This window comes from Nannospalax galili, unplaced genomic scaffold (assembly GCF_000622305.1).
Source record: "Nannospalax galili isolate Female #2095 unplaced genomic scaffold, S.galili_v1.0 scaffold371, whole genome shotgun sequence".
Taxonomy (NCBI): domain Eukaryota; kingdom Metazoa; phylum Chordata; class Mammalia; order Rodentia; family Spalacidae; genus Nannospalax; species Nannospalax galili.
The window spans coordinates 1239581-1310253 of NW_008331606.1; the positions used below are offsets into that span (position 1 = coordinate 1239581).

Below are 70673 nucleotides of genomic sequence, written 5' to 3' on the forward strand. Positions count from 1 at the left end.
CATCCTGCATTACTGCGAGGTTGTCGCCAAATGTTTGGGCCGACTGGGTTCAGGAGCAGGGCAGGCTTGGGCTCTATTTCTCTCTAGAGTAGCAGCTTCCACCACAAGGCGGAGCTGGCCACTGCAGTGTAGCATCACTGGGTGTAGGCGCCTCCGGGGTTCAGTGCCCCTTCTCTAAGAACTCGGGTTCAAATGGCAGATAGTTGGGGCCCTTCGCCTCAATCACTCCCATTCAAGAGAGAAAGGGGTGGCACGTGAAAATGTAAACACTGGCACAGAATTGGGAGGACTAAACCCAAAGCCCCACAGATGGGGTGGCAGTGGCCTGGGGTTTGCTTTTGAGGCTCTAGGGCACCTGAGGAGGTGTGAGACCACAACGTGCTCACCTGGGGCTGGGGGCTAGAGCAGTGAACAGCTGACCAATGGGGTGGGGACTTCCGTGGATGCCAACTCTCCCCTGGCAAAAGGGAGGGGGCCCAAAGGGAAAGTTCTAAACTGCGGAGCAAAAGAGGTTGTGGGCGGAACCGGAGCTGCCCAGCAGTTGGGGGCCAAGGGGCATAGCCAAGGAACAGGAAGCCAGAGCGATAGGCCACGCCCTCCTGAGCTCCTGAGCCACCCGCCTGACTGCCGGCACCCGCTCGGCAGCATCACCTGCTGGATGTTGTCCTCCACGCACGATGGTGGCAGAAGCGCTGGGAGTTGCAGGTACTGGGAGGCCAAGGAGAGAGCTCTCTCACCTGGACCTAGCAACTCCAAAGCCTGAGGCAACTACCTCTTTCAGAGTAGTCAGCCGGCTTGTGACCAGGAGAAAAATTCCTTGAGGGATGACTTTTCTACCTCAGTCCCACCCGAGAATGAGGAAATAGTTGCTGGAAGGGAGGCAGTGGTGAACAGCAGTTGTTCTTGAGTCGCCTGCCAACAAGGCATAGCTGGAAGCAGCTCTGAACTTGTAAACCCAGGTGTCCAGGGGTCGATGCCTGAAGTGTTCTGATGGTTCAAATGCTGTGATAGGGGCTGGGTATGTAGCTCAGTTAGTAGTGTTTACCTAGCATGCATGAAGCACTGGGTTCAATCCCCAGCACCAAATAAGCTGGATGTTGTGACAAATGCCTATAGTCCCCAGCACTGGGGAGGTCATGATTGGTCACATAGCCATCCTGGGCTACATGACTGTCCACAGCCCCCCAAAATAACAATAAAACACAGTGATAGCTCCTGAGTACGGATTGAATTCTGTCCTCTTCTTGCCATCATGGAGGGTAGAAGCTCCCACAATTGGAATCTGGACTCATTCATCCTTTCAATAAACATTTATTGAGCACCTGCTGTGTGTCAGGCACTGTGGCTAGGTGCTGGGGATACATCACTGACTAGCACACAGCTCCTGTCCTTGAGGAGCTCACAGTCTATTGGAGGGGAAACATAATATAAACACAATTAAAGAACTACAATGTGCTATGTGCTACAATAAGAGGTATATACAAAGTGCTGTGGGAGCCAGGAGGAGGGAGTCACATATCAGCTGCTGGGAGGTGTGGGATCATCACTTGACTCCTGACTCTATTAGACCATCACAAAAGCAGGGATGTTGCTGGCCTGACTCTTCTGGTTAAAGTAAATCTGTCTCCTGAGATTCTCTAGCCCTCTCCCATAACTCTACCAGCATCGGTTAGTTAACCAATTAGCTAATTTAACACTGAGTAGGAAGGAAATGGGACAGGGATGTTTCTTTAGGGACAGAGGATGTTCAAAGTAACAACAAATCTTAGATTTTAAGATGGGGGGTGGTTGAGATGGGGGGGTGGGTGTACCGTGGGGGTCCTGAGCCAGGGAGGGCAAGCCCTGGGCAGAGAAGCACCTGGGGTAAGTTCCTGTGCAAACGGGAGGACAGAGGTCACCTACCTCAAAGTTTGGTCTCTATCCCCAACAGATCAATCAGTAACTATTCATTGATGCTCATCTACTTTATAGTGTGCCGGGTTCTGTGGGTGATACAGTGGCCCCTGCCCCTTGGGAGGTCACACTCAGGAGACTAAACAGATCACCAAAGATTTAAGTAACCGTTTGTGATTATAATAGTGATATCACAGGCTGTTTATAATCCATTGCCCATAAAGTGGCAGATAGAAGTTGGAAATAAAGAATTCACCTTAAGAATTGACTGGTTCGATGAATTAAGACTGGAAAGACAGACACAATTTTCAGTTGTTAATAGGAAGACAGTAAGAGCATTTGGGTTGAACGGAGCCCAGTAAAGCTAAAGCACAGATGAGAATTTTCAACAAAGTCATGTTCAAAGTCCAGCGAATACTTTTGGAGCACCTTGAGGTGGAGAACAGCCCGAGTGGGTGACAATATTAGTGAAACCAATAGTGAAGGGCCACGGACTTGGTGCTTTCTTTCCAGGTGGGACTGATACCAAGCTTAAAATCTTTCTGCAATTGCTGCCCTGAGTGTTCCAGATGCTCCACCATTCCTGCTTCATGATTCAGGAACTAAAGAGTTAATGCTAGGCCCTTAGAAAAGACTGGAGGATAAGTATTTTACCTGTGGGACTCATTGAAGGCTTTTTAGCAGAGGAAGGACAAATCAGTGACTTGGAAGTTGGGAGGTGTTCAGAGGCCACGCTGGGCAGGGTGTTGTGTGTGGGAAAGGGGGAAGCTAGGTAGCATGAGTCATGGTAACTTTGGGAATGGAGATGGGCGTGATGTCAGATGGAGAGGGATAGGGTCAAATCCTGGCAGCCACCAGGTAGCTCTGAAATTTTCAGCATAGAAGTCAGGAAAATGGTGGCATCATTAACAGAAATAGGCAAGTTGTGACAGACTTTTGCTTTTTAACTGTGGCTGTAAAAATAATTTAAAAATTCACATTTGATAAAGGGGCTAAAAGATGTTTATGGGGAAACATCCAGCAGATCACTAAAGCCTAGAGCCAGGGACTTAGAAGAAAAGCAGGCCCTGGATTTAATATGAATCTGAAAGATCTGGCTGGCCCACAATGGTGAGACCTTTGGAGAACACCTGCATTTAAGAGACGATGAGGAGCTGGGTGTGATGACGCACACCTTTAGTCCCAGCACTCAGGAGGAGGCAGAGGCAGGCGGATCTCTGTGTGTTCAAGGCCAGCTTGGTCTACATAGCGAGTTCTAGGCCAGCTGAGGCTACAGGGAGACCCTGTCTCAAAAAGACGAGAGAGAGAGAGAGAGAGAGAGAGAGAGAGAGAGAGAGAGAGAGAGAGAGAGAAAGAGAGAGAGACAGGGACAGGGACAGAACAGAGAGAGACAGAGAGAGAATATGATGAGGAACCCACCCAGAGAAAGGACATAGGGGTAGAAGGGCCCAGTGACCCTGGACTACTCTCAAGGGCTGAGAATCATGAAGAAGACTGATGATCATAAGAATCTTGATAGCCTTATAATGAATTTCCTTGGAGTTAGGGATTATGTACAGAAATTAACTTCAGGTTGATGCAGGGCCACTCCAACCACACTGTGCCTTTTTGCACATTAAAAAATGGTTGAGCTGGGGATGTAGCTCAGTTGGTAGTTGGTGTTTGACTAGCCTGCATGAAATCCTGGATTTGATCCTCAGCACCACGTAACTAGGAGTGGTGGTGCACACTTATAAATGCCAGCATTCAGGAAGTGGAAGCAAGAGGACCAGAATTTCAAGGTCATCCTCAACTATATAGCAAGCTCAAGGTCAACCTGGGTTATATGAGACACTGTCTCAAAACAAAACTGCCACCACTAACAACAGCAGCAGCAACAACAGCAACAATAGTGACCTTTTCTCAAGACGCTTACTTCCAACCATCAAGAGATTATCACAATAAGCAGATTTTACTGGAAAAGACATTTCAGTGCCAATCACAGGAAACACAAATGCACCTGCACAGCTACAGATGGTTCCTTCCCCGGGGAAGGAGAGAGAACGGCGGGAGATGATGACCATAAGAGGAAAGAGCAGCCAGGGAGGTAGTTAGGTCAAATGGGCGCTTTGGCACAGAGGACATAGCAAAGGTCCTGATTCACATTAACCAAATTCACCAGAGGCTAGAGTTGCTTCTGAGCCCAACATCTCTAAGCATTGCCCCTAAACCTGGCAAGAGATAGGCAAGCAGATTCAGGGAAATGCTTCTGAGCCCAACATCTCTAAGCATTGCCCCTAAACCTGGCAGGAGCTAGGTAAGCAGATTTAGGAAAAGAAACACAGGGAGAGATGAAGGCTGAAAGGCTGATTTTAAGAGAGATTAACAGAAAAGAGGGATGTCAGGAGCCATGTGCAGACAAGAGCAGCGCCATGGAACTCACATATGCTGGCTCCTGTTTTCTTGGTTAAGAAAGAATTAGGTTAGAGGCAACAGTTGGAAGTGAGGAGCAATGATCCACCTGAGGTCTTCTGTAGTCATCATGAGACAGGGTGGGACAGACAGCAAGGAGTATGTGGTAGGCGAATCTCACACGTGCACACAGGAGCAGAAACGCAGACTCAAGCTGAGCTACCACCCTTATGGCCTCAGCAACTCCTCCTGATGGCTGGAACATCTCAGAGCAAAAGTAGTGAGGGAACCTGGGATAGGATGTGGGTAGCAGTATGCCTAAAAAAGGGCTATTGTCCAACATAGGGCTGATCTTACACAAAGAAACCAAAGGTCTAGCTACAAACATTCAATCAACTCAGGCTTGGCTAGGGACTTTATAATTGGGGCTGACTCTAGAGAAGTGCTTTGCCTCGCAACCTTCAGCAAAGTCCTCTAGGTTCCAGCCTGGGGCAAAGTGACTATGCAGAGAAATGAGCCCATGGAGCATGCTGAGCTCTTCCCTTCCCTCCCTTCATGGTTTTAGCCTACTGCTTTGTCTCTTAGCAGTGTCTTTCCAACATGTGTACCCAGTGAAGCTTTCCAGCTCTGCAGACATCTCTCCAGACTGGAAACATCCAAACCTGTACCTTGTAGTCTCAGAGCAATGGCACTGTGGCTTGTACAAAGTAGAGAGTGCTTTCTCCTAAAAATGGTCTCCTATCTGTGGCTGACCTACACACACACACACACACACACACACACACACACACATACACACCTCACAGCTACACCCCAGCCCTCACACAAATCTGAGAAAGTACACACAATTACGTACATAGATATTCACATATGGGATGGGGAGTTCCCTGTGTAAGGAATAACCATTCTTACAAAGCCCCTCACTAGCCCTGGACACAAGGTGTTTCCTGGCTCAGAATTTTCCCTCCATCACCAAGTCAGCCAATTATCCTGCCAAGAGCATATCCCCTAGTGCTCCTGAAAGGCAGTGGTCTGACATCAGGGATGCTTGAGCTGGACATAGTTTGATCATGGTGATGCCAGACAGGGCTGGAGGAATGGGGTGCAAAAGCATCACATCCCACTAAATGTAAGGGCAGGTATGCTACTTAAGTCCACGTGAAAATGTTTGTTTTGCCTGGTGGGTCTTACTTCTGACCCCTTTGTTTACTTGTCATGGGGCTCCATCTTAATTAGGGAAGTGGGGTTGAATGGGGGAAAAGAAACTGGAGTCGAGGATCTGGTCAGCAGGCTCCCAGATGTGGTCACACTAGGCAGGGACCCTGAACCTGATGAAAGCTCAAGTTCAGCCACTGGGGTCAGACCAACAGTGGGATGGCTGTGGGGAGGAAAGGTCTGGCTCCCTGTAAAGCTCAGATTGTGGGAACCTCTTGAAAGCAGGTGGCTTGGAAGTGGGTGAAGATGAGCCTGGTCCCTCAGGATCTCCCTCAGGGTCTCTTCAGGAACCAGCAGCCCCTCCATGGGGGGCCCAGTCACCACACCCTGAACATATGAGGAGGGCCTCAGGGTCCCCTCCTTCACCACAGGCACTGATGTGGTGCCAGAAGTCCTGATAAAGGCAGCAATGACAGTTCCTGGGGGCTGAGTGCTGGGCCCTGTTGACCCAGCACTTACGACCTGGGAAGGTACTAGGTTGTTCGGACGGTTGGCCCCAGCCAGAAGTTGGGGGAGACCACTGAGGATCAATGGGGCACCTGGGGCTGCCACCTGGTTCTCTTGGAAAGTGGTGCTCAGGGGGAAGGAAGCCTGCCAAGTGAAGGTGTCCCTGAATGTTGACGCCTTTGGAACACTCTGGAGAACGAGCTGAGTGGGAGCAGTAGTACTGGCAGGAGGCCCATTGGTCAGCACCGTAGTCAGCGGGATGGTCTGCAGGGTGACAGTGGAGCCTGGCCCCATAGGGGCCACTCCTAGGTGGATGTTACTGGGCACTGAAGATGTACTGGGAAGAGACAGAAAACAGAGCTGGTTAAGGCAGGAGGCATCCTAACTGGCTAGAGAGGAGGGCACAAGAGGAATGGAGCTGCAGGTATTTTGTGTCTTTATTGCTCTAGCTAACATTTACTAATTTGTACACATCAGATTATTCTAGATAACTAATGCTGCTCAAGCTTCCCAACAGCCCATTAACTGGATAAGAATAATCTAATTTTACAGTTTGAGGAAACAGAGGTACACAGCCCACAGAACTGGTAAAGACTAGAACAGAGATTTTTATGTGTGTGTAGGCCCTATGAAGCCCAGAACTCATGTTTCTCATCATTCCAATCTCCTGCCTCCCCTCCTCTAAGGAGAATCCCCAGGACCCACACCAATGTAGCAGCAGGAGGTGCAGACATGACCCAAACTCCAATCTTTTTTTATTTTTATTTTTTTGAGACAGGGTCTCACTATGTAGCCCTGGCCGGCCTGAAACTCGCTATGTAGACCACGCTGGCCTCGAACTCACAGGGATCCACCTGTCTCTGCCTCCCCAGTGCTGGAATTAAAGGCATGTGCCACCACACCCGGCTCCAGAGTCCAATATTTTCAGGGCAAACTGCAGACCCCTTAGCTTCTAAGAGAAGTAGTAAGTGCTTGCTAAGAGGCCTGGAAGGCAGAGTGTTATGTCTGCAACAAATTCTGTTGAGTGGAAGAAGCTTGGTGGGATGGAGACAGACAAAATAGCTGCTGGTGACACTGGTGTAATAGAAGCAGCCCTATCTGGCAGCAGAGGTCCCTCCCCCAAATGAAGTGCTGGCTTTGGGTTACTCTGGTATGTGACTTCAAGCAAGTCACTTTTCCTCTTTCTCTTTTTAAAAGAAATTTATTTTTATTTTTAATTGTGTTCATGAGTGTGTGTCTGTGTGGGAGTATGTGCACATGTGAGTGCAGGTGCTCTTGGAGTCCAGAAGAGGGTGTCGGATCCCCTGGAGCTGGAGTTACAGGCGGTTGTGGGCCGCCGACGTGGAACCGAACTCGGGTTCTCTGCAAGAACAGTACACGCTCTTAACAGCTGAACCATCTCTCTGGCCCCACTTCTCCTCTCTTGACCAAGTGCCCTACTTGCTTCTTAGGGAGTTCTATAAGGATCCCACAAAACTGGAGACATAGCAGAGCTTTACAAGTAGTTGACAACTGACCCCCTCCCCAACATGAGGGACTAAGGGAACACTCTAATTACTTTGGTGCCCTTACCTCACAGCTTTGGTGAGCTTGGCCTGGCTCTGTGGCAGAGAGACAAGCATGGTGGAGGTAGTTGGGACCTCCTCATCCAGAGACAGCCCTAACTCCAGGCTTGCAGATGGCTGGAGACCAGTGTGTTGAACCTTTGGCTTCTCCCAGGAAAGGCTAGTCTTGTCCTGGGGGGAAGCTCTGGATAAGACCCTAGAGCTGGCTCTTCGGGTGGTGCCAGTGGAGGAAGTAGCGGAAGTAGAGGCCAGAGGGGGAGCTGCTGGTGCTTCAATTTTCTCCTCCTCATCTTCAATCACGATTAAGTCCTTAGGCATCTCCTTAAACTGGTACACCAGCCTCTGCCCTTCCACTTTGGCCAGGATTCCTCTTTGGTAGTAGTACCTAGGGAACAAGAAGGGGAGTAAGTGGGTAGTTAACCAGTGACTGAGTGGGGACTCCTTCTCTACTTCACTGAGGCAGGCTGGGTAGTGGTAGCCCAGGAGCAAGGGAAGGTGAATGGCCAACCCTTGGACATGGAAGGCTTTTGATGACATTTCTAAAGTTTCTTTCTATAGATTAAAGGGTGTAAAAGAAGGAGGTCTTCAATAACAATACCCATCCTTCTTTGGGGCTGAGGACAGGGAATGAATAAAGGGTGGAAGGATGAATGAAGAGATGGATGGCAGAGGTCTAACAGTCCCCTGGTTTGAGAGACCAACTTGAGCAAGTCAAGGCCATCTCTGGCTTCTGCAATGTGAAGAAAGCCCTTCTTAAGGATTGAAGGGCATGGAGCTAAAGTGCCTTTTCAATACAGAGATGTAAGAGGAAGGGAAGTTTTCCTCTCAGAGGAGGATTGGGGAAGCAAAGGTGAGAGATAGTAGATCTGTTGTCCTAAAGGGACTGGTTAGGCCCTCCTTCAAGTGGAGAGCCTCCTTAGGCATACGAAGTGCTTGGTGACTCCCCCAGGGTGGGGATTCTGTGTCCCAGCAGCCCTTACCGAAGGGCCCGTCCCATGGTCTCATAGTTCATGTCCGGCTTGTTTTTCTGCTTCCCCCATAGTTTGGACACAGCCTTGGAGTCTACCAACTTGAAAATCCCTTTCTCTCTCTGGGTCCACTTGATGTACTTGGGACAGGTGTTTCTGTCTTGCAGAAGTGCCAGGAGAAACTCCCACAGATAAATGGTGCTGCCTGCAGAGGGGTAGGCAGTGAGGGGCAGCTCAGGCTGCGTGGTGGCACATTATAGGGCACCCTGCCCACCTCATCTGAGCTTCAGTCATACCTTTGCCATCCTTGGATTTCTTCCGTATGGGGATGCTGGGGTCAGTGACAGGTGAGGTACTTCGGTTGCCCTTGGTCTTCCGGACTATGAAGAGAAGGTGGGTTAGGCAGGAGACCAAGACCCAGGTGAGCTGGGCAAGTTGGGTGTCACAGGACCAACCATAGGAAGCCAGATCATCAAGGCTGAAGGTCCAATCTTTCTCCACAGCCATGGCCCACAGGTATCTGTACCATCACTTTCAGTTCCTAAAGGTAACTCCACAACTAAACTACCACTTGGGGAAATGCAAGGTTTATAAATGAAGTATCTTTTGAACAGCAGTTATGGCAGAAGTTTCTGACCTAACTTTTGAAATGAGAGACAACATAAAGGTGCTGTTGTGGTGCAGGTCAGTGTGGCATGGAGATTTGAGTAGCCATACTGAAACGGCAGTATTAAGCAGCCATCCGCCAAGTAAATCAATAACACTGAGAAAGCCCAAAGTCCTCCCATAGATAGCTTGCTTCATAAGCACCACAGAAGAGAGATAAGCATACAATATGACTCATTTTTATAGGTGGAGGCCCCAGAGGACCAGGGACTAGCCAGGAGTCTAAACCTAGTAGCCCAACACCCAGCCTAGGAGCCAACCCACTGGGACTACTGGCATTGCTAGAGGAGTTTATGCATGTGCTGGGCAGACAGGAGCAACATGAGAAATGCCAAGCTTCAGGCAGGACAGCTAATGAGGCTAAGATTGAGAGAACAGTGTCTGGACCAGAGAGATGCCCTCTTAATGCATCTGTGAGCCTCAAACTACTCAGTCACTGGGGTCTCCCAGTCCCCCCAAGCTATACCCCATTGAAGGCACACATACAGTCTCTCGCCTCCTTACTTCTCTTCCTTGACTTTACAATCTTCTTAGGACTTTCCTCAGTGGAGACCCTCTCCTCCAGAAAATTCTTCCCCTGGTCAACAGGGTCACCTGCCTCATTCAGAATATCAGGTTCAGAGGCAGGAAACAGTAAGTTGGGCAGACTGATGCCATGCACAGAATCTGAGTCTGGAAGTATTTCAGATGTGCCGACTGTAAAAGAAAGGCCTGTGATGGGTGGGGCAAAGGGAGAGGATGGAGCCCTCCTCTGGATGCCACTCTACACTGCCTGGACATACAATACACCTGAAACTGCTTCAGGGCTCTTGAGGGAGAAGAGACTTCTGCAGAGCTGTGGGTGTGAGCTGCCCCAATCACAGTGGCTACATTTATCACCCACTGCTGGTGGTGGGAAAGGTCTGGGCTGTGTTAGGGGTAAAGGACTTGACTGATTTAGTCATTTACTCATCCGACAACTCAAAGGGACCTTAGAAATCATAAGCCCAATTCGTCTGCTTTCCTGATAAGGAAACTAAGAAATAGTAAATCATGTGCTGTGGTCACACAGCAACACTGGTACATGTTGGCACTCAGTCAATATTTGTTGAGTCCTGGCTGAATATTAGCGAGAGGGAAGGAAAATAATCTCTTACCTTTTAACCTCAGGGATTTTTGTTCCCTTACTATTTCATAGATCCCTCTTGGGCAAGGGCAACTGAGAGGGCGCTCTCCTGTAATGTTAAAGCACCTGCTGGAAATGGCACTGGGAGGAACTGCCCTGGGAACCTTCTAGGGAGCCACAGAGGGCCAGCAGATATCTGAGTCCTCTTAGGGTCTGGCTTTCAAGAACAGGGGGTGGGGGCTGATGAGATGGCTCAATAGTAAAAGCACTCGCTGGCAAGTCTGATAACCTGAGTTTGATCCCCAGGACCCACATGGTGGAGAGAACAAAGTCTCAAAAGTTGTCACCTGACTTCCACATCCTTGTTGTGGCACATGTAGGAACACATACAAAATAAATATGAACTATAATAAAAAAATTAGGAACAGGGAACAAATGATACATTTCCAAATAAATCACATCATGCATTTCTTAATCTTCCTAGGACCTACAAATCTGTAACTAAACAGAGAGACCTGTAAAGTTCCTTGACCACTAATATTCAGCATTAGAAAGGAAAGATCCTTGGGCTGGAGAAACACCTCAGTGGTTAAAAGCACTTCAGTTCTTGCAGAGGACCTGGGTTTGGTTCCCAGCACTTGGCAGCACACAACCATCCTTAAATCCAGTTCCAAGGGATCCAACATCCTCTTCTGACCTCTATGGGCACTGCACACATTTAGTGCACTTACATACATGCAGGCACATGCCTTTAATTCCAGCACTCAAGAGGCAGAGGCAGGCAGATCTCTGTGAGTTTGAGGCCAGAGTGGTCTACATAGCAAATTCTAGACCAGCTGGGGCTACAGGGAGACCCTGTCTCAAAGACCAAAAAAGAATTACATTCTTGGGGCTGAAGAGATTGCTCAAGGCTTAAGAGCAATTGCTACTCTTGCAGAGGACCAGGGCTCAGTTTCCAACACCCACATGGCAGCTAAGAACCATCTGTAATGACAGTTCCAGGGGAATTCAACATCCTCTTTGCCCTCCACGGGCACTGCATACACTTGGTGCTCTTACATATATGCAGGCAAAACATTCATACACAGTCAAGGGTGGTGGCACATGCCTTTAATCCCAACACTTGGGAGGCAGAAGCAGATGGAGCTCTGTAAGTTCAAGGCCAGCCTGGTCTGTTCCCTGTCTCAAAAAGATTAAAAAAAAAAAAACACCCATACACATAAAATGCATCAGAAAGTGTTTTTTAACAACTTATTTATTTGTGTGTGTGTGTGTGTGTGTGTGTGCGTGTGTGTGTGTGAGTGTATTGTCTGCATGTGTGTAGGTGCACCCATGCTGTGCAATGCCCTCAGAGATCAGAAGAGGGTGATGGATCTCCTGGTACTCAAGTTACATATGGATGGTTGTTAACCACCACGTGGGTGCTGGGGATGGAACCCAGGTCCTCCGTAAGAGCGGCCACTGCTCTTAACTGCTGAGCCATCTCTCCAGCCCCCACATCTGAAAAAAATTTTAAATATTTTATTTATTTATTTTATGTGTATGAGTGCTGTGCCTGCATGTATGTAAATGCACCATGTGCATGAAATGCCTGAGGAGGCCAGAAGAGGGCATCAGATCCCTTGGAACTGAACTTATGAACTGTTTAGCCATCATATGGGTGCTGGGAACCAAACGTGAGTCCTCAAGAGCAGCCAGTGTTCTTAACCACTGAACCATCTCTCCAGCCCCAATTTTTTTAATTAAAAAATTTTAGGCCAGGCGTGGTGGCCCACACCTTTAATCCCAGCACTTGGGAAGCAGAGGCAGGTAGATCTCTATGAGATCAAGGCCAGCCTGGTCCACATAGCACATAGCGAGTGCCAGGCCAGCTGGGGCTACAGGGAGACCCTGTCTCAAAAAGACACAAGAAAATAAAAAACTTTAAAAACAAAAGTGATTCTGACATGTGCTACAACATAGACTAAATTTGAGTACCTGATTCTAAGTGAAATAAACCAGTCAGAAGCAGACCAATATTGTATGCTTCCATTCATGAGGTACTGAGAATAGACACACTCATATAGATGACATAGAATGGTGGTTGCCAGGGGCTAGGGGAGAGAACTGGGGAGTTGTTTAGTGGCAACACTTTCAGGTATATAAGATGAAAAGGGCTCTAGAGATAGTGGTGATGGTGGCCCAACAATGTGAAACTACTTGCCATTACTGAACTATAGTTTCAAAATGGCTAAGGTAATAATATATTTTATGTGTATTTTGCCACAGTTTAAAAATTGGAGTAATACCACTAAAGTTTTCTTAGACATCTTCTCCTTGCCCCTCTCCTGCCAGCTCCAGTTTGAGTCTCTTCGAGTGTGTATTGATAGGTGTGGGTACCTAGAAGTGCATGCATGTGTACCTGAGAATCCCACACATGGATATGGCATTTGAAAGGGGGCTTTTTGTCACTTTGAATTCAGGCACTGGAGTTCAAACTTACAGAGTTGCTTCTCATCCAGGATGTCGTTGGGAGATTCCACATTGAGTAAGACTTCCGTAGATGACGTGTTATGTGACTTGGCCTCATTGTCATCTAGTTTGAGGTTTCATAGGGTGGGAGGAAAAGAGAGTTTCATGACTTCTCAGTATAGCTATAATCAGGGCCAGCCCAAGCTAACAGAGTGGTACAGAGTGGAAGAACCGGGACTCTATGGGAGAGCTGAGCAAGGACCAGAGCCCTTCCCACCCAAATTCTCCACCCCATCAGCTGGTCTCCATTATTTGTGCCACTACCATCTAAAGAGTTCGTGGATGGACTAAAATGGTTCCCTCCTCTCCATTTCTGGGGAGCCTTGCCCATTCTGTGTAGAATTACTAGAAGCCATTATGGGCTGGTTTTCCCTGAAGACAGAACCCCTTTTTCCACTATACACCTTCCCTGTCCAGAAAGGGAGCATACCTGCAAGCAAAAAACTTCCCTCTAGGACCTGATCCTGTGTCATGCACAAGGTCCTATCTCTTATGATCCCATTGTGGACTTCATCCAGGTCCAATCCTGAGTATAGATGCAGTAATTCAGGATAGGGGACCTGCTCCACGATCACAGCTGGGAACACTGAAGGGTCTTCCAGCTATGGAGAAGACAGAGATCAGAGTCAAGCTCCACCCACCTCATCCAGGAAGCCCACCCTACCAAATACTAAGGCTAACCTCACTAGGTGATTTTTTTTTATTACATGGGGCAGGGCGTGCCACAGTGTGTGTGTGTGTAGGTCAGAGGACAACCTGTAGGAGTCTGTCTTTTCCTTTCATCATATGTGGGTCCTGGGGATTGAACTCAGGTCATCAGATGCCTTTACCAACTAAGCCATCTCACTGGGCCTCTAATTGATGCTTTAAGTGGGAATTGATTAATAGAGATAGCTTAGCTCTGCAGAACCTGCACTCAGTTAAGTATTCTGTGTTGTGCAGCACTGGGGATTGAACATAAGGCAAACACTGAGCAATAGCCCCAGCCTGGGCAAGCATTATTTTTTGATACAGGATCTTACTGCATAGCCCTGGCTGGCCTGGAACTTGCTATGTAGAACAGGCTGTCCTCAAACTCAGAGATCCACCTGAGTTCCCAACTGCTGGGATTAAAGGCATGTACTACCAAACCAGGATCTGGGCAAACATTTTTAACTTGTTGTATTCATCCATGGTCTGGGGTAAGGGATGAGTCTATAAGAAGAGTTGAGCTTACTCTAACACTAGTGGGAAAGGATTAATTGATGGTAATGGTGAGGGCTCAGTGTACAGCCACACTGTAAATGCTCTGAAGCCACATGTGACTAGTGGCCCTATATTACACAGCACAAATACAGAATATTTCTTTCATTAAAAAAATTATATGTATATATAAATTTGCCTGCATGTCTGTAAGTGCACCACATGAATGCAGTGCTGGGGGAAGCCACAAGAGGGTGTTAGATTCTCCTAGAACTGGAGTTATGGATGGTTGTTAGCTACCATCTGAGTGCTGGGAACTGAGCCTGAGTCCTCTGCAAGAGCAGCCAGTACTCTTAACTGCTGAGCCATCCCTCCAGCCCCAATATAGAACATTTATAGCATTCCAGAAAATTGTATTAGATTGTGCTGATCTGGAGCCACACTGCCAGGATTTGAAACCAAGGTTTGCTACTTACTAGTATTGTGACCCTGGGAAGGCTTCCTAATGTTTCTGTGTATCAGTTTCCTCAGTTTCCTCCCTTATAAAAGTGGGTTATAAATTTTTAAAAAATTGGTCTTTTTTGAGTCAGGGTCTCCCTGTAGCCCCAGCTGGCCTGGAACTCACTATGTAGACCAGGCTGGCCTCAAAGTCAGAGATCTGCCTGCCTCTGCCTCCCAAGTGCTGGAATTAAAGGCATGTGCCACCATGCCTGGATTAAATAAAATATTTTAAGTGGGTTACTCAGATTATGAACCCCATAGATTGTTTAAAAAGATCAGCATACATAATGCATTTACAATAATGTCTGGCATATAGTAAGTTATCAGTAGGTATCTGAGGCTTCTATGAAACGAATAATGTTTTCCTTCTTGACTTGGGTGGTAAGCACATGAATATATTTTCCATCTATCATCTATCTATCTATCTATCTATCTTCTATCCATCCATTCATCCATCTATCTATCCATCTATTTATCCATCTATCTATCCATCCATCTTTCTTTCTTTCTATCCATCCATCCATCCATCCTACATCCACTATCTATGATTTATGGGGTTTTTTTTGTATTCTTGACATTTCACAGTAAAAATAGTTTCCTTTGAAAAATAAAAGGCAGATGAGAAAGTAAACAGCATAGGATGGAGACTACCCTTTGGGGGAAGCTAATAAGTTGGTACTTTGAAGTAGGGAGGCAGAAGGAAGACAGGGTTTTCTTTTCTTACAGAGGTCACCTGCCTCTGCCTCCCGAGTGCTGGCCACCATGCCTATCTACAGAACGTTTTCTTTTAACGTTAGGGACATCTTTAGTGGTTATATCTGAGAGGTCTGAGAGACAGTGGGTGGGGAGACAAGAGGGGAAGAGGAATAGAGGCAGGGAGGAAGGAAGAGGAGGAAACAGAGAGGGAGGGGGAGAGAGAGGGAAGAAAGGAGGAAGAAGCAGGCAGGGAGGAAGAAGGTGGTTAATGCTTTGAGATCTTGAAGAAGGTAGGAGAGAACAGATTATGTGAAGGGGTAAGAGTGACCCCATGGAAGAGGAGGAGTACTTCTTTCTCCTTAGGACAATAGGAAGGAAATAAGAACAGAGGATGAAGAAGAGAGGGAAATTAAGGGCAGCCTTAGCTTCGAGTTTCTCCCAAGTGAGGGGTTGTGTGCTAAGGGTAGAGGAATGCTTGGGAGTATGAAGAAAGAGTTGCTGAGGGGACTGGAAACAAATGAAAGATGAAAAATGGCACTGAAAATCCAGGTAGGGTTAAATTTTTCTTCCCTTCTTACTGGATGTCTTCTGTGAGACGATGTAACCCAGAAGGATCAACTGAACTAGCTTGTCTGAGAACCAGCTGAACAGAAAGTACAATGCGCTCAAGGTCCACTAGAGGGCAGCCTTTGGCAGAGCCAGTAGGAGTGTTTTCTACCCTCACATAGATAGAAAGCATGGACTGCCCCCCACCCCGCCCCCTTGTCTTTTTGAGTCAGGGTCTCCCCTGTACTCTATAGCTCAAGCTCGCCTGGAACTCGCTGTGTAAACCAGGCTGCCTCTGCCTCCCAGATGCTGGGATTAAAGGTATGTGCCACCAGGTCCATCAGAAAGCATGGACTTTTTGTTGAGATGCTTTTGGAAATAATCCAGCTGGATCTCCTCTTGGACAAGATTGGGAGATGTCAGGGGTAGGGTGAAGGTCAGGACTTGGCTAGGTGACACTGTGGCCAAACTGAGATCAAAACCCAGTATTCTTTTTTTTTTTTTTGAGACAAGGTCTCCCTGTGGCCCCAGCTGCTGGCCTGGGACTTCCTAATATAGACCAGGCTGGCCTTAGTCTCACAGAGATCCACCTGCCTCTGCCTCCCGAGTGCTAGGTTTAAAGGCATGTGCCACCACGCCCGGCTTAAAATCCAGTATTCTTGATTTCTACTCTTTCATTCCTTCTACCATGCCTGGCTGCCCCATCTTTCTCCATTTTGCAAAAGGAGCAGAGAGGAAGGTAGTGGGACATCTAGAAACATGGAAAATATGCCCTCCTGGCTTCTGTGTAGCACAAGGAGGACCTGAGTGCCAGAATCCTATCCTATTTTCTGACTTCCTCCAGCTCCCAAACTCCACTTCCAGCATATCCTGAATCCTCAGACAGAAAACACAGTATGGGTGAGTCCATCAACTAGGCTCCAGCTATGAGTCTAAAGATGCTAGGACTCCAATTCCATATTGTTTTGTTGTTGTTGCTCTTTTTCCAATTCCGTATTGTAATTCCAGTTGGCAGTGCCCTCTTTGCTATGTGGTTGTCCCAGCAGTTTCTCATGTGACACTGGGGCTGAAGAGAAGCAGTGGAAAACCTACATGATGATCAGAATATAGTGCACATTCAGTCCCATTTGCAAACGAGATGATAGCTCAGCTGGTTTTAGCAGTTACTTGGCCAACTTGGTGATTGCACATCTTATAAAGGCATACGGCCAACCAGCTCCATAAGTGACCATCCATCCAATGGCTCCTATAAAGGTATAGGTGGTGCACAGGCTGGCTGACAAGCAGGCCCAGTGTTCTGAACATAACAGGTGCCTGATTGGTATTTGCTGACTAGTTAGGTGTCAAACCCCTGGGCTCACAGGATGGCTGCTTGTGTGTCCTGTGTTCCCCTGATCACCTGTGTTGACTAACTTTGCTTTATTGTTGGGGGCCATACCTGGTGGATATCATCCATCCCGTTGCTTGCAAATTCAAAGACCAGATCACTGGGTTGCATGGTAATAGCCATGCCAGATTCTTGGAGAGCTGATGGTGTGATTTCTTGGGCTCTCAGAGCTTCAGTGGGTTTCCTGATGAAGAGATGCTGTTCAGGTGCCTTAGGTTCTAGAGCTGTCTCTGGACCACAGCAGAGGATATCCAGAGCTGGAGAAGGTGGTGGTCTATATCAAGCTCAAGGGTGCATGCTGGAGTGTGCCAACAACAGACTTGACCTGAAGAGAAGGAAGGAATAGGAACCCTGAGTAAGTCACCTTTCTTGAATTCTGTGGCCAGGCTAGCTGGTAAACCTGAAGACACCAGCCATGCCCAGACAGACTGTCAGCAGAGATTGCAGAAAGGGGCCTGGCCAGGCATGGGGGCAGCAGCAGGAAGAATCCCTGTAATTCTCTTGGCTTGGCAAAGACTCAAGCGGCTGTGTATGAGAGAGGATACAAGAAACACAGGGTGCTCTTGGGCTCAGTTTACCTTAGGAGTGGGGACCAGTTGGCTCTGGAGGACAGTCTAAGAGAAAGAAATGTCTCACTTGGAGTGGGGGGTATAAGGGATGGTGGTGGCCTGATCCTGCTCTCCAGGAATGGACCATCAGATTGGGCCATGCCCTCAGACAGCTTGAAGACAGAGAAGCAGGTAGGTCACATGCTTTCCGTGCTCATCAGCACCCTGCCCCCACTGCCCATTAGAGAATGGCCTCTGGCCTGTGCAGTGTGTGGGTTTATGTTCTTGGTTTAGCTTTGCTTTCAGTTTCAAGACTGAACCATCACCCTGGGAACTTATGAGGAGAGCCCCGGCTGCGGGAGGGGCCAGCAGAACCTTCCCTATTCTCCAGGGCTGACTCAGCCCCCCTTTTCCAGGAAATCTCAGTCTGCTGCAGCCCACACAAGTCTCTCTCATCAGTGCCTCCTATGCTCACAAGGCACTGGGGCTGCCTGTTGCTTCCTGGCCTCCACTCCTCCACTGCCAGTGTCCTACGGCGCCTCTAGCATGACCAAGCCCATGACCAGCTCCCGAAGCCCTAGTCTCCACAGACCTCCCTCCCGCCAGCCTATTCTGCTCCTCCACCAGGAAGGAACACTTTCACCTCTGCTTTTGTCCAGGTACCAGGTGTTTGGCCCTTCAGGTTTCTTTGAAGTGTGTGGTGTGTTTTCAGTATGTAGATAACTACAAGCAGACTGATCCAAGCCCCAGTGACTGAAGAAAGGAAAACACACACACACACCCCTCAACTCCTGGACACACACTCAAACTCTCTCTGTAGTGCCAGAGTGCCAAAAGCTTGAAAACCTTGTCTTGGCTGGGAACAAAATGAGGAACTTCAGAGATGGGCAAAGGGGGAGGGGGTAAAGGATGGGGCCATGGGTGACCTCTCTGATGACCGCCCTCTGCCACAGGAGACACCCAAGCCTCTCCCACTTCCTTTCCGTTAGCCCACAGGGCTGGCCCCGCCCAATCTCCACCCCAACCCCCACACCTTTCCACCTACCCCATCAAAAAGCCTGGAGAAAAGTCACTCTGCTCAGCTCAACCCATCAGGGATGAGATTCTCATTGGACGAAAGAGACAAGACTCTACTAGATCTGCCCCCAGCGGGACTGCCCTGTCCTGGTTCCACCACTGCCACCTTGCTCCACCCCCTCAAACCCTGCATGTGACCCTGTCCCCTGAGGCCTGCAAAGCCTTGCAGGGCCATTTGTGTCTGGTCTCCCCTAGCCTAAGGCGCCCCAAGGCCTGCATTCCCCAGCTCCTGCCCTCCTACAGGCCAGTCTATCTGCCCCTAGAAACATTCTCATACTAATCAAAGGAAAGGTGGTCACTTTCATCTAATCCCACTTTGTCTAAGCATGAAACTCCCTCCCCCAAGGTCATTCTCCGTGTCCCTTCCTTTCAGGTTTGTTTGCCTTCTTGTTTTCCCTTTCTATGCCAGCATTTAATTTTTTCAAGTTCACCAATGGCGCTCTTTGCTTGGGGGAATTTCTATGCAACTTCCTTACCTCCCTTCCCCATTAAACAGGGGTTTCCTTTATGGTAGGAATCACTGTGCTGGCCATTGTTGGTCATTGGTAAAATTGTGCTTGGCAAGTATCGTTTTTATGGAATGAATATTAGAAAGAACAGTGATACAGTGTTGGTCGTGATGGTTTATGCCTGTAATCCCAGGATTTGGGAATCCGAGGTGGAAACACCACAGTGATTTTGAGGGCTACAAAAGCCAGGGCTGCGGAGAGAACTCACTTGGTAGAGTGATTGCTATGCAAGCATGAAAACCTGAGGTCAGTCCCTAGAATTCATTAAAAAAAAAAAAAAAAAAAAAAAAAACCCAGCACAGTGGAGCAAGCTTGTAATCTATCCCAGGGCTGGGGAAGTGGAGACAAGCAGATTCCTGGGGCTTGCTAGGTCGCCAGCCTAGCCTGCTGGGTGAGTTCCAGGCCAACAGAGACCCTATCTCAAACACACACACACACACACACACACACACACCAAGGTGAATAGTTCCTGAGGAACAGTATCTGGGAGGTCAACCTCTGGATTCCACAGGCATGATATAAACACACATGCAACAGCATCTGTACATGAGTGCACCCACATGAACACACTGCCCCTCCCATAAACATACACACACACAAACCAAATCAAGCAGAAACAAAAAAAGAAAAATAAAAAAAAAAAGAATAATAAAAGTACAAATGGGGGACTGGAGAGATGGCTCAGCAGTTAAGAGTACTGGTTGCTCTTACAGAAGACACAGGTTTGGTTCCCAACACCCACATGATGGCTCACAACAGTCTATAACTCCAGTTCCAGGGGATCTGATGCCCTCTTCTGGCCTCCTCAGGCACTGCATGCACATGGTGCACTTTATGAACATGCAAGCAAAACACTCAAACATACAAAGTAAAAATAAATTTAAATTTTTTTTTAATTACAAATCAGTGAATGAATGTTACTGGTCTGTGAGCATCTGTGAGGTGTATTGGGGGATGGTATATAGCCAAGTGTATACTGAGTGCAGATGGGGAAACTGTGCAAACTCACAGAGGTTACATTGGTTTAATTTTTGCATTACTAGCTATACTGATGCACTATCTGCCCACTGTGAGTGTGCAAATACATTGCAGGTATAAACACATGTTTGGGTGTGTGCATGTGTGCCAACTGTGGGGACATAAGCGTTGGAGCCTCTCTGTGTTGGGCTGCCCTGGTCTGGCTGGCTTGCAAAGCCACAAGATCCCCCTCCTCCTCTCCCTCCTCTTCCAGGGTAGGCTGCCTAAACTGCCTTGATGAGATGGACAAGCCCAAGTGAATGCTGTGCAGAAGACTGGGGGAGGGCTGGGTAGGCCAGACTTCTGCTTCCCAGGCAGAGAAGGCTAGCTCCGGAATAGGCATGGGGCCTATGGGGCCCTGGGTGAGTACGCCCTGCCTCAGGTCCACTCTGCTAAGAAGTGTGGGGAAAGGTAGGCATCCAGGGTACTGTGGTGGATTGCATGGAACCTTTAGCCATCAGTGCAAAAAGTCTGAAAGCATTTGAAATAAGAGTGGTGATTCCAGCAGCATTCTTCTATGTCCCCACATGTTCATGTTATCTAAATTTGGGCCTAGTGCTGTGAGATCTTAGTAAGCTATTCCCAGTAATCTTGTTCTGCCTAAGGCTAAGGCAAAGGGGTGTAGAGGGAGGAAGCAGCTGCCATACTCTCTTGGCCAAGTCATAGAAACCTACCATGGAACCTTTCGGTTGGTCCAGAAAGTTACCCCCTCCCACTTCAGAAGTTTGAGGATTTGAAAGTGAGAGGTGGAGAAAAGCTCATTTGCATGTTTACTCACTCTCCCCCAGTCCCTCAAAATGACCTCCCTCTCCCAGGAACCTGAAACCAAAGAAACCACCGCCTCAGAAGGTGTGCTCTGTTGGAGGTAAGAGAGGCCCACACTAAAGGCCCCTTCTCTCCAGGGTCCTCCCAGAGCTCTTTGGCTAGGACACAGCTTCACTGGCCTAGAGTCCCCCTAGGCACTGCCTCCAGAGTGAGTGGAGGTCAGAGGACACAACCAGACCCCTGGCTCAGGGAATCAAAGTAGCTGAGAAAGCTTAAGAACTGGAGCTGAATTCCATCCCCTTGCCCAATCACTGCACAGCTCACAGATGGCTCCAGGCAAAGTCCACTCCCAATTCGATCTGATCCTACTGGGATGGAACGCGATGGCTTGTTGATAGCATATGGCCTCTGAAAGCAGATGTGCATTGCAGGAGCGTGTACCACAGGAGAGAGCAAACAGGCAAGCGTGCCTGCAAACACACATCTCTGGCTCTGTGGTTCTGACTGCACTTCAAAACCAAAGCAGAATAGTAGTGGTTTAGGCTGCTTCTGAATCACCATAACTGGGCCCCCTTCAGAGGTATAGACCCTTCCTTCCTGGGACCGTCACAGGAACACATCAAGTAGCATCTAGCACCCACCCATCTGGATGTGCCCTACAGGAAAGAGCTCTGATGTGAAAGCCACCTCCACAATCTCTGCAGAGAGAGTTTAAGTCCAGGCTCGATCACCTGAGTCAATGGCTCACACAGAATTGCTGGTAACACTCGTGGCATTTTCACACATTCCAGGAAACACCGGGGCCAGACAGTGAGCTGGGCCAGGCAGCACAGTTCTCCTCCAATTCCTTATCCTCTCAGAGCCAATGTCACTCCTGAAATACCTCATTCTCCATGAAACCTTTCTGAAATTCTCTGGAAAGGAAGTGACAGTTTCCTTCATGCCATTTCCCACTCCTTCAACACCCCTCCTCCACAACCACAAACAAAATGGAAGCTTCCCCAGGATCCGAACAGCTGTCTCCTCTACTTAAAAACAGCCCTTTCTCTGGCTAATAGTCACTACTTCTGGGAGAATGTGCCTGCTGTATCATGTGACCTGTGGCCTGTATTTAAGAGCCAGAGGGCCAGAGTCAGAGATCCAGTCTGCAGTCCTGGACAGAACCGAACTAAGTCATCTGCAGGACTCAAACCCACCACTGTGGCCCAGTTAGAGCTGGACTCCAATCAGTCAACGAATCCTCCTTCTTGAGCAAGTGTCCAGTAATGGGGCCCCTGGCCACAGCTATGTTGTCAGCTCCTTCTCATCTATCCCTTTCTTTCCATGGCCCCCTGCACTAGAGATGAAATCAGGAAGGGGGAGGGGAAAAAAGAAGGGTTTTGTAAGCTCTGTTGGTTGGGGTTTCTCTGTGCTTATTTACAAGAAAACCAGGTTCCTAGGCTGGGTGTGGTGAGGCATATCTTTAATCCCAATACTTAGTAGGCTGAGGCAGAAGGGTCCTGAGCTCTAACCCAGCCTGGGCAACATAGCAAGAATTTGTCTGAAAAAACATCAAGGGCACACTGGTTATGGCAGCGCATGACTCTAGAGGCAGAGGCAGGCAGATTATCTGTGACTTCAAGACCAGCCCTGGTCTACATACGGAGTTCCGTGCCAGCCATAGCTGCATTGTGAGACCCTGTCTCAAAAAAAAAAAAAAAGGCTGGGAATGTAGCTCAGTTCATAGAATGTTGGTGAGGCATACAAGAAGCTGAGGTTACATTTTCACCTTGGCATAAAACCAGGCCTGTTGTCACATGCTTATTATCTCAGCACTGGGGACATTGAGGTAGGAGGATCAGAAATTCAAAGCCATTCTAGGCTACATAGTGGGTTGAGGCCAACCTGTACTAAAACCTGACTCATCAAAACCTCCAAAACAAAATAACAAAAACAAAATCAGTAAAAAAAAAAACAACTCAAAAACAAATTAATAAAAATTTAAAAGCAGCAGGGTGTGGTGGTGCACACCTTTAATCCCAGCACTTAGGAGACAGAGGCTGGCGGATCTCTGAGAGTTCAAGGCCAGCCTGGTCTACATAGTGAGTTCCAGGACAGCTGGAGCTACAGGGAGACCCTGTCTCAAAAAGATCAAAAAAAATTTTTTTTAAAGCCAAAATATGTCCCAAAGAGGAAAGAACTTTGAAAATCAGAAAGGACTCACATGGACCATAAGCTTTGGTGACCTCCCACAGGGCAAGGACTTGAGGGTTGCCCATTATGCCCCCTGACCCTAATGTCCTGGGGGCTGGGGGGTTCCAGTTGTCTGAGAAGAAACTAAGTCTTCTCTTGGGTTGGGGGCCCTGCAGGGTGGTGTGCTATCCCCCACCAGTTTCACCCCGCCCAGCCCTTTGAGTTGTGGTTATGTAGCAAGAAAAGCACTACAGAAGTCCTAATATAGGAGAGGAAGAGGAGAGGGCAGGGGAGGGGGACTGACAAAAGGAATCTATTTCCTCAATCATCCTGAGAAAGCACACTGAGCACCCTCTGGAGGTGCCTGGGGCCACCACATCCTCATCTCTAGGGCTTGAGGGAAGAAAAGGCAGTGATGGGGGAACACACTGCAGGAAGGAGGCAAGGCTACGGGGCAGGGGGGGGGCAGCTACTGAACCCCTGTGTGATGTGTTGCCAGTTGCAGCCTAGAAGGGGCCTTGGAGGTCCCTGCAGACCCTAAGAGCATTTCAGGTAGATCTTCCTGGAAAGCCAAACAAGCCACTGTCCTCTGCCTACCTATCTAGCCCTAGGGACTGTTGCCAAAGGCTAAATGAGTTAATGTAGGCGAAAGCTCCCTGATGTATCCCAAACTACACATCTTTCATTTATTTTTTTCTTTTCTTTCCATCCCTTCTTTCTTTTTTGGGTTTTTGATAGAGTCTCACTATATAGCCCAGGCTGGCATCTTGCTCAAAGTGATCCTCCTGCCTTAGCTTCCTAAGTACTAGGATTACAGACATGAGCCATCACACCTGGCTCTGAATATGTTTTTCAATTTCCTGGTCTGAGATGTGATTTGTAGGGCTTGGTCATTCTGCTTATTAACTGTTCAGAATGTCTTACTGAGATGGAGAGGAAGAAAGGGAAATGGAAGTGGTGGGATGAACTGAAGAAAGGACACAATCAACAGCTATGAAACTGTGTGGAAAAGCCAGACATAGTGATACCTACATGGAGTCCCTGCTATTTGGGAGGCTGAGACAGGAAGATCTCTTCAGTCCAGGAGTTCAGAAAACATTATCAAGACCCTGCCCACCCCAAAAAAGAATAAAAGGAATAATAAATAAAAATGTACAGTACAGAAAAGTAAGTAGTTTGATCATGGGTGGGGAAAGAGGGGAGAATTGGTTGGGGCATTGGATAAGTGCACAGGCTCTATATCCACCAGAAAGTGGAACGTGAACTTAACATGTAGAGCAACTGGGAATCATTGTTGATTCTTTTTAATTTTTTTCATTTATGTTTATTTTATGTGCATGAGTGTTTTGTCTGCCTATATGTAAGTGCACACATGTCATGCAATGCCTGAAGAGGCCAGGAGAAGGCACCAGATCCCCTGGAACTGGAGTTACAGATGGTTGTCAGCCCCAAGATGTGTAGTCTGTTTTCCCTGAAATAATGTTAAAAGATAAGAGGCTGGCAAGAGGGTATACTAGATAAAAGCACTTGCCAGGCAAGCCCACCAACCTGAGTCCCTTCCATGGAAGGAGAGATGACTCCTGAAAGTTGCCCTCTGACCCCCACATGAACACACACACACACACACACACACACACACACACACAATAATAATGATAATAATAATATTGATGCTAAAAGATATGGAGTGATCAGGGCAAGAAATATGACTGGATAAAGAATTCAGCTTGGACCCTTTAAAGCTGGGACTATTTTGAAAAACACCAAGGTTAAAAGGAAAAAAGGTGCAAAGAAACATTTTGTGAAGCATCTATCTTTTTCTGTTTGTTTTTGACTCTGAATTTTGCTAAGGATTCCAGGCTGTCCTCAGACACACGATCCTGCATCAGCTTCCACTTGTGCTGGGATTTCAGGCATGCACTAACCACATTGGCCTCAGAGACTTCATCTTGTTTGGGCTGGGCCACAGGGCAGGAGGAACCTAAGTAGGTGCTCAGTGGCTGGAGAAGCTACCTGATCTGGTGCAGTGAGTGAAGCACAAGGTGGCAGACTGTTTCATGTGCTGAATGGATGATGGCTTAGAGTGGCTGGCACTGCCACAGCCCCCAGGAAGTTCCGATTGCTTCCATTGTTAGGGGTGGGATGAGTCAAGATCATGGACCAGAGACTGATTCAATCAATTAGTGGGTTTTTGGAAGCTGGGCTAATCAGTGACTCTGCAGCAACAGGTTATTAAATCAGGTAAGTTGTTTTGAAGGGATAGTGTTCTTTTTCAAGGCCCCTAGTAGAATGTGTCCTAGAAACTGATGGAGGCTCCTTGCTCAGCTCTGGACCCCTGTGTAGGAGGGGGCTGTGCTGAGGTCCAAGATGATCCTTTTCCCTACTGGCCTTTCAAAGCAAAGTGCAGTGTGCAGAAATCCAGGCACAAGGCCGGTGCTCCACATTCCACACAAGAAAGGGATGATGCCAGAAAGGATAAGGTTGCAAGCAACCTACCAGTGCCTGACCAGACCAAAGCTAGGCAGCTTTAGCTCTGGAAGTTCTTGAGAGCACCTGCCCTGAGTTTTGCCTTTTTTCTCCCTGCACTATTCAAACATCTGAAGCCAGAATCCCAGAATATGAACTTTAAAAGGAACCTGAACGAATACTCCTGTCTCTCTTATTACTGAAGACCCTGAGGGCCGAGTGAGTTGCTCAGTTCACACTGCATTACCTTCTTCCTCCTCTCCTCACTGTCTCTCTGCATCCTCAACAAAGGCAACCCTTTTCTCTGGCAAGGACAATTGGGGCCAAAGAGCCAGGGCTGGCAAATAACAATGAGACCACACATGTGTGGAACACATTTAACTTTCACAGTGACTTCCCATTTCTACACATTCATTCACACTGTCCCTTAGGCCTGGCATGCTCCTTCTTAACTTGTGTGTTTAATTCCCATGCATCCTTTAAGATTTAAATCAAATGCCACCTTCTCTGTGAAGTCTGACCTGCTACCTCCCCACCTGCCTCCTGATAGCCTAACTTGACTGCTTAGATTCAAGTAAGTGTTGATTAACTATGGTTCACATATCAAAGAAGGTCCACTCTCTGTTTTCATGTAGCCCAAGGGCTAAGAATGGGTTTTTCATGGTTAGATGCTTATGGAAAAAAAAATCAAAGGAAGAATAGTATTTTATGAAACATGAAAATTATGTGGAATTCAAATTTCAGCATCCATCAACAGAGTTGTATTGAAACACAGTTATGCATATTTGTTTGCATATTGGCTATGGCTGCTTTTGCCTTTAGTAGTCATTCATAGAGACCCCAAAGTCTGAAATATTTGCTATCTGGTCCTTTATAGAAAACTTTGCTGATCCCCGGACTAAAGGCTTCACTCCCTTTCAGTGTGAATAAATTCATCAAGCTCATTTTCTGAGAAGTGTCACAGAGCCGAGGGTGGGGAGGGAGGTGCCCAGGGGAGGTGTAGGACAACGTTAAATACAAACTCAGCAGGTTTTCATCAGAAAGACAGTGTCTGGGTTAGGGCCCTGGGTCCTGGCCTTGACCCTGCACATAACACAGGGACTTGTGCTTTGTGTGCCTCAGTTTCCTCATCTGTACATTTGAAGGGGCTGGGCTGACAAGTCTGAGGCCATTACTAGCCCTACGAGCTAGAAGTCAGGGATCCACTGAGTATCTAACTTGCCCGATGTTGAGCAGGCATGATCTTAATCATTTGCTCTCAGAACAAAAACTCACAAAAGCTTCCCTTACCCAGCTGTGGTGTGCTGCTGTCCTGGTGGGTGAGGCAGGGTGTCTCAATCCACACTCACCTGCCCAGCCTGCCTTCTCTTTCTCCCCATCTGTCTGCCATTCTCTTAATTCCTCTCTGTAAACTGAAGATAGCCTCCTCTGAAAAAGCCCTTCTCTTTACTCCTCTCCCACTTCACTCCCACAGTGGGCTGGATGGAAAGCCTGTCTTTTGTGAGAGGAGGGAGACAGGGAAAAGGACTGTCACCTCTGCTTGGCGTCCCAGGGCCAACAGCAGCCAGGCAGGGGGCAGGACATGGGGCAGCTCTCACCACACCCCTGCTCGGTCAGAGGAAGCAGCCCCTCTCTGCCACTTCCTGTCCCAGGGGTTTCAGCAGTTTCCCCTTCAGGGCCTGCTAGCTCTCACAGGCCCGCCCCTGCTCCACACAGGTCAGAAAGTGCACAGAGGGGAGGATCCCTCACAGGAAGGCTGAGGAGACAGCTGTCTACACAACGGGAGGGAGGGGACCAGACAAGGAAGGGTTACCTGGTAGAGAGACAGTGCTGTTTCCACAAGATCTTTCATCATTTTATCTAGCTGTGTCTTCAAGAATGAGCAGAGTGGGCTTGGTCTTGAAGACCAGGTTAAAACCTGGACTATAACTGCTGAGGCCAGTTCCTGGTAGAGACTAGGAACAGTGGCTTCAGAGAGAAAGGGACAGGGTGAAACAAGAGGCTCTGGGAAAACCAGGCCAAGAACTGGGTGGTTAATTCAGAGGAGTAGGCAACAGTGAAATCTTTATTACCTCACAATCTGGCAGGTGGCTTGTCCCTAGTGTCAATGAAGAGGTGACAATGAAGAAGTATTATAGCATCTTTGGGTCAAAAGCCCGTGGCCTTTTCTGGGGGAAGGAGCAGAGAACCCTAGAATTCCATGGTGGCTGCTGATCTGATGGTAATTTATACCTAAGTATCTCCCAGGAGTCCATACACGGTAGAGTTCCAAGTAGCAGGGCTGGGTACCTGCAGCCAGTCCTTCGGGCATGTGACCCACTCAGTGAAACACTCCCAAGGCTGTGGGTCAGAACATTAGCAGCCCAAGGTCCTGGATGTCTGCACAGCTGTGAGGCCTCCAGGCCCCAGGGTAGAACTGCAAGGCAATGGTTCCAGAAGCTTTAATGCCTAACATGAGAGCCTAGCATTGGGTGGACACCACCACCTGAATCCCCCTAGGGTGATGATATTGTTCAGTGAGGTTCAAGTAGCAATGAGAAAAGCTCTGGCGGCTCCAAGAGATGATGGTTATCAATAGCCAGGAAAGCAGACGAAAGGATGAGCCTAAAACCCCACTCAGCTCTGAGATGTCATCTTCCTGCGCTGTTGGCTAAGAGCCCTACCTAGCCAGGCCTCTTGTCAACAGAGCAGGGCCCTTGGGGCCAGCGAGATGGCTTAGTGGGTGAAGGTGCCTGTCATCAAGCTTTATGGCCTGAGTTCAATCCCTGGAACCTACATGGTGGAAGGAAAGAACTAATTCCTATAAATTGTCCTCTGACTTCCACTTATGCCCACACAGATACATACCCACAAAAAACAAGTGAATGGCCAGTTGTGGTGCCATACACCTTTAATACTAGCAGAAGCAGGCAAATTTCTGTGAGATTAAGGCCAGCCTGGTCTCTATATCGAGTTCCAGGCCAGCTGGGGCTTCAGGGAGATCTTGTCTCAAAACAACAGCAACAACAACAACAAAATCCAACTCAAATAAATAAATAAATAGCCTGGAGAAGTGGCTCAGTGGTTAAGAGAAGATCCTACTCTTGCAGAGGACTTAAATTGAATTCTCAGCACCTAAGTTGGGTGGCTCACAACCGCCTGTAACTCCAGTCCCAGGCGATCCAAGGCCACCGGCCTCTGAGGGCACTGGCACTCCCGGCACTCCCATGCACATAACCCATACACAGACCCACACACATACATAATTAAAATATAAAACATGGGTTGGGCATGGTAGTGCATGCCTTTAGTCCCAGCACTGAGGAGGCAGAGACTGGCGGACCTCTCTATGAGATCAAGGCTAGTCTGGTCTACACAGCAAGTTCCAGGCCAGTCAAAGCTACAGAGTACGATCATGTCTCAATAAAATAAAATAATAATACAATCTAAAAGTAAATAAACGTGGTAGAAATTTTAAAAGAGAGAGCAGAACCCCATTTTTCTGTCTCTATTTGCTTCCAAGGACCAAGCAGAACTAGTTCCTCAGAGACATGGCCCCACCACCCTTGAGCTTGGAGAAGGGTGGTGTTTCTTCATTCCTGTGCTTTGCAGTGAATACAGTTTCACAGCTGGTTTGGGGATGCCAAGAAAGCCTCAGAGGCAACATCTGGATGTGCACCTGGGCTCCTGCCAGTCTTTCCTTACATCTGCAGTGCAAACCCAGGCCAGGGTTTGGTTACAAGCTGGTGGCATGTGCTTGAAAATCACATCAAGCTTGGGTGGAGGGGAGTGGAAACACTCGAGGTTGTTGCCAGCTCAAGGCGAGCACTTGTGGAGTTGGCATCAGAACAAATGCTGGGCCCAGGGTGGCGGGTGTGGTCACCACGGCCTCAGTCATGGCCTGTGACAGGAGGGGCAGAGGGGTGTGGGTGCTTGTTTAAATGTGGGCAAGATTTTCTTCTGTGCCCTCTGATAGCACTTCAAGTTGTTCCCCTGCCTCTATGGGGGAGGGGGCAAACAGTAAAAGCTATAGAATGGCAGGGTGGAGCACAGGGAAGGTGCAAGGGATTTACAGTTCTGGCCTATGGGCTGTGGGGCTGATCATGTGCCAAGCAGTGTATGAACATTATCTCTTTTTTTGGGGGGGTCTTTTTTTTGAGACAGGGTCTCCCTGTAGCCCCAGCTGTCCTGGAACTCACTATGTAGACCAGGCTGGCCTTGAACTCACAGAGATCCGCCTGCCTCTGCCTCCCGAGTGCTGGGATTAAAGGCATGCACCACCACGCCCAGCAACATTATCTCTTTATATTCTTTTTTTCCTCCTTTTGAAAGCACTTGGGACTGAACCCAGGGCTTCTCACTAAGCTCTACCACTGAGTTACATCCCCAGCCCTTGGTCTCTTGAGACAGGGTCTCAATTTGTAGCTCAGGTTGTCCTTGAATTAGTGAGTGTGTGTCACCATACCCACCAATTCCTTTATTTTTTTTTTCTCCTTCATGCTTACAAAGTTTCTAGCAAGGGGCATAGTTAGAGTTAGAACTCAGGTTTATTTACAGCCGCTATTCTCTTTGAACTTTGTTTTTAGTGAAATCTGTTTTGGTAACAGTCCTGTTTTAACAGTTCTATTATTTATTCATACAAGGTCTGACTGTATAAATCCAAGCTGGCCTCAAACTTGCAGTGATCCCCCTACCTCTGTCTCTCAAGTGCTAGAATTATAAGCCTGAACCATGAACTCAGGTAACAGTCCCATTTTAAAAACATGCCGGGCGTGGTGGCACACGCCTTTAATCTCAGTACTCGGGAGGCAGAGGCAGGCAGATCTCTGTGAGTTCAAGACCAGCCTGGTCTACATAGTTCCAGGACAGCTGGGGCTACAGGGAGACCCTGTCTCAAAAAGACCAAAGGAAAAAAAAGAAAAACAAACAAACAAACAAAAAAAAACCAGCAGCAAAGAAGCTCAGAAGAGATCAGGCAACATGACCAAGGTCACGATGCTAATCAAGAATGGAGGCAGAACTCAAATCCAGGCTTATATGACCTTGATCTAAGGCTCAGAGCCCCTGAGAGGCACCGTTTACAGAAGCTGCTCAGGTCCAGGATCCACACCCCTCAAGGCCTCAATCTCAATGAGAACTTTTCCTAATAAGCAAATCCTAACTCCTCTGACCAAGTCACTGCCAAATGGTAGCAATTTGAGCTTTTGTAGCCAGCTGTGGAGGATATGTGTTATGGAGTAAGACGGTTCAAGCTCTGCTGATGCGGAGGTTGACTGGACTTGTGTGTCTCAGTGACCCTGCTATTACCAAAGAATTTTGGGCTTCAGACCTACAGTATCCATGGTATAGTCCCTGCCCCATAAACATACAGTTACTCTTGGCTTACACATAATGTAAGTCTACGTTCTTATCTTAGGGTGTTGGTTCATATGTTTATTCAAATATTCATGGAAAACCAGCCCTGTTCACCTCATATGTGCCAGGCCCAAAGCCAGGGGCTTGATCACCAGACCCATCCTGTTTATTTTCTTTTTTTTTTTTCTGGTAGGGTCTCTGGATCCAGGGTTCCAATAAACTGAGTTAGCACATCTACTTAAACAACATGGATGAGCTTTAACCTTAAAACATATCTATAGCAAGTATCTCTTCAGAACTGAAGCCCAGGGGCTATGGGGAAATGGGGAACGACTGCTTAATGGGTATGGTATTTCTTTGCGGGATGATTAAAATATTCTAAAATAGATTCTACTGACATATGTACAACTCTGTGAATATACTAAAAACCACAGAAGTGTACATTTTTAGTGGGTGTATTTTATGGCATGTGAACTCTAATAAAGCTGTTATTGTTTTAAAATATTTTATTATTGTATGTGTGTATGCTGTGAGTGCGGAGGTCAGAGAACAACTCTATATAGTCATTCTCTCTCTCCTTCCACCTTTACCTTGGACGGTTTAAGGACTGAACTTGGGTTATCAGGCTTTCACAGCAAGCAGTTTTACCTGCTGAGCCACCTCAATGGGCCAAGGTATTATATTTTGATTATTTGGATTTTTGAGACAGGGTCTCGTGTAGCACAGGTTGGCCTCAAACTTGCTGTGCAGCTAAGGCTAGCCTTGAACTCCTGATCCTCCTGCATCTACCTCTCAAGAGCTGGGATTACAGGGACACACCACCATGCCTAGTGAAAGCTGTTATCTTTAAATAAATTTGTTTTAATCTCTGAGGCCCAAAGGAGGGTCTATCTACCCAAGGCCACATACAAACAGAGGACTTCTGATTTATGACTCTTAGGCTTTCTCCCCATTTCAGGCATCCTGTAGCCTTCAGCAAGGTTAAGTACAGGCTTAGTGAATACACAGAGCTCAGCCAGTCATACGTGAGAGGGCTAGAGGCATGGGCCTCCCATGCTAGGGAAGGTGGTGGTAAACTCTCCTGAGCAGGGGCTTGAATTTCAGATCTCTGCCATTCAGGTGGCCCAGCCACTGTGCTTCTGGATCCCAGTTTCCCTGTTGTAAAGTGCCATGTACAGGTCTGCTGATCTCTGCTAAAGGCGGTGCCGGATCTGACCCTCTGAGGTTCTAATTAAAAGGCACTGCAAGACAGTGCAGAAAGAGTAACTGCCATGAGACTTTTCTCGGAGAGCCACAGGAGGCCTCTGACACAATTGACACAATCCTGTGTTCCAATCGATGCTCCTCACGATGCTCCTCACTGACAGTGAAGGCGACGATTTTTCCCACAGAATCAAATTCTCTCAGACAACTGTTCTGAAGAGTTTCTCCATGGGGGTAGTTTGCTCCTAATTCCCCGCCCCTCAGCAGTGCTAGATGGTGGAGCAACCCATAACAGAGACTGATTGATCATGTCCCTTTGAGATGTTAGGAGCCAGGTTCCTGGCTTAGTGCCCAGGCAGGTGGCCCCACCTTGTGCAGAGTTTGCCTCCATGGTGGAGGGAGCAATCATTGGTGGCCACCTCTCTAGACCCGACTGGACAGGATGTTTCCACATCAAGCCTACTTCCTGAAGCTAGGCCTGGGCTCCGGTTTCCCCCCTCCCCTGCCATCTGGTAGCCTGCCCTCTGCCCCCTCCCCTTGCTGGGTGTTTACAGGCTGCCTTATCAGCCTGGGGAATCTGAGCCTCACCCAGGCAGCACCCCGCCCAGACAGCTTGCCCAAGGCCCTACCTGTTGTTTCGTCACTACAGGCACAGCCAGGAGCCCCCTGGTAGGCAGGGAGTGTGGAGGAGGCTCGCTGCCTGGCACAGGCACTTAGTGCCTTAGGCTCTCCCTGCTAGAGTGAAACCTGACTATTCAGGCTGGGGAGGGCAGTCATTTCTTTTTTCAGTTGTCATCTGTAGCTTTAGGCTATGAGACCAGAAATGAGATGTCTGGGCTGCTGAGGAGACTCACCTTGGCCTTGAGTGCCTTGGTGGCTCTTCTGTTCTTAGCCACCAAGAGATGAGCAAGGGCGGCACTAGGCTAGAAGGCTCTGAGAGCCCAAGCAGATTTTTTTTTAAGTTTTTTCATTCTTTTTTTTAATACAGGTGTGCATTGCCAGCATGTACATAAGTGCACCCATGTATGCAATGCCAGAAGTGGCCAGAAGAAAGTGCTAGAGCCCCTGGAACTGGAATTACAGATAGTTGTTAGCTGCCATATGGGTGCTGGGAATAGAATCCAGATCCTCTGCAACAGTAACCAGTGCCCTTAACTGCTGAAGCATCTCTCCAACCCCCAGGCAGATTGTTTTTAAACCGGAAGGAGTCAAAGACTCCACTATGAACAGCTGAGGCTAAACATGGGGCTGAGTACAGAGGGCTGTAGGTTGAATACAGTGGCAGAGGTGAGGCTGGGAAATCATTGGAGTAAATCTACACTCAGGCTTCAGAACCTCACAACTCCCAAACTCTCTCCATCCAACCCCAAGATCTGTTCACTCCCCAAATGCTGAGATGAGACCAGAGCTAACCTGAACAAGTCAAATGACATCCCCTCAGAACACAAGGGTCTAGCAATTTTTCTCAAATTTTTTCTAAACCAGAAAGGAGAAAGGGGTGGAGTGTAGTAAGTAAATGAAGATGCTACAAGTGATGGATTTCCCTTCCAGCCCTTTGTGCTAAAATCTCAGAAGTTCAAGTCTAGACCTACCTATAGGCAGGTCCCACAAGGCCAGGACCTTTTCACTAAAGCTGGCCAAGCCTCAGATTAGGAGTCAAAGTCATAGTTTAAACCCTATTCATCTTCAGGGTCCTTTCATTTTTTTAAAAATTGATCAATGATTTAAAATATATTTGGGGCAGTAGATTGAAACATTCAAACTTAAAGGTGAATGCTGGCGAGCTGAAGAGGTGGTTCAGTGGTTAAAGGCACTGGCCACTCTGGCAGAGGAGCCCAATTTGGTCCCCAGCACCCACATGGTGGCTAACAATCACCCCTAACTCCAGTTCCAAGGGATCTGATGTCCTCTTTTGTCCTCCACAGGCTTTGCACACATGTGATACACTTACATACATGCAGGCAAAGCACTCATACACATAAAATAAAAAAACAAATTTTTAAAAAGTGAATGATGGCTGGGCGTGGTGACATATGCCTTTGATCTCAGCACTTGGGAGGCAGAGGCAGGTGGATCTTTGTGAGTTCAAAGTCAGCCTGGTCTACATAGTGAGTTCCAGGCAAGCTGGGGCTACAGGGAGACCCTGTCTCAAAAAGACCAAAAGAAAAAAAAAGTGAATGCTGGCCAAGTGTGGTGGCACATACATTTAGTCCTAGTTCTTGGGGGAACAGAGGCAGGCAGATTTCTGTAAGTCTGAGGCCAGCCTGGTCTACATAGCAATTTCTGAGTCAGGCAGACCTACATAGTGAAATCCTGTCTCAAACAAACAAACAAACAAAAACAGTAAATGCTGTACTTCAGAGCTGGGGTTATTGCTCAGTAGAGTGCTTGCCTAGCATGTACAGAACCCTAGGGTTCCATCCCAAGCATCACATTAACTGGATGCAGTGGTACATTCCTGTAATCTCAGTTTTCAGAAGGTGGAAGGAGATCAGCAGTTCAAGGCTACCCTCTGTTATATAGTGAGTCTGAAGTCAACTTTGACAACATAAGGCAGATCTCTGTGAGTTCAAAGTCAAAAAAAGGAACAAATGCTGCATTGCAAAAGAAACGTTATGAGAACTAAATCTTTTGTATCAAGAATATAATTTATTAGTTGGGGAACTTGGGTGGGAAAAGTTAAAAAGTCCACTAAGGCAACTTGGCCATTAGTGTCACACGGCTCTTGCAACCTTAGGACTTCCTCTTCTACAGGAGATTTCATGTCACTCAGAGCTCCTTATAAGCTTACTGACCCTAGTAGCTCCACATTTCTTCCCTCTTTCAAAAACATCAGGCCACCAGTCTCGTTGCTACAGAAACGGCCTTTCCTTCCAGTTAGAAAAATCATAGACATCTTAGTGTTGATGTGAGTAGATCATACTGGCTTAACAGGTCATTTTTTTCCTTAAAACATCTTTTAAATATTTTATTTATTTTATTTTTAAAAATATTTTTTATTTATTATTTTTATTTTATGTGTACGTATGTAAGTGCTCCTGTGTCATGCGATGCCCAGGGAGGTCAAAGAGGGTGTCGGATCCCCTGGAACTGGAATTAAGGATGGTTGTTAGCCACCATTTAGGTGCCGGGAACCGAACCTGAGTCCTCTGCAAGAGCAGCCAATGCTCTTAACCGCTAAGCCATTTCTACAGTCGCATCCTTAAAACATTTTTTTGGGTCTTTTTGAGACAGGGTCTCCCTGTAGCCCCAGCTGTCCTGGAACTCAGTATGTAGACCAGGCTGGCCTGGAACTCACAGAGATCCGCCTGCCTCTGCCTCCTGAGTGCTGGGATTAAAGGCGAGCGCCACCATGCCCGGCTAAAACATTTTTCTTTTCTTATTCACACAGAGCTCACTCTGCAGCCAGAATGGTCTTGAACCTGCAATAGTTCTACATCAACTTCCCAAGTGCTGAGATTACAGGTGTGTACTACCATGTCTCTCTCTCTCTCTCTCTCTCTCTCTCTCTCATTGTTTTGAAACAGGGTCTTCTTATGTCTCACTCTCCTGAACTCTTGAGGCTCAAGCAACCCTCCCTTCTCAGCCTCCCACATAGCTGGCACTACAGGCAGGCACCACACAGCACTCACTTGGCTTACACTTTCCTTTTCAAACACCATCTGGAGCTACTATGCTTTCACCTAAGGCGTCAGGGTGAGTGGTGGGGCAGATCAGACAGTAGGTGAGCTACACGATGCTAGTTGGTGGCGCTGTCTTGTTTCATCGACTCCCTTTGCCTGTGGTCTCTGTTACAAAGATACAGGGAGCAAGTGTGAAAGTCCTGGGAAAAGCTAAAAACGTGTCTCTCTCTGCTGGGAGTAAGAAAGACCAAGTTCCAATCTTGGCCCTGCCTCCACCTAACTCCTCCCTCAGCCTCTGAGCTAGTGCTAGCTTCTCCTCTAGGACATACATTGAAAAGTGTAGCTGTGGCCACACCAGCTGGACTACGATGCAGCAGAGCCCTAGAGTCCAACTCATCTGCTTAGTTTCCAAAGGTCCTTCATAGTCTGACCCCACCCTACCTACGCAGGCTTGTTCCCATGATTTCCCAACTCAAGCTGGGCTTCAAGCCCAGTGGTCTCCTCATGGTCCCCTGAGGGAACATTCCAGGCTCATTCACGAAATTTCTCAGGCTTGCCATCTCTTAGTGATCGTTTTTGATTAATCAAACGGAGTTCTTCCAGCAAGGTCACAACCGAGTCCCCCACAACCACGCGGAGCAGTTATGTCCTAATAAATACATTCCGCACTCATGGAGCACCCTACTTTAAACTCCCCCTGGTCCTTAAGTTCAGTCACAAGATCTTTTAGCCCACATGGTCTTGAATTGCTAATTATTTCACTCTTATCTCTTCTTTCTCCCATAGGCAGTAAAATCCAAGAAATCAAGGTGTATTTCATTTTCTCCTGACTCTAGCCCATATCTGAGCGTTCATTAATTAGTTCCATTGAATTGTCAACCCTACAGGTCCTGAAAGAATTTAGGATTACATTTGAGAGGTGTAGTAGGTGTGCACTGGAGAACAAAGGGCTCCAGGGACTAGATATTTTCCTCTCACTCCAAGCTGCTGTTGCGTCAACAAATGCCAGATATAGTTATTTATTCCAAGCGGCATTGAAAAGACAGTTAATAATCAGGTTATGATCAAAGAATTCTATTTTTTTGTTCAAAATCAGGGTTCTACCCTGGGAATATGGGTGCTAGTCACATCACTAGACCCTTGAGAATGATGTCATGGTGGTCTAAGATCCAAAATGATTAGAGAATGGGATATAAGAAGAATTATATGCAGATAAATATTTTTCTTTTTGTTTGTTTGTTTGGTTTTTGGGGGGAGGGGGAGTAGAGTCTCAGTTCATAGCCCAGGCTGACTTCAGTTCTCTGCCTCAGCATCCAAACAGGGAAACAGGCAGGCATGTGCCACTATGCCCATTTAAACTCTGGTTAAAGAGATCTTCTGGTATCTTGGCAGACAAGGTTGAATATGCTGGTCATCTATTAAATGATATAGGGAACAGATAATCCTGGACTCATTCACCAAAATGGGTTATAAATAAAGGCCAAAAAATAAAGTCCTATTCTACAAATGTATAGTAAAATTAAGGTACCTTTTTGCCTAAGAATATCACTAAGAAGTATCATATAAAGTAAGAGTGATATCAAGCATACACCTGATTATAAGATCCAAAGGCAAAGCCAAGAATAAACATTATAATACTTAATGCAAATAAGATACACTCAAGTATTAAAATAAAATTACATAGACATTTCTAAAACTTACATGGTATTGTAAAGGACCTAAAATAGCCAAAATCTGGCCTGGGAAGATGGCTTAGAAGGTAAAAGTGCTTGCTGTGAAAGCCTGATGACCTGAGTTCATCCCCTGGAACTCATGGTGGAAGGAGAAAACTGACTTCCAAAAGTTGTCCTCTGATCTCCACATGGGCACTGTGGTGTGTATACACACACAGAAACACAAGTACAAACACACACATACACACACACACACACACACACACACACACACACATACCCATAAAATGAAAATAATAAATAAAATATTAAAAAAAGAAAAACCTACCTTTTAAGCTGGGTGTGGTAGCACACACCTTTTAATCCCAGCACTTGGGAGGCAGAGGCAGGCGGATCTTTGTGAGTTCGAGGCCAGCCTGGTCTACATAGTGAGTTCCAGGACAGCTGGGGCTACAAGGACACCCTGCTCTCAAAAAGAAAAAAAAATTTTTTTAAGTTAAAGATTTTAAAAAATAGTTAAAACAGGGGCTAGGGATGTAGCCCAATTGGTAGAGTGCTTGCCTAGCACACATGAAGCCCTGGGTTTAATCTCCAGCAGTGTATGAATCAGGTATAATGGTGCATGCCTGTAATCCCAGGATTTGGGAGGTAGAGGAAGATCAGCAACCTAGTGAGTTAAAGGTCAGTCTGGGCTACATGATGGATGTCAAAAAATAATAGCCAAAACCAACTTTGACAAAGAACAATGCTGAAGGCTGATAACTATCCACAAAAATTATTATAGAGCTGCAGTGGTTATTGGCAAAAAGGTAAACAAGTAGATCAATCAATGGGCTAGAATATAGACTCCAGAACTAAGCCTGCATTTATAAGAACTATTATTGCAGGAGAGTATCTATAGTTTTTTTTTTCTTAATGAATGGTGCCCAGGTATTGGATATCCATATGAAAAAAGAGGAAAATAAGAATTGGATTCATAGCTCTCACCACCACACAGAAAAATTAACTCAAGATGGATCACAGAACAAAATATAAAGCCTAAAATTATAAAGGAAAACATATGATGAAATAGTTGTGACTTAGGCCTAGGAGAGAATTTTTACATATGGTACTGAAAGCATTATCTGTAAAAGGAAAAATTAAGGCTGAAGACACAGCTCAATGGTAGAGCACTTGCCTAATATGGAAAAAGTCCGGGGTTCAATTCTCAGCCCCATAGGGCAAGAAAAATATTGATTAGTTGCATTTTGGACAAATCAAAGACTTCTTTCACTTCTTAGACTTTTGGCTAAGATTTAGAACAAAATTAAAGACTTCTAGAGTTGAACATAGTGGTGCACCTGTAATCCCAGTACTTGAGAAGTGGAGGCAGGAGGACCAGGAGTTCAAGGTCAGGCTCAGCTTTGGCTACATAGTGAATCTGAGGCCAGACTGGACTACATGAAACCTTGTTTCAAAACAAACAAATCCCAATTAATTATTAATTAATTAATTAAGTTGCTCTTCAAAAGACCCCGAGAAGATAGGCTAGAGAGATGGCTCAGCAGTTAAGAGCACTTACTGCTCTTCCAGAGGACCTGAGTTTGGTTCCCAGCACCCATGTCAGGCAGCTCATAGACTCTCTGTACGTTTATAAACATACACATTCACATAAGTAAAAATAATAAAAATAAGTATTTTAAAAGACACTGAGCAGAGAATGAGAAAACAAGCTGAAGACTAAGGAAATTTTTTTTGCAAAGCAGCGATCTGATAAAGGACTTGTATCCAGACCTATAGAGGACTCTCAAAATTCACCTACAGACAACTCAATTTAAAAATGGGCAACACAGGGGCTGCAGAGTTGATTCAGTGGTTAAGAACACTGGCTTTTGCTCTTCTTGAAGAAGACCCAGGTTCAAATCCCAGCACCCACAGGTAGCAAACCATCAGTAACTCCAATTCCAGGGATCTGAAGCCCTCTTGTGACCTCCATGGGCACTGCACAACATAGGTGCACTTATATACATGCAGGCATAACACTCATACACACAAAATAAGAATTTTTAAAAATGGGCAACAGACTTGTGCAGATACTTCTTCAAAGAAGAGCTAGAGATGACAAGCACATAAAAACTGTTAAAAGTCATTAGGGCGATGTGGACTAAAACTACAGTGCCATGCTATGGCACCCCTACCTATCAGAACGGCTGAAAGCAGAAAGGCCACTTTTACATGCCCAGTGTTGGTGAGGATCAACAACTTGGAATTCTCATTCCCTGCTGGATGGATTGCAAATTGTAGACAGCCATTTCGGAAAACAGTTGATTGCTTCTTAAAAAGTTGAACCTTAGCTACTGTTATGATACAGTTATTTCTCTCCTAGGTATTTAACCAAGAGAAAAGGAAATGTATAGCCATAAAACAATTTGTACACAGATGTTCAGAGCAGCTTTGTTTTCAATAGTTAAAAAGTGGAAAAAGTATCAAATGTCCATTGGCTGATGAATGGATAAACAATCCATACAATGGAATGCTAATTTGTAATAAAAAAGAATGAATCATTGATATATGCAAAAACATAGATGAATTTTTTAAATAAATATGCAGGATGAGAGAAGCCAGGCCAGAAACAACTACATGCTGTATGATTCCAATTACATGAAACTTTAGAAAATGCAAATTCATTTATAGTGACAAGAAGCAGAGCAGCAGTTGCCTCAGGATGGGAGGCGGGATTGCCAAAGGGCAGAAGAAAAGTTTCAGGGAGTGCTACATATGTTCCCTCTCTTGAAGGTGGTGATGGCTTCAAGGGTATATACATATGTCAAACAGTATCAAATTGTACACTTGGAAATATGTGCTGCCTACTGTACATCAATATGATTTCAATAAAGCTATGAAGTGAAAGAAAGAAATGGGACTACCACTACTCCAGACTACAAACTAACAGTCACTAAGGTGACAAGAGCAGGAACCATAACAGCAAGCACTGACTATGGTTATGTCATTATGTGACATTATTATGCGATGTCACTTGGCAGTAGCAATATAGCCAAAAGGAGCGATAATTCTCACATTCTTTGAATACACATTCCTTGATACCACCTGTAGAATCTAATTCTTAACCTGGGACTTAGCACGCTGATTGCTGTGAGCTGATGCTGTTTTACTTCATGCCAATATCACTGTAGCACCAAGCCTGGAATGCCCCTAGAACATAGCCAGTTGTCTCTCTTTCCTCTTTTGAAAGGCCACCTTCCCGCTCACTTCCATGAAGCCTTCCCCAATGAAGCTAAGGAAGGAGAATGATCTTGCTCTCGACAAGCCAGCAGACCCCTCACCATGCAGCCTACAAATACGAAGTGTTCCCTCTCTCTATGTTGCTAAGTGCATGCACATGCCACTGAAGGTCTAGAAAGAGGTTTGGAGTCTAAGAATGACCTTTTCTTTTTTCTTCTTCTTCTTTTTTTTTTTTTTTTTTTTTTTTTTAACTTGAGAGTAATGAACTCAGGATTTGTTTTCAGGCATTTTGATAGCTATTGGAGTGGCTAGAATCAGTGCACTATGGTGTCAAGAATCTGGCTGCATTGTGAAGTATATGCTTTCTGCACATGGATTTTCACAGACTCAGAAGAGCTGAACTAAACTCTGCTATGGGAAAAGACAGATTATCACCTCAGTGTATACCTAAGTACTTCACTGTTATCAAGTTATCAGGAATTTAGGGAGGTTAAGACTAATTGCCCATCCTCCCATAGCTCAAGGCCTAGTAGTCCTAACAAGATGGGTGGGAACCAAGGAATCCAGGGGAGTGCTCCACCCAGGAGTGGTCCATGGCTAGTTCTGGGCTCCTGTTCCTGTGATTGGTCTCGGGCTCAAGCAAACACAACCCCCAGCAACAGCCAATGGGACCTCCAAGTTACCTTCTGAAAGACTTTGGAAAAAGGGAAAGGTTCCCAGCCCTTACAATTTGAGGCCTCTGGGGATTTGCCCAGCAGGCACTCATCATCCTTAGAAACAAAATGGGGGGAAAAGCAACCCAAGTTGTGGTGAGGCTAGTTGACCAACTGCTTCCAGAGTTCTACACCCAGGAAGCAACAAGCTGATGATTGCTAAAGTCCTCAGGGGTAGAACATTATGCCTTCTCTCAAACAAACTTCCTCTGATTTTTTTTTTCCTTTTAGACAAGGATTTACTTTGTAGCAGGCAAAGCCTTGCACTCTCTCCGTCTTTCAGTCTTAGCCTCCCAAGTGCTGAAGGGACACGTGTGCAGCACCACAGTCAGCTCACTTCTGATTTCTGCAGTGGACATTTAAGATGAAAATAGTAAAGACAGAAAAGTGGCATGATTAATACAAATATTAAAACACTCAAGTTTCACTCTTCAAAACAAACTCTTTACATTTTTATTTAGTGGGGGGTACTATGGCACATATGTGGGCGTCAGAGGACAACTTGCAGGAGTCAGTTCTCTCTTTGTACCATGTGGGTTCCTCAGACTCAACTCAGATCATCAGGCTTAGCAGCAAGCACTTTTACTTACTGAGCCATACAGAATAAGGAAGCTCCACTCTCCCTTTTCTTTTTAAACTTTTTATATTTTATGTGTATGAGTTTTGACTATATGTATATAAATATACCTGTGCATACAGTGCCCACGGAAGCCAGAAGAGGGTGTTGGATCTGTTGGAACTGGAGTTGAACAGTGCTTGTTAACCACCATGTGGGTTTTGGGAACCGAACCTAGGTCCTCTGCAAGAGCAGGAAGTGCTCTTAACCACTGAGCCATTTCTCCAGCCCTGTAAAGATCCACCTTTAAGTACAGCACTGCCTACAACACAGAATGACTTTATAGAACACAAACACACACATACACACACACACACACACTCACACACACACACTCACACACACACACTTCTTCCACATCCCCTCTTTATCCTTCATGACAGCAGAGTTAACAAAAATGCTAGCAGACAAAATCTGGAAAATCTCCCTGCTGGTTTCAGGAATGGGTGTGGCATACCGTGCCAGTGTTGCCAGAAGTGATTGATCCCAGGATCTTGGCAAAGTCAAGCGTGTGTAAAGGTGGGGCTGAAATGACTGGCAGTAATGATATCGGTCCAGGATTAATAATAATAATACCAGTGAACACTTATTGGGCAGTTACTGTGCATAAGGCATTATGCTCAGTGCTTTACATACATTATCTCATTTAATCCTCTTGTGAAGTGGGCAGTGAGACCCAGAGTTAAGTTATCTAGTCCACAGTCACATAGCCAGAGCTCAGCAAGTCTGGGATATGAATGTAGAAAGAGGGTGTTCTCCTCCTCTGGATAAAAATTTTTCTCTAGAAGGATATTGGATCATATTGAAAGAGGACAACTAGTTTCGGGAGGGGCAGCTGGACTAAGAGGCAGGAAGTCTCAGGACTGGGACAAGAAAATGGCCCATGCAGAACCCAAAGCAAAGCCTGTTCAACCTGGGCCAACTGCTTAATTTCTTGCTCCTTGTTAGCTTCTGAGAAATGCTCGAGCCCTTTCCCTTGTAGACCCTGCTGCAAGAAACACCCTTCTCTGGTGCATGAGCCTCTTCCTTACCCTGGGAGCATGATGAGTGTTTTTGCCAAGAAACTCACCATAGGACACAATTTCGCAGCCAAGAAGTCAGGGCATTCTGGTATGCCCCTCAGGTGTTGAAATGTGCTGGGGAGGGGCAAGGCAAGAAAGCAGCCAGACAGCCCTGGCATGGTGGCATACGCCTTTATTCCCAGCACTCAGGAGGCAGAGGCCACGAACCTCTGTGAGTTGAAGGCCAGCCTGGTCTACATAGCAAGTTCTAGGCCAGGCAGGGCTACATCATGAGACCCTGTCTCAAAAAACAAAACAAAATAGGAAAAGAAAGTTAAAAAAAAGAAAAGAGAGCAGCCAGAGGAAAACAAACTGATGGGGTGGGGATAGTCCAGGTGTTTTTATCCAACTAAACCTAACAAGAGCTAATACCCTCTTCCCACTTGGCCATGGAGGACACAAAAGCAGAACAAATATATGGTGAGTTCTTGGTGTCCAGGCAGAAACGTGGGATTCTCTAGACTCCACTTCCCAGTTGTCTGGGTGGGGAAAAATTAGGAAAATTTCAGTCCTCCACCTCCAGGGTTCCAGAGAATTCCCAAAACCTGGGAAAAGGTGGAACCCAGCCAACCCATGCCTCTGGTGAACAATTGTAGCAGGTCAGCGTTAGTGTTCCCTACCTCTCTTTCCCTCCCTCTCTCCCCCACAACGTGTGTTTGGGAGAGTGCAATTCAGAATGAAATCCTCTCAGCTTCAGTGGCAGGGAAGCCTGGCCACCCTTTGTGTCTTATCAATACAGGCTGGGCTCACTGTCTAGGCCAACCACTTTGTATGCCCTAAAGTGGAGATCGAGGTTTGCACGAAGCCGCCCACACTCGCTGACCTGCTCTTTTATGTGACATGCATTTACCAAACAATCATCCAGGCTCCGAAGGTCAGTCCGTGGCCAGGGAATAGAGAAAGGCGTCTTTTCTCCCTTTTCTGCCCAGCCATGTCTCCCCCTCGCTGCCCCCACCCCCTTTCAAGGTCTAGCTCTCACATGCATCCCTCACAAAGCCTTCCCTCCCTCCTCTAGCTGCTGTTGACCTCAGAGCCCTGGCCGTGCCGGCCTCTGCTCTGAGGAGCACAATTAGCACCTGACCAGCCCTTGGCCTGGCTGCTTGTCCTCGCCTCTGATTGTTTCAGTGTCTTAGTCATCTCTTCCCCACCACCTTCTTTCCTCAACAACCCCACAGCACATAGCACAGGTTGGGCACACAGTAGGTGTTAATAAATATCTGTTGAATTGAAACTCAACAGCCCCTATGAGGTCAAAACCCTCATAAGCACTCCGACCAGCAGTTTCTTGGCAACCAGAGCTGAGGCCCAAGCTTCAGGGCATTAGCAGCACAGCTGCTATTACAGGATGCACAAGGCTCAGCAGCCAGAGATTTGTGGCCAGGTTGGTGTTGATGAGAAAAGCCCCCGACCCCTAGGAGAGCACCCACGGGATTCTGGGTATCTTGCATGAGTTACTTTTCTCCCCTGCAGACCTAGTTTTCAGTCTGAGAACCACAGAGGGAATAAATTGACAGTGAAGCCAGATACCTCTTCACAGCTTAGAAAACCAAGAGTGATAACCAAGGCCAGGTTGAGGTCAGGCCCAGGCCCAAGAAAAGATGGCTGTCCAAGGCTCTTCTCAATTCCACAGAGACCCCCAGAGACATGAGGGGATGAGCCATGTGTGAGTGCTGCCACTTCAGAGGGCTTTAGAGGTGTTTGGGAGGGGCCCCAAGTATGCCATCCTGCCCTGAGAGTGGTTAAATCATACCCTGAATGCTTGCCACCTGCAATCTGTGCAGGAGCCCACCTTCCCTTCCCTCTCATTCACTGAAACCCTAAGACAGGCTTGGGGGCCAGACAGCATCCACACCCAAACCTGGCCATGGTCTCCAAGCAAGGAGACCCTTCAGTCTGGGGTGCCTGGCTTCCCACATTGGCCCAGGGATTTCAGTTTGGCATTAAATTATGGTATTCATACAGACAACTCGTCCAATCTCTTTGGACACCTCCTCTACCCTGCCACTATTCCAGCCCAAATACAGCCCAGAAGGCACATGGTGTCTTCTTCACAACCATATTTTCTTCACTGCCACTTCACTGGGGCCCTGCTTGCAGCAAATGTTTGCTGGGTTGAATCTGAGTTTTAGTCACTGTAGTAGACAATATCCTAATGCCAGTTCCTATATGTCATGTGCCACACCACTCTAATAAGCAGTTTATGTATATTAATGTATTTGTTCCTCACGCTAAACTTCTGAGGTAATTTCTCTTGCCACGTAAAGAAACTGAGGCATACAATTGACTGGGGGCACAGAACTAGTAAATGACAAAGTTGGGGTTTCAACAGAGACAGACTAGCTCTAGGGACTGGGGGCAGATGAGAAAATATGGGTGGTGCCAGTGTGAAGCCCAAGGCCAAGCTCAGGAGCAGAGGGTTCTCTAGGAAAGCAGCTGGCTGGGCCACTCTGGGACCAAAGCCCTAAATTTTGCAGCATTAGGAGCATTATGAAAACATAATCAATCAGGCCCATGACAGACCAGAGGGCTGTCATTTTTAGGTTCCAATAATATGGCAGGGTACACTATAGCCACTAGGTGAAGGAGGGTGGATTTGGGGCCCCCAGGTTGTCCAGGGGTGGGCAGCAGTTCCTGAGTAACCAGCCAGCAAACAGTGCAGTGGAGGGAGGAATGCCAGACATAGTTGCAAACAAGCCACTCCTTCAGCTCACAGAGGCTGGGTGCGAGGGGCGATGGTGGAGCTTGCTTCATGGTTTCCCCCCACCACACAAGAGATGGTAAGCTTTGAACCCAACTCAGAGACACCCACATGCAAGGCCGCTTCTTACAGCTGCTCCAGGTTGTCTCTGATAATCCTCACACACCTACAGAGAGCTACAGCTAGCCGGTTTCTGCACTGGATCGAGGAAGCACTTTATAACTGGGGAAATCCTGCAACTGCATTCTTGCTTGGCGTACGTTTCCTGGGCATTTTCAGCGCCAAAGTACCCTGTCTTCCTGAAGGGAAAGATAGATTCCTTGTACCTCCCTCCATCCTGGCATTTAGGCCAGGGGTCAGCTCACAGGGGTTGAGTCCCTAATGGGTGTGCCCACCAGCTGTTGGGGCCAGCAGTGATGGCTCAGGCCAGGGGTGGTGACCTCACTTCCGCCCTTACCTCCTCAGAACTCCTCCCATTGAGGCCCCACCAGGCCAAAATCGAGAAGTCCAAGGTTAACTGTTCCTCCCCACTTAAAGAGCTAATTAAAATGATTAGCTACAATGAACTGTCAAACATTAACCAGAAGAAGCTGCAGGACCAGACAGGCCTCTGTCTCAGGCAGAGGGATGAGGGGCAGAAATCAAAGGACCATCAAATCCCTGATCTCCTCAGCTGGGTGTGGTGGCACCCAAGAGAACTGGGCTGAGCCGAGGTGCCAAGGGGTCAGGAGGTAACTCTGGTCAGGACCTCTATGTCCCAGTCCTTAGAAAGGGCAAGCAGAGTTCTGGGGTGCCGTGGAGGGGACAAGAATTCATAAAGTGTCTGCCACTCAGCGGTCCCCCAACCGCCAAAGCAAGATGCTGGCTTTGGGGAACCTTGAGAGTTGTGCTGTTGCAGAGTCCCCTTGATAGTAGCCGGGGAGGAAGCTGAGAGGCGGGAGAAACGTGGAGAGCGGGAACGCGGGAGCGGGAAGCTTGGCGGCTGGCTCACACGGAAACTCCAGCCCCTGCCAAGAGGTCTCTATTTTGGCAATTCAGTTCTCTAAGTCATAGGTTTACGTGCGCGCTCGCGCGCGCCCGTGTGTGTGTACGCGCGCGCGTGCATGTGACCCTAAAGCTCCTGGCCTTGGAAGCCCTAGGGGCAGCCAGTTCAATCTAGCCTAACTGCTTCGCCAGAGTCGGTTCAAGCCCACGCCCTCGGGCGCTAAGATCTGGGGGGCCCCTATCACCATTGGCCCTTCCAAGGAACCCAGGATGCCGGGAGCCGAGAGAGCTGCCTGGCCGCCAGGGTTCGGTCAATCAGTTCCACTTCTAGTCCGGCATCAGGAGCCCGGGTTACTTCAGTGTACTCGCGGTAGAGTGAGGCAAGGGCGACACTATACAAGCCCAAACTGTCCCACCCTTCCGGGGGGGCCCTGACCCTACGTCCTGGCCCGACGTCCTTTAATCCCACTCTCAAGCAAACTTTCCGAGGTCCACCAGTTGGAAGGAGCAGCGCATCGACGTACCTGCAGGGTTCGGTCGCCGGGCTCCGCTCGGTCGCAACGGTCCCCTCCGGGTTCCAGGAGTCGAGACAACGGGTCCCCACCCCCGCCTGCCGCCTTCTCCCCTCGGAAGCCCGCAAGTCGCGCCGAGAACTGGGCGCCGCCGAAAGCAGAAGTGGAAGTTGAGCGCGGCGCCGGGTCGGTCCGTCCCGCGGCCGCCGGGACAGCCGTCGCCCGCCCTCCTTCCCTCCCTCTGTCCCCCGGGCCCGCCTGCCCCACCGCCCCGCGCCCGTGACTCACCTCGGCGCCGGGGCAGGCTGGTCCGGGCGGGCGGGCGAGGCACAGGGCTCTCCCACACGTCGCGCAGCCGCCAACGGCAAGTTGGAGGGCGAGATGCAAATACCAGGTGAGATGTTGGCGTCCGGGGGGCGGGGTGAGCGCGTGGGTGCCCACGGGACGCGCAGGGGGACCGGCCGCGGCGAGGGACACGCGGCAAGGCGCCCGCCGAGGGGCCGCGAGCCGGAGACCTGCGCTGAGGCGAGCGGTCGAAAGGGGAAATCGCACTGGAGACACACGTCCCCGCAGGCGGAGGCTGGGGCGGGCACCGAGGAGGCAGGGCGGGCGGGAGGGAAGAGCTGGAGGGAGGGACCGACGGGAGGGACCACGGTCTGGCGGGCGGGGTGGAGGAGGGAGGGAAGGACCAAGCAGCGCCCCTCCACCCCAACCCTACCGCAGTCGCCAGCACAGCAGGGGAGGCCTTGCCAGGGGCCCCGTGAGGCCTCTCCTCCCCGTGCCTCGCTCGTCCCCCTAGGTCGGGAGGAGGAGACAGAGCTCCTGGGCTCGTGTCGCACGCACTCTCTTCCCTGGTCAGCAACCCCCCCACCCCCGACTTGGCTCACAAGTGGCGAGCCCAGGAGGGGAGGGGGAGAGCTTACTCTCACAGAAAGCTCCACACAACGTCCCTCAGAGATATCCTGGGGTTTCAGTGCACTCCACTCACTTGATGCCTCAGGCCTGGGCCCCCAGCACTCCATCATTATCAAGCATCTGCTCTGTCCCAACCGGGAAGCCTAGCAGTGGGTACTACTAGAAGATGGCTGGAGGGTGCAATTTGGGAACATTACATTAAACCCTCCTGGAGTCTTGGCCCAAATATTTCCAGGGTTGGCATGACAGGAGAGTTCCAGGGACTTCTAGAAAAGTCAGATCTAGAGCTCCTTTCAGGGAAGGCCTGGAAGAGAAGGAGGTAGAAGGGGCTGACACAGCAAGTGTGGAGACACCCAGAATTAGGGTGCTGGAAGAGAGCCATGCCCCACCCTTCTTTAGTCTAAAGCTAACCTGTTGTACTTGAGGTGCCCATTTCAACACCTCCCATTGTGTCCCCCCTTTGCCCCTTTCTGACCTGCCTCAGCATCCATACCAGCCCCCACCACCTGCTCTTAGAAGGAGTCTACTGGAAGTTGTCTGTCACAGCTCTATGCAGCCTGAAGCAGGGGACCAGCTAGACAGGCCTTAGCAGAAAGCAGTTGAAGGGGCCCCAGGGGATGGCCCTCTGAAAGGTGGCCAAAGGGTCTGCAGTTCAAGGACCTGCTCAACCATCTCCTTCTGCCTGCTTCATCAGCCATAGGAAAGATGATCCCTGACACAGGACTGGGAGACAGGAGCAGTGGTGGATGACAGCAGCAAAAATGGCTATAGATAACAGGTTGACAGTAAAAGATTTAGTGGCTGGACTGGGGTGGTACCTCCTGAGATCTGCTGGTTCCCCAAAGCCAAATCCCTGAAACAAGCACCAAGAACAATTTTCCACTTCTTTTTTCTTTTCAGGTGGGCAGACTCTCTTCAGGAGAGTCCAGATCCTGGAGAAACACAGTTCTCTGCTGTCCTCTTGCCTGTGAGGTTCTCCTCGCTAGTTTCAGGTAGTCCCAGACATCCTTAAAATGTACTCATTCCAAAATGGGTGGTAATAACAATAATAACAATGCATTAATGGGCACATGTACACACATTCCCATTTTGCTGAGTTTGCAGATCTTGGGGCTGGAGAGATGGCTCAAGCAGTTAAGAGCACTTGCTCTTAACCCAGGTTCGGGTCCCAGCACCCACATAGTGGCTCACAACCACCAGTAATTCCAATTCCAGAAGATCCAACACCCTCCTATGGCCTTTGCCTGCAGTGTACACACATGTAGACACTCACATATACACATAAAAATAAATAAATCTTTAAAAAAATGTTTACTGGACTGGAGAGTTGACTTGGTGGTCAAGAGCACTGGCTGCTCTTCCAGAGGACCTGTGTTCAGTTCCCAGCACCCACAAGGAGACTACCAACCTCCTGTAACTCTAGTTCCAGGGGATCTAATGACCTTTTCTGAGCTCCATGGGCACTGTATATACATGGTGCACTTACATACATATAGGCAAAACACTCATAAAATAAAAAATAATTTTTTTAAGTTTATTGGTCTCAGCTGGTCGTGGTGGTGCACACCTTTAATCCCAGGACTCGAGAGGCAGAGGCAGGTGGATCTCTGTGAGTTCAAGGCCAGCCTGGTCTACATAGTGTGTTCCAGGCCAGCTGGGGCTACAGGGAGACCCTGTCTCAAAAAGACCAAAAATAAAAGTTTATTGGTCTCTAACATCAGAGAGATCTGGGTTCATTTTCCAGAGGCCTTATTTACCAGCTGGGTGACTTTGGGAAAGTCACTTAAACTCTGGGAGTTTTGCTTTCCTTATTTAAAAACTGAGGCTGATAAGAGCCAGCCCACGGACCAGGCATGGTGGCACACGCCTTTAGTCCTAGAACTCAGGAGGCAGAAGCAGGCAGATTTCAGTGAGTTTGAGGCCAGCCTGGTTTACAAAGCCAGTTCCAGTCCAGTTGGGTCTGCACAGTGAGACCCTGTCTCAAAAAAAAAAAAAAAAAAAAAAAGAAAGAAAGAAAGAAAGGAAAAAGAAAAGAAAAAAAGAGCCACACCCACAAAGCTGTGGTGCCATAGTAGTCAACTGCAGTGCCTAATACCTAGTAAGCCCTCCATGAATATTAGCTATGCTTATTCTAATTTTGCTTTCTCAATCTAGCTCTTGGGAGAAGAATGTAACAGGGTCAAGGCAGAAGCTGCTGAGGACTAATGGTGGATCCCTTCTGCAAGTATATGTGGTTCCAAACAAGGTTGAAGCTTCAAGGCAGAGGGTGAGGTAAGTTCTTCCTCTTGGAAAGGGCAGGGAAAGAGGTCAGTGCTGTGGGTGACTTCATAGTGACTGGCTCTGTTGCCTGCTGGTGAACTGCAGCCCACAACCTGTGGGAATCCCATAAGTTCCCCCTTCCCCAGATACTCAGAACTAACCATAGCCCCAGGATCTGGGAGTGAAGTCAAATCAAACTCCACCTCCATCCCCTTGATGAAAACCTTGGAGCAATGTTACCCCCTTGGGGAAGTTGTGAGCCACCCGAATGATTTTTCTGGCTGCCTTTCTCCATCACTGTGTTGCTGTTCAGTCTACCAGCGCTTCCCCACCTGGCTCACCATCTTCTCTGAACCCATTGGGTAGGCCCACACAAGGTGGGGCCAGCCAGACTGAGATCACCATCCTGCTGAGGACAGCCACTGTCTCTGGCAATGGCTCACTCCCTGACTTGGCAGGAATTCCCCTTCTCGTGTTGCCTATTGAAGCCCAGGAAGCGCCATCCAGCAGTGCCCTCCCAGTCTGTCCTTGCTTCCAGTCTCTTGATTGGCTTGCCTTGAGTGGCTGCTTTCAGCCTTAACACCTGGATCCTGTCAGGAGCCAAGGAAGCTCCTTACTGCTCTCAGTCTGTGTAAGACCGTCCCTATTTTTGTGCATTCACTTTGCCTTTCCACTTTGACAGCTCTCTTTGAGACCTCTCTCAAGCAGGACTTGATAGCCCATTTTCTTCTGCAAATCACCCCAGGTTGTTTAAAGATGAGATGACTCCTTGTTTCCCAACTTCTCTTAACCCCTTGGCCTCAACAAATTCTCTTCAAACCTGTGGCCAGAACAAAATACCACAGTGCCACAGTTTCTGTAGCCCTTACTTTTCACCACAGAAACATGCAGGAAAAGTCGCTGATCAATCAGACTTTTGGAAGGAAGGAAAACATATTCAGGAGCAGGGAGAAAAGTTACAGTTTCAAAGGAATCCTCCCACTCCAAAGCTGAGAGGTCCCTGTAAGCCTTCCATAAAGCCAGCCCTCATTTTCCAGTTGTGTTTAGTAACCACAGGTTTGTAGTTATGGGGATTCCAGGTAAAGGCACCTCCCACCAAGCCCAAGGACCTGAGTTTGATATTTGCACCCACATGGTGAAAGGGGAAAACTAACCCCCACAAATCTTCCTCTGACTCCATTCACATACTATGGCACATTCACACCCATACACATAGCATACATACACACACACACACACACACACACACACACACACACACACACACAAAATAAATAAAAATGTAATAAAAAATAAAAAATAGGCTTGGTGAGTAGCTGCAAAATCAAGGTCCCCGAGATATATGACACCAAAATTCGCCTTTCCAGATGACAAGTCTCTGCTGACCTGGCTCATTTGGGGAGTTGAGAGGTCTGCCCCGGCTAAAACATGGATAGGCAGATGAGAGAATGGAGTTAAGAGCAGAATTTTCATCTGACCAGTCATTGTCTTTGGTTGGAAAGAATACCTGACTGGGGCTTTTTAAAAGCTACTAGATCTCCCACCCCACTCAGCTTTTCCATTCTTAAAATGGAAAATTATAGCTAGGTGTTGTGGCTTACCTGTAATCCCAGCACACTGTAGGGTTGCCATGAGTTCGAGGACATCCCTGGCTGCAGAGTGATACCTTGTCTTAAAAAAATAACTTAAAAGAAGGTCAAGTCTGGTGGTACACACCTTTGATCCCAGTACTTAGGAGGCAGAGGCAGGTAGAACTAAATGAGCTCAAGGCCAGCCTGCTCTACATAGTGAGGTCCAGGCCAGCCAGGGCTGCATAGTGAGACCCTGACTCAAAATACAAAACAACCAAAAGCAAACTAGACCAAACCAAAATCAAAACAAAACTTAAAAGAAGGCTGGGAAGACAGTGCAGCAGGTTAAAAAAATCCTCTTACTACACAAGCCTGACCATCTGAGTTCAATCTTGAGAACCCACATAAAAGGCCAGATGTGGGTGGCACACATCTGTAATCCCAGCACTCCTATGGCAAGATGAGAGGCAGAGACAGGAGATTTGCTGGAAGGTTTGTGGCCACTTAGCGTGGAGTATGCTTTGCAGTGACACAAACAAGTGAAATCCTGCCTCCAAACAAGGCAGAGTGTGGTGGCACACTCCTGTATCCCAGAACTCGGAAAGCAGAGGCAGACAGATCTCTGAGTTCAAGGCCAGCCAGGGCTACATACATAGTGAGACCCTATCTCAAACAAAATAAAACAAAAACCAAAAGCAAGGTGGAAGGTGAGAAATTGCTCCCAAAATTGTCCTCTGATCTCCATGTGTGTTGTGGTATGTGTGTATGCACACACATGTAAATAAATAAATAAATTTTAAAATTTAAAGGTAAAAGAGGGAGAAAGTTCTATGCATGCTCTCCTGATAGTCCCTGGCACCCTGAAAGCTCCTACAAACACTGTACCTCATTTCTGTGTGGGTTGGGAGAAGCTGTTCAAAGGAGATGGCAGCCTGATAGCTGGTGCTACTGGTGGCCTTGAGCTGGCACTCAGCATGTCCACCTTAGAGCAGTGGCTGCAAGGACACGCAGTTCCTGCCCTACTTGCACCTAGGAGCAGCCCTGCTTTTTTTTGAAACAGATCCAGTCCCTTTGCATGGTACCTCCGGGATAGTGGCAGGGAGATTTGGGAGGTGGGAAGAGGGAGAGGAGGAGAACCTGTGATTCACTTGAAAGAAAAGGAAGAAGTGGCCTCAAGCAGAGCTCAGCACAGCGGGTGAGTGCCCTGGGGTCCCAAATCCTGCTGGTCCCCAGTCCCTATCATGGAGCTTAGCCTGAAAAATGTTCCCGAGGCCAGTACACACTGGCACCACTCTGGGAGCCTACCAGAGTTGGTGCAGCATCCAAGGGTTCAGGGTCACTGAACAGCAGAACCAGAGTTTACCCCTCACTCCTCAACAGCTGGTGGCACAACACCTGCCTGTGTTATTTTTAAACAATATTTTATATATTATTTTATTTTATGTGTATGAGTGTATGGCCTACATGTATGTAAGTGCACCTGTGTCGTGCAATGCCCACGGAGGCCATAAGAAGGGGTTAGATCCCCTGGAACTAGAGTTAGGGATAGTTCTTAGCTACTATGTGGGTCTTGGGAACCTGGGTCCTCTACAAGAGTGGCCAGTGCTCTTAACCATTAAGTCACCTCTCCAGCACCTGTGTCATCTTTTTTTATAGAAATTATAATTCTCTCTCTCTCTCTCTCTCTCTCTCTCTCTCTCTCTCTCTCTGTAGCTTGGGCATGTGTGTGCACTCAGATTTGTGAACCCGTGCACACTGTGCCATCATTTTACTTTTCATGTGTCCTTTGAAAGAAACTGGAGCGGCCTGGGTCTGACGCATGGAAAAGTGGGTTTATTGGTTTTGTTTTTTGTTTTTTTTGCCAAAGGAGCTCTAGGGAGATATGGACACATTAGCCACCAAGTTGGTGCTTGCTTCTGTGATGGAAAAGAGTGAAAAGGAGGAGGTTCCAGTCATATATGAGGCTGCACATACTGTACAAGCTCAATGCTGCTCCCAGAGCTGTGAGACCAGGCAGCAGTAAGGACAGACCTAGCCAAGCTTGGGTGAGAACCTGGACAGGAACAGCAGACTGATTGCTGTGAGGCAGGGGCCCAAACTCCAGATATCCAGGACAGGGGATTGAAAAGAGGTCGGGGCCCAGGGCTGATTAGAACCCACTGTGTATCTGTCTGAGAGTCAGGCCCAGACTTAGGGTTGTACCAGTAGGCGAATGATTCTGTTCTCTCAGGATTACCCCACCCCACAGGAAATCGAGGACAAGCCTGAGACAGTTGCTAGACAGAAGCATACCAGTGGCCCAGTGGGAAGGCAGCCACTCCTCAGTTTCCCCACGTCAGGGTTTGAGGGCTGTTGTTGCTTAATGCAATATTTAATGTCTATAAAGGTGCACTATGAGTCATTTCACGGAATGTCTAGGCCCCTTCGCTGGCAGCAAACAAACTTTCCAGCTCTCTTTTGAGGAAGCTATCCAACTCAGCTGTTGCTGGTTTGTGTGTGAGAGGGAGTGTGCCTGGAGATCTGTGTGTGGCATGGGTCTCTGCTAGGACCTTGCCTGCTTATGTGTACATCTGTGTGGATCTCATGGCCTATGGTGTGTGAGCGTGTGTGTGTGTGTGTGTGTATGTGTGTTTGTGCAGGGTGTTTGCATACGGGTGTCTGCAAGCCAATGTGGTATGTAAGCCTGTGCATCTGAGGGTGGCTACGTATACATTTTTTTCTCATTACTGCCAAATTATCTCCTTACAAATTGGAGGGCTGACGGAGGGAAGCTAGCAGTCCCAAAGTGGGGGTAGCAGGGTAGCAGTGAGGGGCTGGAGGCAAACCAAAGCAATTCCACTCAGCAGAGGAAAGTGTCAGCCAAGGATGAAACTGAAACCAGGACAACAGCTCTAGTGCCAGCACCCTGGGATCTTCCCTGGCCTTGGGTTCCTCCCACTCCCCTGGACCCTACCCCCACCCCAGCTAGTAGTGGAGATTATCAGTCTAGATTCTCAGATTCCTGGCCCTGAAGCCTGAACTTGATATTAAGGCAAAGGAGCTGGGCTAGAGTTTGGCCCATGTTTAGCACATGACCCATTAGCACCCATTATCACATTAACACAAATTAGTGTATCAGATCTTCTCCCGGTCACCTAGTGGGGACCAGAGCCAGGGTGGAGGGAAAATCCAGCTCAGGCTCTGCTCTGGGAGAAGCCAACATGATGGCATCAGAGGGCAAGGGCTGAGAACTGGGCGTCAGACTGGGGGCTGATTCTGGAGGCCAAAAATGGGGGGGGCGTGGAGCAGGGAGCATTAAACTTTGCTCATTCTATCCTTTTCTATAGTTCTGTTCTGGGAGAGACACCTTGGGTAGGGGACTAGTAGAGGGGAGGGAATTCCAGGAATAGCTGGGCACCAACCCTAGGAAAGAGCCGGGGCTCTGAGGTCTGGGCAGGAGACAGACTATTTCTCCTGGCACACAGTGAAACCTGGGAATGTTTAGGATCCTTTAGGATTTTTTCCTCTTTCTTCCTCTTTATGGAAAATCTTTAGATAACTTTCTCAGATGACTGTGGACACCCCAAAAGCATGAAAGCTGGAAGGACTAGCAGGGAAGAAGAGGCACCCAGGATACTAGGTCAGGGTCTTCTTTTATTTTTCTGGATCAGCAAAGAACTTATTCTGCCCATATGTTTCATCTGTAAAGTTGTATCAAGGAAATGGTTCTTTGTGGCCTTTGGAAAGGATGAGGTTGGAGCCCTGATTGTTCCCTCTTAACTCAAATGTGTCTAGCCACAGGTTATTTTGGGGCCTTGATAGTCTCAATTTGTTAACTCAACAGTTACTACAGAACCATGAACCACGGGAGGTCCAACCACCATCATGACTTTTAGAGCTCAGGGCAGTTGAGGAATTAGGATAAAGCTATATCTACAAAGAGCAAAGCTGCCAAGTTCGAGTCCCAGATGAGCCTCAGCTTTTGTTTTATGTACCTGCAGAAGACTGAATTGACAAGCCCCTAACCGTTGCCCCAGATTCAAGTCTCAGCTGAGCCTCGACCCTTCATCTAGGTCGAGCCCTGGTACCAGCCCGCGCCTCAGTCCTGACCACAGTCTGTAGCTGGAGGTACATTCTTGGTCTCAAGGGAGCCAGGCTAGCGAGCAAGCTGTCCAGGGAAACCCACCCCGATCGTCCGAGACGCGACTCAAAGTTTCCATTCTACTGCCCGCAGGTCAAGAGCATCATCCCGATTGCAGAGGCTCTGAAATTGCAATTCCTTCTCTTCCGAGTGCTCTGCAGGCCTCGGAGCCGGCCCTAGGGACTAGAAAAAGCTCGCGCTTTTCTTCGTCTGCGGTAGGAGCACGGTCGGGTGCCTCTCCTCCTACGTGGAAAGGAGCAAGATGGACTGGCCAGCGCGAGGGACAACTGGGGCTCTAGCTGCCACTCGTGCCTTTCCTTGACACCCGCTTTCTAGCCTCCAGAGCCTCCCCAACCCGAGATCGCCCAGTCGGCCGCAAAGCGCGCCCACTCGCCTCCACTACTCTCCGAGCGCCTCTGCAGCGCCACCTACAGGCGGAATGCGAGCAGCGACTCTGGCCACAGTGGCGGCGGGAACTGGCCACCCCGGGAGGAGGGGGAAAAGGAGGAGGAAGAGGAGGAGGAGAGGTCGGTTTCTCTGCTTCCTCCACTCCCAGCTTGCCTGGCCAGCGAATGGCCTCTCTATAACGTCCCGGTTCCAAGTGGCCTGGCCAATCTAGCCCTAACCCCGAGCCCTGGCAGCCGGGACTCTAACCTTTCCACTCCTGTTGCTGCCCTCTGAGCGGTCTCCTGCCCCGGGGCGCCTCTTCTTGGGAAGCAGTGAAGTCACGCTGGGCCCGATCCGCTGACTCACGGGAATCCTCCGCCCTGCCCGGCACACCCCTAGAAACTTCCCCTCGATTCCTTTTTTCCTGCTCCCGCCTCTGCCCCTCTTCCTTTAGTCCTGCAGGCGAGCAAGGGCGGCACTACTCTCTGGGAAGGATACAGTGGGGCAGTAGGGAGGGAAGAGTCGAGCGAGTCCACGTAGAGACCTCGGTGCTCTGCTCCAGCCCCGCCACGCTGCACAGTTCTAGCACGTAGAGGGAATTCCCCGCAGGGAACTGTGTGTTAGCAACTAAAATATCCTTTTCCAATTTCCTAAACGAGAAGGGTCTGCTGAAGAGGGAGACTGCTAGGGAACTCTTCCCTTTTCAGGGTCTCAGGATTAGCTGGGAAATTCACAGGGAAGCTGAGGTCTCTTTGAAACTTTCTGTTCCAGTGAACAGGGCTTGCAGGGGAGGGGGGATGCGGGGTGGGCGGAGTCCAGGGCCTCGAAAGGCTTGTGATACCAAGGGGACCAGTTTGGAGTGCTCTGACTTTTGAGCTGTATTGACCCATTCGTTAAGTCAAGACGACTGCCTGACAAGTCATTATGGCCCTTCCTCCTGGAATTTAGTACTGGACAGGCTCCGATTCCGGTGGGGTGACTTTGAGGTGGTTTTCACCTCATCCTCTTCTATGGCTATATGAGGATAGTGGAAAGACAAGAAGATTGGCTTGTCTGATCACTGGAGTGAAATCCAGGATTGTACACCTGTTGCTTGAAATATTCTTTCAACAGAGTAGCTGAGGGCATCAGGGGCAACTTCAAGGTGGACCTCTGCTGTCTTTGAAACACATAAACATGCCTTTTCCTTCTTGAAGGGCATGATCCTTAAGCATGCTTTCTTACCCAGCAAATCATGGGACTAGAGAGCCATTCTACCCCTGTATGAAGTTTCCTTTTGACTGTATGGTTAACAGCTCAGTGCAAAAGTTTGCAAGGTTTCTGACTCACTTATCATTGTACTTCAGGGATTGGCGTTGCCAAGGCCATGGTCAGTGTGGAAATGTCCATGGACTAACAGCAAGAGGGTGGTGTAAAAGCAAGGCTTTGAGCTTATGTGGCATGAGAGAGATTTTCTGAACTACCCTCTATACATAGAATTGAGAACTGCCCTGGGTCATGGTGGCTGTCCACCAAGTAGCTCTATGAGGTGTTTGCTGGGGATTGGGAGCTATTATGGCTGGGTAGGAATGCATGTACAAGTGTCATGGCTGAGAAGAATACACGTAGCTTTCCTGGGGACATTCTGGGATTTGAAGCTAAATGTTAGTTTAGGGCTGGAGGATGTCACATTTCATAGAGACTAGTTTTGAAGCTACCAAGTTCTCCATGGAGGGAAAATCAGGCAGGATGCAATTTCTAGGGCTCCTAGGTTCAGATGTAACTTGCTAGGTTTAAAAAAAAGGCCTGGTGTGGTGGTACACACCTTTAATCCCAGCACTCTGGAGGCAGAGGCAGGCAGATCTCTCCGGGAGATCGAGGCCAGCTTGGTCTACATAGTGAGTTCCAGTCCAGCTGAGACTGCAAAGATACCCTGTTTCAAAAAGACGGAAAGAAAAAAGAAAAGAAAGAAAGAAAGAAAGAAAGAAAGAAGGAAGGAAGGAAGGAAGGGAAAGAAGAAAGAAAAGAAAAGAAAAGAAAATAGAATCATAAGCTATAAACTGAAAATAGGATAAAATAAAACCCAGCAGGGTTTGGTGATGTAGGCCTATAATCCCAGCACTCAGGATGCTGAGGCAGCAGGACTACCACAAGCTCAAGGCCAGTCTGGTCTAAATAGTGAGTTCCAGGCCAGCCTGGGCTACTGTGATACCCTGTCTCCAAAACAAAACACAAACAGCCGCAAACCTGTAAGCCTAGTTTAGCCAAAGGGGGAACAGTGTCATGGTGGGGAGACAGTCGCCGAGACCTTCTGATTCCATTAGCGTCTCTCTACTCTAGACCTTAGAAATGACAGGAGATGGAGACCTTGGACAGATGAAGCACCAAGAGACTTTTGTTTTGTTTTGTTTGAGACAGAGTCTCCCTGTAGCCCGATGTGGCCTGGAACTCCCTATGTAGACCAGGCTGGCCTTGATCTCACAGAGATCTGCCTCCCTCTGTCTCCAGAATGCTGGGTTTAAAGGTGTGTGCCACCATGCCCGACACCGAGAGACTTTTTAATACTTAGGATCTTAGGGCTAAAGGTGGAAAGATGATCGAGCCTGTTCCCTTCATGTTATGGGTGAGGAGGCTCATGTCTAGAAAAGAAAGTAGTGGCCCAAGGCCATGCAGGTAGTAGGTAGCAGAGCCCAGACTCAAACCCATGAGTACTTTTCCACTGTGCTCCACTGCCTCAGCAGAAACCATACAGGCAGTGAGTACCCACTGGAACCAGAGGAAGAAACACAGCTAGAAGGCAAACCAGTGTGCGGCAAGAGGAAGATTGCCAAGAGGAAGGTTCCAAGAGGAAAGTGGGGGAGTAAAAGGCCTGAAGAAAATGGGAAATGTACAAGCACACTGGGCAACAGAACTGTAGGTGCCATCTTCTATCAAGCATAGTTCATTCCATGTTTTCTTCATAGGGATGACAGAGCAGATACAGTCAGAAAATGGTGGGACTGGAGAGATGGCTCAGAGCTTAAGAGCACTGGCTGCTCTTGCGGAGAACCTGGGTTTGATTCCCAGCACCCACATGGTGGCTAACATTCATAATTCCAGTTCTGGGGATCTTACACCCTCTTCTGACTTCTGCAGGCATTGCATGACATGGGTGCACTTATACACATGCAGGCAATACACACATACACATAAAATAAAAATAATAAGCCAGGCATGGTGGTGCACGCCTTTAATCCCAGCACTTGGGAGGCAGAGGCAGGTGAATCTTGAGTTCAAGGCCAGCCTGGTCTACATAGTGCATTCCAGGCCAGTTGGGGCTACAGGGAAGACCCTGTCTCAAAAAGACCAAAATAAATAAGTAAATAAGAAATTTTAGAAATGGTTTAGTCAGTAGTAGAAAAGCCTAGAATAGATAGAAGCAGGACCATAAAGCAACATGAGAGGCAATGAAGTTCCATTTGGAACTCAGGCATCTTATTCCCAGCCCTTGTGTGGCACTAATGGTCCCTTTTGGCTTGTCTGAGTCTGCCACCAAATTATAAAGCCATTGAAAGCAGGGGCTGTATATTATTCCTCTCCCAGACTTAATTCTCCATGACATGCTACCACTATTTGTCAGAAAGGGTTTAACAAATGTTATGTAAATGAATACACATTGCATGCATTTCCAAACTCAACACCCATATTAACTGCTACCCTAAACAATATCTCTGGGTTGCCCTTCCAATGCATTCTAGATGGGAATCTGCCTGTAGGGCCTAACTAGAGTTGCTACTTTGAGATTTTTCCAACTGAAATGCAGAACTTGGAGGATCCACTGGTGATCTATAAGATCCCTAGGATCTCTGCCTGATCATGGACCTGCAAGGAGCTTGCTTTTTGTCTTCCAAACTGTCAGTGTCCTCCAGCCAAAGACCACGAGAATACCCTTGTGCTGAAATAGGTTGTTTATTGCTTATTGCAGCAAAGAAGGCACACATTTGGAGCCATGGGGAGGCTCAGAAGAGGGTGTTAGGAAGGATTTACAGGATGTTGGTTGGAGAAGGGCCATAGGAGTCTGTTTTGCTCTGGATTAGATGCTGTCAGAAGGCAGGGGTTATCCTATGATTGGCTTGGGTATTTTATCAAATAAATTTTATCCAATTGGAGGGCAGACTAGAGCAAGGCTAATGCTGTGATTGGTAAGGAAGCAATAGTCACTCAGATTACCCAAGCTAGGGGTATTTGGTCATTTTTGTGGTTTCCAGAATGATCATGTTTTTGTCTGCAGGCACATGATATTGGACAGCCACATTTTTGTCTAGATTCATGGTGGTCACACAGTGTGATATCAAAGTCCTCTGAATGTATGCTCAAAAGAACACCCGGACCTACCTGTGAGTGCCAGACCAGACGGCAGTCACAACACAGTTTTGCTGATAGTAGCAGGCAAGGTCTGGGTGGCAGAGGTACTTTCTTCCTCAAAATGCCTGTTTTGAGACGATCCCTGGTTTCCAAGCAGAGTTTGGCAGTCCAGTATCTAAGTATTTAGACCCTCCCTGTACTCTGACCTAGTCACACCCATATGTAGAACCAGCCAGGCAGGGAAACGTCATCACTGGCTTGGGCTATGTGTATCTGAGTGTGGTTTTGTGTGTATGTGTCTGTGCCCGCCAGAAATTCCCTGATAAGATGGGAAAGAGGCCAGAGGCAGGCCAACTTCCACTCTGGTCCCAGCATGATTTCCTCTTTGCCCAGGGAATGAGGTACAGGGATGGAGTCCCAACAATCTCCAGGGCAGCAAGGGTACTCTGTTTTAGGTGGAGTCAGGGAAGAAGGCACAGAAGGGATATTGCAGCAGCCAAATTTGAGAGGAGCGGGAAAGGGAAGAGGTAGCGGTGGAAGGGAGGGGAGAGTTCCTTTGTATAAATGGGTCTCTAGAGAAACTGCTGGTTTTCCTTCAAGGAAGCAGCCCGCAGTAGGTCACCGTGCATTCCCACCCCCATCTATTTCTGTTGTAAGCCTCTTGTCTCCAAAACAGGCCTTGTTGATTAGAACAAAAAAACCTCACATGTTGACCTCATCCTTCACACAGAGGCTTAATCTGACCCCTTTCCAATCAGACCTTCTCTTAGTTTCATCTTGCCAGATGTAAAATATTAGGAGCTGTCCTGCCATGCCTTAGGGGTAGCCAGGCAACAGTTAGCATCAGCACTAAGGGATGGCAAGGTACCGTCTGATAGCATTTGTAAAATGGCAAAGGAAAGAAGGGTTGAAGTCAAGTGGGTGGGCTCCAAATGCTTGGTGTTTTGGCAAAGCCCTAGCTCTTCTAGGGTGTGACTTGCCCTGTCCTGCATTGTGGTGTGGTCCCACTAATCACACAGCTGTTACTGAGGCCAAACCTCAACTGGCACTGCTTTTCTGTAGAGTCAGAAATCAGACCCTGTGATCTTCCGTGGCCTAGGCAGATTAAATGTATCCTAGGTAAGTGGCAACTTGTGGTAGTGGGTGACGTGATGGGGGTCTGAACATCCTCTCATAAACAATCTGAATTACAGAGATCAGAGACTGCAAGATAGATGCTCATTTTATAGCGAACCCTGTTACCTAACAGCATCCAATCAACCAAGGACTCTTTTAGTACTCTCCCTGGGTTTTCAGGGTTATGGCATGTGATCCACATCTTGAGCAGGGAGACAGTTCTTAGTCTGGGATGGCTCACAATTAATTTAGAATGGCATAAAGGCCAGTAGCTATGGACTGAGGGTATAGATCAGTGGTAGTTTGAAACTCTGGGTTCCACATCCAGCATGAGAGAGAGAGAGAGAGAGAGAGAGAGAGAGAGAGAGAGAGAGATCTTTACCCTGATTTGAAAATTACACAATGCATATATAAGCAAATACCAAAACATCACAAATTACAATTTTTATGTTTGATGTATTAGCTGTAAAAATTAACTTGAGGAAAATTTAAAAGAACAATGACTATGTTATCTCTCATTGGAAGTTAAAAATAAATTGGCCTGGGCTGGAGAGATGGCTCAGCAGTTAAGAACATTGACTGTTCTTGCAGAAGACCCGGGTTCGAATCCCAGCACCCACATGGCAACTAACAACCGTCCGTAACTCCAGTCCCAGGGGATCCAACAGCCTCTTCTGACCTCCTCGGGCATTGCACGACAGGGGTGCACTTACCTACACGCAGGCAATACACACATACACATAAGATAAAAATAAATAAAATTAAAAAAAAAATTGGCCTGAAAGTAGAAATTGGGAAGTGGGGAGGGAGTAGAAAAAGGGGAGGGGTTACTTGATCAGTGTATATTGTTTGTGTGTATGTAAATACTACACTAAACCAGTTTAATATGCATAAAACATGTTACCCAAAAGCTAGTAAAAATTAAAAGAACAGGGTTGGTGAGATGGCTCAGCAGGTAAAGGCATTTACTGTCAAGCCAGACAACCTGAGTTTGATCCCCAGGACTCACATGGTGGAAGGAGAGAACTGACTCCTGAAAATTGTCTTCTGCCCTCACACAAGCTGTGGCAGGCACATACACAAAATAAATAAATAAATGCAGTAATTTTTTAAAGTTAAAAGAACACTAAAAATTAAGGTAATAAGTACATTTGGATCTTAGAGATGAGAGAAATCATGCATGGTAGCATGCCAAGGCAGGTCTTAATTTGGGTTGAAAGATGATCAAGCTTGGATAAGTAAAAGGGTACAGGTAATAGCATTCCATATGTGATAGGAATGAAACGAAGTTTAGAGCTCACAATAAATCAGGTGTGTGTGTGTGTGTGTGTGTGTGTGCGTGTGTGCATGTGTATTAAAAGTCATGGCAAAGGATGTCAGACAGGAAGAGTGGGCTGAGATCATGGTGTACTATGAAATACTTTGGAATTGATTTATTGGTGACAAGCAGTCACTGTACATTAAAAAATTATTTTATGTGTATGAGTGTATTGTTTGCATGTATGTGCATTCATATTATGCAATACCCCCGGAGGTCAGAAAGGGGCATTGGAGCCCCTGGAACTGGAGTTAGGACAGTTGTTAGCTGCCATGGGAGTAGTGGGAGCCAAACCTTGGTCCTCTGCAAGATCAGCCATCTCTCCGGCCTTCAATTTTTTTTTTTTTTTTTTTTTTGGAGACAGGGTCTCATGCAGCCCAGGCTGACTTTGAACTCACTATGTATCCGAGGTTGATCTTGATCCCCCTGCTTCTACCTTTCAAGTGATAGGATTAGAGTTCTGTGCCACCACGCCCCATTTATGCAGTGCTGGAGATTGAACCCAGGGCTTTGTGCATCCTAGGCAAGTACTCTACCAACCGAGCTGAGCTGCATCACCAGTCTGTCATTTTCCGTTTTCCTTTATTTTTCTTATGCATGTGGTATGCACTTTAACCACTGAGCCATCTTCCTAGCCCTACTGTACAGTGTTTTTGGAGACAGTGTCTCACTATGTAGTCCTAACTGGCCTGGAACTTGCTATGTAGATCAGGGTGGCCTTAAACTCACATAGATTTGTCTGCCTCTGTCTCCTAAAACAACTGGATCTTTTAAAATGATTTCTGAAACACTTTATGGGCTTAGAGAGTCTTACTCTTAGGTATGTAAGCGGCAATTGCTAAATAGTGATTCCTATTTCAGAAAATGCTAAATAAGTTTCTGTATATGAGTTTGGGAATGTCATGCATCAGACCATAGTTTACTAAACTGTTTCCTCTTAGTAAGAACCTGTCCTAGGGCAGCTCATTTTTGCAGTCAAGATGTTGCAGTTGTAAACTTTCTTTAATTTTAGTGGGTTTTTGTTATTGTTGTTTAAATCAGGCAAGTTGCAATTTTTTGTTTACAGAAAGATGAATAGGACTGTTGTTTTGTGGTGCTGGGGATAGGACCTGAGATCTTACATATGCTACGTAAGTGGTCTACCATTGAGTTAACCCACAGAGAACTCTTGAAAGTAGTAAAACAATTTTGTTTTAAAATTTTATTTTGGTGGAGACTGAATTTTTTTGAAAGAGGGTCTCATGTAGCCCTAGCTGGCTTCGAACTCAAAGAGATCCACCTGCCTCTGCCTCCCAAGTGCTGGAAATCACAGCTACTTAGGTGGCTAAAGCAAGTGGATTACAAGTTCAAGGCCTGCCTGGGGTACAGAGTGAATTCAAGCCCACATTGGCCACTTCATGAAAACTTGTTGCAAAATAAAATTATTTTACAAGAGCTGGGAATGGAGCTCGGTGGTAACTTAAAATGTGCATAGAACCCTTAGTACTACACACACACACACACACACACACACACACACACACACACACACACACACACACACCACTTTAAAATACTAAAAATATGACTTATAAGACTCTGTGTTTTATACTCAAAAAATATAGAGGGGGCGACAGTGAGTCTATGACGAAAATGCTAAAAATTTGTCTTATGAAACTATGATTTTTATTCCCAACAAATAAAGGGGGTGCTAAGGAGTCTATGAGGCTTCCCTCTTTCCTGCCCTCCTTCCTTTTCTTTTTAAAATGTTTAAAACATTTTTTAAGTATATGAGTGTTTTGCCTTCATGTATATGTACCACATGCATGCAATACTGACAGAGGCCAGAAGGCATTGGATCCCCTGGAACTGCAGTTACAGCCAGGTGTGGGTGCCGGGAACTGAACCCAGGTTAGATGCAAGAGCAGCAAGTGCTCTTAGCCAGTGTCTCTTTAGCCCCCTTCTTTTTTTGAGATAAGATCTCACTGTGTGGCCCAAGATGGTCCCAATCTTGTGGGGATCTTCCTGCACAGGCCTCCTGAGTGCTGGGATTATAGGCATGCATTACTGCGACTCTTCAGTCTGTAGTATATATCCTTTCTGCCCCCTGTAGGACCAACTAAGTTCTGAGGCAGGAGTTGTTCAAAATAAAGCTGTTCTTTTCTATATGTTTATTTGTTCACTTACTCAATGATGATTTAGTAAGCACCTATTAAGAACCAGAGATTGTAATTCTGGAGATAAAACTATGAACAAGGCCTTAATGATATGGTTCCCACTTCCAGGAAGCCATAAGTTAAACAGGGTTGGGCTTGGAAGGGTCAAGAAAGTCTTCATAGAGACAATGAACTTGCCTGGGGAAGAGGAGGTCAAGCGTTGTGGGCAGAGAGGTATAGAGGGCCAAGAGTACAGAGAGTTGAAAGGAGTTTAGTGTGGATTGCTGAATACACAGCTGACAAGAATCAAGCACTTGGTAGTAGCTGTAATCTGCTTGTTGACTGCATACATTTCCTCCCACCCACCCCCTTTAAAAGAAAACAGAGGGAATTTAAAAGAATCACTTTTTAATACATGATGTGCATTAATAATTCACTTATATGCTTGAAAATATTCACAGAGGTCTTGTTCATTCCTGTTTCTACATAAAGAGAAAGTACGCTGAATAAAAAATGTTCCTTTACCCACCCCACTGTCAGGGATGGAAAAGCACTTGTGTATTCTACCACGGGGCTTCAATCTTCATGAATGTTGAAGAGCTTGGCTACTTCATTGAGATCTTCATGTTGCTCACTGTCCTTAATGATCTGAGAAATAGAATAACAATAGGTTTTTAACTTATTCCATGTGCAGCCAGGCCTGGCCCACACAATGGGACTGCCTGGGCTAGTCTCCAGTGTACACTGGGAGGGAGTTGTGGGAACAGCTTTCTACTAACCCCAAATGAGTAGCTTCACAACTCTAGGCCACCCCGCCAAGTCTCAAGTAAAAAAGAAATGTTCCCGAGTCAAGGCTATGCCTTTGTTCTGCTTAAGTACAATCTGACCTTGGTGGACAATGTGTCTCAGGGCACCTAGTGACATCACAGGAATGTTTTCAACCCCCACTTTCCATTTTTCTGTAAGGGCTCTGACAGGCACCTACCTTCCTTGCAATTGGCATTCGGTTGAAGATGTTCCATAGCACAATCCCCACCACTACTTTGTCCCTGAGGTAGAAGATGACGCCTTTGCCATAGTCCTCCCCTTCCACAGGGGCCTGAAGGACTACAGAGGTGCTGGAAGGAATCACGATTTCAGAGGCTTCTGACTCTGTCTCACTCTCTGAGCGGATACCGGTCCCTGTAGCCAATCCCACAAACAAATACAAAACCCAAAGTTCTGTTATTTTGAGCTTGGGGAATTCTAGAAGGCATCTATCTGTGTGTGTGTGCACATGACAACCTCAGGTGTCATTCTTGAGAAGCCATTCACCTTGTTTTTTTCAGTGTCTTTCACTGGCCTGGAGCTTGTCAACTAGGCTGGGCTGGCCAGCAAGTCCCAGGGATCCACCTGTCTCCCCCTCTCCAGTGCAGGGATTATAAACATGTGCCAGTACACCTAGTTTTCTTTTGTAAATTGTTTTTTGGGGTTTGGAGTTTGTTGGTTTTTTTTTTTGAGACAGGATCTCCCTGTAGCCCAAGCTGACCTGGAACTCACCAGGTAAACCAGGCTGGCCTTGATGTCTGAGCTGCCTGCCTCTGCCTCCTGAGTGCTGGAATTAAAGGCGTGCACCATCACACCTGGCTGCACCTAACTTTTTAAATGTGCTTTCTGGAGACTGAACTCAGGTCTCATGCTTCCAAAGCAAGCTCTTTACCAGCTGAGCTACTTCCCCAGCCTGGCAAGTGTCTTTGGACTGGCTTCGAGCTACATTAGATAGTTTTTCAAAGTCCCTAGGAGTATTCTGGCCTTTTCTAACTCATTTCTATGAAGAAAGCCAAGGGAAGCCCTTTTTGCTGTCTCCTAGGCAGTGCTGGATCTTTGCACTTTGCTATTTACCCTGTTTAAATTGTATACTATAGATATTTCCTGGGATCTGGATTTTTCCAAACTATAAAAGGTTTGCCTTTCTCCTTTGAGAAGCATTCATGATTCAGGACAGTAGCTACTAGCCACATATAGTAATTAATGAAAATTATTCACAATTAAATAAACCATAGAATTCAGAGTTGTTTCTTTCTTTTCTTTTCTGGGACAGCTTTGAATGCCAGCTCCCTCTGACCCATACAGAATCCCCTTGTTCAGGAGAACAAAGACCACTGTTCCTCCACACTCTTTCAGAAGTGGTTGGGTTTCCTTACCTGACTGCTCTGTGGCAGATTTGGGGTTATCTTGTTCAGTTGCTTTTGCAAAAACACCAACTGTGGGCAAACTACTGTCCACAAGACCAATAGCTTCATAGCCAACATCAGGACCCAAATCACTCCTATGGAAGGAAAGAGAAGACAGCGTTCTGCCAAATAATTGGATTTTTTTTCGGTCTTTTTGAGACAGGGTCTCCCTGTAGCCCCAGCTGTCCTGGAACTCACTATGTAGGCCAGGCTGGCCTTGAACTCACAGAGATCCGCCTGCCTCTGCCTCCCAAGTGCTGGGATTAAAGGTGTTCGCCACCATGCCCGGCTCTCCCAAAGAATTGTGAAGAATGAAATGGTAACACATACCCTTTGTGATGCTATACTCTCATGCCAATTAGAAAGCTCATAATTTATAACAAGAAAGATATCAAAGGTATGCTGTCACTAGACATCTGGGGCAACCACAAGAAAACAGGGTTATCTCAAATAGCCTTTATTTTTCCTTAAGAAATTACTATACACATCCATATACTAATTAACTTCCTGATTTTATTGTTTTTATCCCATGTAACATTTGGGGTGGGATGGGTTCCTTGCTTTTGCTATCCCTGCTTTGTTAAAACTGCCTTTTGAAGCTATAAAATGTAGTCCATTTGGTAGAATTTGTTAAGTTTCATGGTTTTATTAACCTAGTATCACAGCTTAGACTTTACCTGGAATGCTTTCTATAGAGACACCTTCATTCACTTGGCCATTTTATTTTAACTGCTCTTTTTTTTTTTTGGTCTTTTTTTTTAAAAAATTTTATGTGTATGTGTGTATTGCCTGCATGTAGTTAAGTGCACCCGTGTCATGCAATGCCCGAGGAAGACAGAAGAAGCTGTCAGATCCCCTGGGACTGGAGAGTTATGGACAGTTGTTAGCTGCCATGTGGGTGCTGGGATTTGAACCCGTGTCTTCTGCAAGAACAGTCAATGTTCTTAACTGCTAAGCCATCTCTCAGCCCCTTTTTTTGGTCTTTTTGAGACAGGGTTTCTCTGTAGCCCCAGCTGGCCTGGAAATCACTGTGTAGACCAGGCTAGCCTCGAACTCACAGAGATCCACCTTCCTCTGCCTCCCCAGTGTTGGGATTAAAGGCATGCACTACCACATCCAGCCTTAACTGCTCTTCTTATAAATTCCTATCATTTTTTTTTAACCATTTACTGTGTGTGTGTGTGTGTGTGTGTGTGTGTAAGTGTGTGCCATGGCAAGTATGGGGAGGTCAGAAGACAACTTGTAGGAGTTGGTTCTCTTTCCACCATGAGTCCTGACAATCAAATTCAAGTCACCAGGCTTGGCAGCAAATGTTTTATTTGCTGAGCCATCTCACTGACCCTCTACATACACATATCTTCCCTTCCTTCCTGCCTTCCTTTTTCTTTCTCTCTCTTTTTCTTTTTCTCTTTCTTTCCTCCCCCCACCCACTCTCTGACAGAGTCTCATTATGTAGCCCTGGCTGGAACTCTTTAAGAGATCCACTTGCCTTGGTCTCCTGAGTGCTGAGATTCAATGTGTGCACCACCATGCCTAGCTTATACATCTTTAATATGCCAGGTACTTCAAAGAATAGCTGAGAGACAGACACATCATTATCATGGGCTTTGGTAATAATCTAAGATACTGTTTCTGTTGCTCTACATTTTATCTTCATGGCCACAATAAATACTATCTTTGGGGGAATCAACATAAAGCTCTTAGAATTTGTTCCTGGCCTTCACTGATAATTGTATACTTGTGGACTCATTTTTCTTAACTGTGTTTATATGCTGATGTAGAAATTTATGTTACTTTTTTCCTGCTCATTTATAAAACTGTGTGTGACTGTCCTAAAATGCACATCTATCAGCTATGAAACTCCCCAACATCAACAACTTCGTCTTCTGAAATGTTGAAGGTTTTTTTTTGTACCCAATCTTTCCATTTTTTTGTCAAGAGTTTTGTGCATCAAACTGAGGACTTTTATTTATTCTAGGCAAGTGCTCTACTACTGAGTTATATTCCTAGCTCTTTCTTAAAATTTGAGTCAAGGTCTTGCTAAGTTGTCCTGGCTTGTCTAATACTTGTGATCCTCCTGCTGCAGCTCCTTAGCATGTGGGATTATAGGCATACATTCTCTCAGCTACCTCATCTTTCGAATCAATAAGATGAAAGTGATCAAATAGTCCCTGGGGACTCCAGAATGTTCAGTATTAATTATAACTAGTCAATCAATGTCCTTCCCTCCCTCTCCCTTCCCTTCTTTGGTTATCTCTTTCCCTCCTTCTTTTAGAGACAGAGGTTCAGTATGTAGCCCAGCATGGCCTCAAACTTGCTCTGTGAGGAAGAACTCCTGATTCTTCTATCCCCTCACCAGGGTGGAGACTACAGGCATGTGCCATCATGTCCAGTTGTAGGCAGTGCTGGGGACTGGACCCACGATTTCATGTATGCTGCACAACAACTGTACCAACTGAGCTACATCCCCAGCCCATTTCCAAGCTTTTATAATCCAAAGAACTGCCCTATATGCCTGTGAATTCCTGATTTTTTTCTAATTATGTAGTCTGGAACTTGCTATTTAGACCAGGCTGGCTTTGAACTCACAGAGATCTGCTTGCCTGTGCTTCCCGAGTGCTGGTTTTAAAGGTATGTGCCACTATGCCTGGCAAATTATTAATCTTGTTTTTTCTTTTGTTTTGTTTGAGACAGTGTCTCCCTCCCTGTAGCCCCAGCTGTTCTGGAACTTGCTATGTAGACTAGGCTGGTCTCGATTTCACAGAGCTCCACCAGCCTCTGCCTCCTGAGTGCTGGAGCCATGGTGCCTGGCTGAATTGCTAATCTTAAAGGCTACAAAATGAGTGGGCTGTATTTTTCTTAGTATGCTGGGCCCATTAGGGTACTAATAAAGAATAAATTAAAATATACTGCTGCTAATTCTTAGGTAGGTGTATTTTTGTACCATCTACCATAGTTCAAATTCTGAGTTACTTTGCCAGATGCACTGGTGCAATTTCCACCCATTTTACTTCATCTAACTTATCTAAAACAGGGCACTTTTACTCAAT

General features: G+C 47.2%; 2 protein-coding genes and 1 long non-coding RNA gene across 8 annotated transcripts in view; 1 reads left to right on the forward strand and 2 right to left on the reverse strand.

Annotated features, from left to right (window-relative positions):
* Positions 1-3512: 3512 nt before the first annotated feature.
* Elf4 (E74 like ETS transcription factor 4) lies at positions 3513-57277 on the reverse strand. Of its 5 annotated transcripts, none has more exons than XM_029560420.1 (9): positions 56786-57277; positions 17125-17398; positions 13192-13363; positions 12733-12825; positions 9650-9841; positions 8776-8859; positions 8492-8684; positions 7519-7896; positions 3513-6283 (listed from the first exon to the last, which is right to left on the reverse strand). In XM_029560420.1, the coding sequence occupies exons 2-9, from the start codon at positions 17194-17196 to the stop codon at positions 5491-5493; spliced, it is 1977 nt and encodes a 658-aa protein (XP_029416280.1). In that variant the 5' UTR covers positions 17197-17398; positions 56786-57277; the 3' UTR covers positions 3513-5490. The 5 variants fall into 5 exon arrangements, with proteins under 5 accessions (XP_029416280.1, XP_029416282.1, XP_008824941.1 ...); XM_029560422.1 differs by lacking the exon at positions 56786-57277 and adding an exon at positions 47555-47858 and having other exon boundaries at positions 9650-9739; XM_008826719.3 differs by lacking the exon at positions 56786-57277 and adding an exon at positions 47555-47858.
* LOC115069186 lies at positions 47568-56779 on the forward strand. Its single transcript, XR_003848465.1, has 4 exons — positions 47568-47660; positions 49082-49173; positions 50336-50452; positions 56225-56779. It is a non-coding gene; the product is annotated as an uncharacterized LOC115069186 (long non-coding RNA).
* An 8524-nt stretch (positions 57278-65801) lies between the features above and the next one.
* Aifm1 (apoptosis inducing factor mitochondria associated 1) overlaps positions 65802-70673 on the reverse strand; it is a 46714-nt gene continuing 41842 nt past the window's right edge. For both annotated transcript variants that reach the window (XM_008826720.3, XM_017796523.2), the window contains 3 exons: positions 67594-67718; positions 66396-66592; positions 65802-66058 (listed from right to left, as the gene is read on the reverse strand). In XM_008826720.3, the coding sequence (XP_008824942.1) occupies positions 65987-66058; positions 66396-66592; positions 67594-67718 (394 nt within the window). In that variant the 3' untranslated portion in view covers positions 65802-65986. The remainder of the gene's footprint in view (positions 66059-66395; positions 66593-67593; positions 67719-70673) is intronic.

What these genes read in the sequence shown, in the direction of transcription:
- Elf4 (XM_029560420.1), bottom strand. Translation starts at nt 17,196, where the DNA reads ATGGCTATTACCATGCAACCCAGTGATCTGGTCTTTGAATTTGCAAGC. An exon ending in GGGAAGTTTTTTGCTTGCAG is followed by an intron (nt 12,826 to 13,191) that starts GTATGCTCCCTT and finishes ACCTCAAACTAG; the next exon opens with ATGACAATGAGGCCAAGTCA. An exon ending in CCTGGATGAGAAGCAACTCT is followed by an intron (nt 9,842 to 12,732) that starts GTAAGTTTGAAC and finishes TTTCTTTTACAG; the next exon opens with TCGGCACATCTGAAATACTT.